The sequence below is a fragment of the Spinacia oleracea genome, chromosome 5 (assembly GCF_020520425.1).
Source record: "Spinacia oleracea cultivar Varoflay chromosome 5, BTI_SOV_V1, whole genome shotgun sequence".
NCBI classification, from domain to species: domain Eukaryota; kingdom Viridiplantae; phylum Streptophyta; class Magnoliopsida; order Caryophyllales; family Amaranthaceae; genus Spinacia; species Spinacia oleracea.
In genome coordinates this window covers 98,330,761-98,402,849 of record NC_079491.1, presented here as the reverse complement: position 1 = coordinate 98,402,849, position 72,089 = coordinate 98,330,761, and the positions used below count along the sequence as shown (strand labels likewise).

Sequence of the window (72,089 nt, the reverse complement as noted above, 5' to 3'; positions counted from 1 at the left end):
GACCTACAAACAACGGATGATGACCATTCCAGTCCCCAAGCACATGAGAGAAGCCAGCCTTTGCAAAGGGTTCGGTTCGACATTGGTTGGGCCTGCCTTGAAGTGGTTGACTAGCCTGCCAAATGGATGCATTACCTCTTTTGCTCACCTCAACAACATGTTCAACCAACAGTTCGCTAGCAGCAGATGTCTAGAGAAGCAGACAAGCGACTTATGCCGAGTAATCCAACGTGCTGACGAACCCCTGATGGATTATATAGCCCGGTTCATCAGGGAGAAGGTGACTGTTCCTGAATGTGATGTCCCGACAGCCATCGAAGCGTTCAGACAGGGATTATATGGCGAAACCGACCTCTGGAGGGATTTAATCAAATGCCCCTGCAAGACGTTCGAAAATGCTCAAGCCAAAGCAATGGCCCAAGTTAGGTTGGAAGAAACTCTCCATTCTCGGAAAGGGGGCAATGACTACTCAAAGACGGAAAGACGGTTGCCCTACCCCAAGAGGAGCAACGACCGCCCTGCTCCTTATTCCTGACCTTAACATGTAGCAGTGGTGGAGGAAGACGACGACTCCGACTGGAAGAACAGCCCGGATCTGCCTCCAAAAATTAACGAATATTCTTTCTGTGTTGACACTGTAGGTCTGATGAACCACCTCACGAAGATGGGGAAAGCAGTGCAATGGCCGCCGAAGTCCAGCAAACCCGAGTCGAAGAAGGATCCCTCTAAATGGTGTGATTTCCATGCCGACATCGGTCACACAACTAACGACTGCGTCGCGTTGAGGAGAGAAGTAGCCTACCTACTGAAAAATGGTTATCTCAAGGACGTCATGTCAGATAAAGCTCGTGGCGTTGTCAACAAAGACAGCTCTAACTCTCCATCTCGACCTCCTCCACCTCCCCCTCATACTAAAACTGTGAATTTCATTGCTGGAGGTTCTAACATTTGTGGTTTAACTTATTCTGCAGCGAAGAGACACGCCCGAGAAAACGAGATAGACAGACCAGTCCGAGCTGTAGCCGCCAAATACCTAACCCCTATATCTTTTGATGAATCTGATGCAGGGGACATCTTGGACAAACATCATGACGGCTTGGTGATATCTATTCCTGTTGGAAACTGCATGATCAAACGAGTCCTTGTCGACAATGGCAGCTTAACTGATGTGATGATGCTCGACGCCCTCAAGGAGATGGGGCTCAACCCAGACACAGACGTCGTCAAAAAATCCACCGTGCTAATAGGGTTCAGCGGCGAAGCAAAAACCACCTTCGGAGAAGTTACCCTACCCGTTTACGCAGAAGGGATCAACCAACAGGTAAAGTTCCGCGTTATTGATTGCCCTTCATCATACAACATTATTTTGGGCAGGCCCTGGATCTACGACATGAAGGCCATCCCTTCGACATATCAGCAAACCATCAAGTTCCCGACTCGATGGGGGGTTCAAGAAATCAAAGGAGACCAACAAGAATCCAAAGAATGCTATAAGGCGGCCCTAAAGCCACCGGCCACAAATAAATCCTCATTATAGCAATTACAGTCCAATTCCGAACCAGCAAGCTACGAAGAACCCAAATCTGAACAACTCGACGAGATCATCTTGGATCCTGCGAAACCAGAACAGGTCGTCTTTATTGGATGCGATGTACCCGACGACATCAGGTCGGAGCTCGTTACATTTCTCAAAGCCAACGCGGATTGCTTCGCATGGTCACATGAAGATATGCCAGGCATCAGCCCAGACGTCATCACTCACAAACTCAGTGTCGACCCCGACATAAGCCCGTCAAACAAAAGCGGTGGAAGTTCGCTCCAGACCGCAACCAAATTATCAACGATGAAGTTCAGCAACTACTAGATACAGGAAAGACCAGGGAGGTGAAATATCCAGACTGGTTGGCCAATGTCGTCGTAGTCAGGAAGAAGAATGGGAAATGGCGAGTGTGCATAGATTTCACCGACATCAACAAAGCATGCCCTAAAGATTCTTTTCCCTTACCCCACATCGACGCCATGGTTGATGCTACTGCGGGACACGAGATGCTCACATTCATGGACGCGTTCAGTGGCTACAACCAGATTTTGATGCACCCAGAAGATCAAGAGAAAACCGCCTTCATCACGGAGCGGGGAACTTATTGTTACAAGGTCATGCCGTTCGGATTAAGGAACGCAGGCGCCACCTATCAGCGCCTAGTCAACAAAATGTTCAGAAAACAGCTGGGCGACACAATGGAAGTCTACATCGACGACATGCTTGTGAAATCCAAGAAAGCCTCGGATCACATCACGCCAAGCCTTCGACGTGTTGCGAGAGTACAGCATGAAACTCAACCCCACCAAATGTTCGTTCGGAGTCTCTTCTGGAAAAATTACTAGGTTACATGGTTACTCAAAGAGGCATCGAAGCTAGTCCTTATCAGATCCGCGCAATCATCAACTTACAATCACCTCGAAACCAGAAAGACGTACAAAAATTAGCAGGCAGAGGGGCTGCCCTCAACCGCTTCATCTCCAGGTCGTCCGACAAGTGCAAATTGTTCTACGACATCCTCAGGAAGAATGAGAAGTTCAGCTGGACTGACCGACACGAAGCCGCATTACATCAACTCAAGCAATACCTGTCAAACCCCCCCCCCCCCCCCCCCCCCCGTTACTGTCCAAACCAAAAAACAATGAAGTGCTACAAGTATACCTCGCAGTTACAGAGTCGACCATCAGTGCAGTGTTAGTACGGGAAGAAGACGGAAAGCAACTACCTGTTTATTACGTCAGTAAGTCTTTACATAGCGCCGAAACAAGGTACTCTCATCTCGAAAAACTTGTCCTTGCTTTAGTCGTTGCTTCAGTTAAATTGCGTCCTTATTTCGAATGTCATCCTATCACTGTTAGAACTAACTATCCTATGAAGTCAATCATGAGGAAACCCGAGTTGTCTGGCAGGATGTCCAAATGGGCTATACAATTAGGTTGTTACGACATCCGGTACGAACCTCGCACAGCCATCAAGTCGCAAGCCCTGGCTGATTTTGTGGCTGACTTCAGCCCGAGCCTCCAACACAAAGTCGATCACGAAGTCAACACACTGACCAACAATGGATCCTCGTCAACATGGACCCTACATACTGAAGGCTCCTCCAACATACGGGGGACAGGCCTCGGCATCGTGCTAAAGTCGCCACAAGGGGACACCATAGTACAATCCGTTTGTTGCGAGTTCAAAGCTACCAACAACGAAGCAGAGTACGAAGCTTTGATCTTGGGGTTGTCATTAGCACTCGACATGAATATCCGTCGACTTGAGGCACGTTGCGATTCTTTATTAATTATCAGCCAGATTAACGGTTCGTATGCAGCGAAGGACTCAAAGATGCAGGCCTACTTGGAAATAGCAAAAAGGCTTGTGAACAAGTTCGACTCATGCACCTTACATCAAATACCAAGAGACCAAAACACCCAGGCTGATGCCTTAGCGAATCTTGGCTCAAACATCAAACCTAAACTCACCTCCATCCCCGTAGTCCACTTAATGTATCCAGCCATCACCAAAGATAACCTACCCATCACCGAACAGTCTCAACCTACTCAAATGCCCTCATGGCGCGACCCTTACATACACTGGCTTAAACACAACACTACCCCACCTGGAGTCACCCATGAAAAAGCCTTCCACATGAAAGCCTCCAGATTTATCCTAATCCATGGAGTATTGTTCAGAAAGTCGGTTGCAGGACCGTACCTGAGATGCCTTGATCACGACGAGATTGAGTCGACATTGCGCAACATAAATGATGGAGAATGTGGAAACCACGCCGGAGGAAGAAGCTTAGCTTACAAAACCCTTACTATGGGATATTTCTGGCCCACCATGAACAAAGACGCAATCACCTTTGCTAAGAAGTGCGACTCCTGCCAGCGGTTCGCGTCCATCTCTCATCAACCTTGTGAAGTACTCCATCCTATCTTGTCCCCTTGGCCCTTTACGAAATGGGGGATGGACATAGTAGGTCCCTTACCACAAGCGTCAGGACAACGCGTCTTCATGTTGGCAATGACTGATTACTTCTCTAAATGGATCGAAGCAGAAGCTTTCAAGCGAGTTCGAGATACTGAAGTCATCTCGTTCATCAAACGAAATATCCTTAGTCGGTTCGGTATCCCTTCCGAGATCGTCTGCGACAATGATTCTCAGTTCATCAGCAACAAAACCAAAGAATTCTGCAATAGGTATAACATCACCTTGCACACCTCAACACCAAGATATCCTCAAGCAAATGGCCAAGCCGAGTCAAGTAACAAAATCATCATAAATAACCTCAAGAAGCACCTCGATGATGCCAAAGGAAGATGGGCAGACGAGTTACCTAATGATCCTTTGGGCCGACAGGACGACGCCAAAGACGACGAACAACCACAGTCCTTTCTCCTTGGTCTTCGGTTGCGAGGCAGTCATCCCTCCCGAAGTCGAACTCCCCACAGCAAGAAGAAGTTTCATGGCACCAGGAATGAACGACTCAGTCTTGGCTTACGACATCGATACTGTTGACGAACTTAGGAAAGCAGCACTGGTCAGGATGGCCTCCTACCAACAAGCCGTCGCGAACAGCTACAACAAGAATGTGAGGGTCCGGATATTTCAGCAGGGAGATTGGGTTCTGCGCAAGGTCTTCCCGAACAAAAAGGATCCTCGACACGGCAAATTGGCCCCGACATGGGAAGGTCCCTACCAGATCGTGAGACGAACAGGACATGGCGCATACGAGTTGGTCGACAAAGACGACACACCCATCCCAAGAAGTTGGAATGCGACACACCTAAAACTGTACCATTTCTGAACACTCGAATAATTTTTGCTTTCTAGTTTTTCTAACACAACAGGTACTCTAGCATTCATCATCATTATGTCGATACCCCCGAGACAGAGTGGGCATGACGTATTACGAAGTCGAGAACATCTCGAACTATATACACTTATAAGTAACAAGAAGTTAAGTTCCTCTCCTCTATCTTTTTTCCTTTCCTCCTTGTATGTTATCACCATTACTGACTTAGGCATCGGAAGGCCGTTGGCTCCACCAACGACCAACCCTCACGCCATCGTCTTGTTTTGCAGACAACACCGTGGCGACATCGTAAGTATACACTTAGGAGGAATAACGAACATAAAGACTCGACTCGACTTCGTCCCGTATTTCTCCTTGAACTCTTTCTTTCTTTTTTCTCCTTGTCGTAATTTCCTCTCATTTTTATGTTGCTCCATACTGACTTAAGCATCGGAGGGCCGTTGGCTCCACCAACGGCCAATCCTCACGCTCTGCTGTGTTGACAGTATGGTGCCTACATGGTGACGGATTCGACAAGGAGAAAACAGATGAAGCAAAGTGTACAACACAGCATACAGGAAAACAAAAGTCGAAATTGTGCACGCATGTTTAGAAAAACGAAGTGAAAGGAAAACAATGTTCTTTTATTCAAAAATGCTTGTATACATTGCATATTACAAATCTTACAAACTACAAAACACAATTTAGGCCATTACAAAAATGCCTGGTACACTACAATGTACACTACATACATAATGGAATACAGATCTACATTTTTCTACAGCATTAATTTCTTGCAGGTTCCCCTTTGACAGGCTGGAGGCGTCACCAAAGTCGAACTCGAGGTATGTGCCCAACCTGCAAAACAAAACACCAAACCAAACACACTTTTCCAAAAACAAAGCAAGCAACACAGAATTCGCAAACCACAAATATTTACATGACTTGCCCCCTTGGACAAGCCCAAAAACATTCAAAAGACTGCCGCCTTCAAGGCGAAACACAGCCACAAATATCTTTTCGACCATCCCAAAGGCCGAACACACAAAACATTGTTTAAAAAAGCCATTGTTTAACAAACACAACATTTAAATTTTAAATTTTTTAAGGAGGGGGGACAGAACTACTCCTGATGGTCTGTTGGGCCTGCATTCTCCCCTTGTTCGCCATCGCCTGGTGCCGCCATCGTCTCGACATCGGGGCTGGTTGCAGTTGCAACCTCCTCGATGTCTTCTTCATCGCTAACGGCACCAGGGGGGATATAGTCCTCGGGGAATGCAGTGTTGAACTGAGCAATGTCTTCGTCAGGAGTCCAGTTCACATGTTTGCCCGCCTTGAACTCCTCCATCATCTCGGCCTTCATTTTCCAACTCGTAAATCCTCGCCTTGACTTTGGAGAGAGACGTCTTCAGCTCGTCGACCTCAGCAACCAGCGTCTCCTTCTCAGCGTTCAACTGTGCGACCTCAGCAGCCCCCTTCTCTTGACTCACCTGCAGCGCCTCAGCCCTTGCTGTCACCTCCTTGGCCACACCGCCAAGATGCCCAGCCTCCTGCTTTGCCTTCTTCATGTCATTTTTCAGTTTTACTATTTGATCTTCTAACATGATGACATGATGACGTGTGGCTAGAGCAGATTGCAGGGCCTGTGCGAAAGCAAATCATTTAAAAGTTTTTAAGAGTGACGAGATGAGGATGGAAGAGGCGAAGAAAATAAAAAAAGAGCAGACACATACCCTCCTTGCATCCGAGACGCTCTCGACAGTTGCAGCTACTGGGGACAAGGATTCCTGGCGCTCCCGGGTTGACGACATCCAGAGGCGGTCGACTTCAGGCCAAAGCTGAACCCGTGGCGCATCTGCCGACCCGTAGTCGTCAGGGAACTCCACTACAAGCTTCCTCTTCCGAGATGGAGGCGGCAGCTTTTTCTCAGCAGGCAGAAGCGAGCCGGTTTCCCCCATCACCGTGGTGTCAGTTGAAGCCTTTGGCGGCCTCGGTGGTGACAACACAGTGATGGGTTTGGCTCGAGACACACTTCCTAGTGACTTCAGCCTCTTCCTCAGCAATGCATCCGCAGATGGGGCCTTGCCAGAGCGTGTCGACGGGCCAATACCTGTTGATAGCATTTATTTGACGACTCAGTCTCGTCATAACAGTTGTAAATTGTATTTCGTATTGAAAAGGGAGACGAACCCAAACAAAATGTAAACTAACCCTAATCCATGTTTACCTGTTGATGTCGACATGTTCGCAGGTTTAGAAACTTCTTCTTCTTGAGAAGGCTCTTCGCGTTCGAACTTGAGGCCGATGAAATCTCTGTCCTTTAGAGGGACCCCCAACAGCACAGCAGTCTTTTCTATGGCTTCGGCACCGACACCAACCGTGTCGAAAGATGCACCTACAAAAACAAAAAAGTGAGACAAAGTTAAATCAACAAGCCCAAAAAACACCAAAAACAAACAAAATACCTCTAGCCATCCACTCCCCCGTCAAGAAGTCGGAGTCGGGCCCTAAACTAGCCAACTCCACAAAAAAGAACCGACCCATCCACCCGCGGTCGTTCGACTTGTCCGCACCAAGAAGAGCCTCCCTGTCGTCCTTGACGTGCAGCAAGTACCTACCAGCCCAATAATTTTTGACCTTGTAGGTATACACGAGGTCCTCAACCCGGAACTCCATGTCCAGTTTGCCGGCCAGATGGTCGACGAAGTGCATCACCCTCCAGACCTGCGGCATCAGTTGCGCCGGCGGCACAGCCAGTGCCCTTAGAACTCCTCACACCAGTGGCGAGAAGGGATAAGTATACCCAATTCTGAAGGGATACTCATAGAAGCACACCCAGCCATCCGATACTCAATCGGCCCGTTTGTCGGGCTGCGGCAAACGAATTACCGCCAACGGAGGAAAACCACACTCCTCCCTGAGCGCCTCCACATCCTGCTTCCCCCAAGTGGCCGGCCGAGCATTCTTCCTGTCCAGAATGTGGGTAGGGCTTAAAATCGGCCCCTCAACCAGATCGCACTCCACCACCACTCTCTTGTTCTTCGCACGGGTGGATTTCGTCCCCATTCGTTGCAACATAGAAGGAATCGAAGAAAGAAAGAAGAAGAGAAGAAGATGGAAGTTGAGCAGTTACCTGAAAAAAGGGGAGAGAAAGAGCGCCGATTGTTTTTTCTGGCACTAGTGGAAAAACAATCATTTGCATCACCACATTTGCCTCGCACATTTAAACATGTGACGCAATTGACAGTTCTAAGCTTTAAAATTAGTCATTTGCGTCGCAGAATTATTAATCTGCGACGCAAATGACTCTAAAATGTTCTCAGAGTCATTTGCGTCGCAGATTAGTAATAATGCGACGCAAAATATTACCTCCTTTGCGTCGCAGAATTACTAATCTGCGACGCAAATGACTCTTTAAGTCACCTGCGTCGCAGATTAGTAATTCTGCGACGCAGAGGAGGTAAAAAAAATTCGGAAGTTTTTATATTCCTCACCCACGCGTACTGCACCCTAATTTGTAGAAGAACAAAACAAACAGGCGCAGCTACCTTCACGACTTCACCCTCATCCTCCATCGATCTTCGATCTTCTTCACCCTCATCCTCCATCGATCTTCTTCACCCTACACCAGGCGCAGCTACATTTAGAGAGAGTTTCGCTGGAACCGTAGGCCACAGCCGCCGCCGCCGCCGCCGCCTCCATTGGAGAATGCCCACTGAATAGGAATCGATCCCTGTCTCCATCAGGTACACTTACTTACCCTCAATTTCCATCTTCTTCACCCTAATTCTTCAATTGATTCCCTTATTTACTCAATCAGGTACACTTTCATTGAATTTTGTGGTTACTTTTTTGTTTAATTTGAAAGATTTAGGGTTTCTTTTTTTGGGTTTGGGATTTGGTGAGAAATTACGTGAATTAGGTCACTAATTTCCAATAATTTAGAACAATGAGGGGGTGAGTGTGCGTAATATTTTGCTAGGGATTATGAATTTGTTTTTGTTAATTTTGCGCAGATTTTTTTTGTTCTGACATTGTGTTCATTTGAATGTTCTGTTGCAGTGGTTTGGCTAAATTGAGTCTCGTTTGGGAGTAAGAAGATTTACTCCGATGGTAAGTTTCATTCTCATGTTTCCAAAATGTATGAGACTATAGTAAGACTTTGAATTATTGTTGTTTGTTCTTGATTAAGCTATACATTTTGGCTTGCAAATGTTAATCAGCTTGAAGTTCTATGAATTCAGATAGAAGTTTGTATCTTTCTTCTTTACTTACTGACTTTGAATAACTCTCTTTGTTTCCTTTTTTTCTTCTTCTTAATTTTAGTTTTCATCCGAAATTTGCATTGTTTGTTTTAGAATGATTGATGGTTGTGATATATTGTGATTTCTTTGCTAGATTTTTTTACTCTTTCCCCCCTTAATTTCCTGGTATATTTCTTGTTGATTTCATAGATGTTTTTATTGATTTGGATTGGTTAGTTAGTGTTATAGTTGAGAATAATGGTTGGTTATTGATCTGGTTAGCGCTTTTAGAGTTTTGTTGGAAAGTTGAGAATTTTTGGTTTAATTTCTGAAGTAGACTAGAAATGTGTCATGAGGAAGGGGAATAAGGTGCAGTGATATACAATGTCCTCTTAATAGTATCAGTTAATGGCGACCAATTTGACCATAGACTGGTCGTTCCAGACTCCAGAACGAACTTGCTTAAAGTTATAGTAAAAAGCCTAGAACATCAGTTAGGACAGATTTGTGGCTTAGTGTCGCACGAACGCTGTAAATTCATAATTTAGTGTGCTTCAATTTTAATTTCTCGGCTTTTTTTTTCTCGGTTCAAATTTTTATTTTTATTTCATATTGTAATTTGTTTGATTTTGGTCTGACAATGGAGTTTTTTTATGTAACAGGCGAATATGCCGGAGAAATTGAACCAGTGTAAGCTTGATGCTCGCCGTGAACAATGCCTTTCGCAAGGTCCTGCATTCATTTTCTTTTCTTTTTTTGATTTTTACAGTTCTGTATTTTTCTTGCATAAATTAAATTGGAATCTTGCATCCACTAATTATCTAGAGCTTGCTCTCTTTTTTTCATTCACAATGAATTTCCTGGGCCCTTTGATTGTATTGGCATATCTTTCCTTTTATATATTGTGACTGTCAGGAAGACGTAGGATAACCTTGGTTATTATGGGTGCTTCATATGTAACCATATCTAACTTGGATGTTGGATAACCTTTATTTTTGGTTGTTTCTGGTTGGTAGTCTTTGTGATGATCAGTTGGGAAGTGTATATATGCCTGCTTGCTATGGTTGTTTTATTATTAATGAAACTTCCAAGTGTCCTGAGGTTTGTGATGATCAGTTGGGAAGTTGTTTATTCTAATGAAACAGAGAGCAGGTTGCGTAGGTTGTACTATGGCTATCATGAAGAATGTTTTAAGGTGTCTTTCGGTGAGTTCTATTGCTTCAACTGTTGTAGGAGCTTACAACTCCAATGTAATACGGGCGAAGTTTATTAAAAGTTTGTAAACTAGAATTATGAGTTTGTACAGCAGATAAGTATTGTGGTTTGCGTGGGTTTATTTTCTTCAGTTTTTCCATCGCCTTGATGAATTTTGCAGGCACAAACAATTTTTTGAGCTTGCTGAAACTCTTGGACATTTGTTTTCATGAACTCTTATGTTCATCTGGTTCTTTTTGTAGGATCTTTTACCTGTTTGCTGTTGCTTTTCTGCTGATCTACCAGTCACTTTTCCATCTATTTCACCACCTTAGCTGCAATTTTCTTCGATGGAGGTTGTAGGAGTTGAAATTCTCTCTCTGACAGAACTATTAGCCATTTCTTGGACTGGATTTGGCTGTTGATGAAATGACTCTGCATCATATTGTAGGATTGCATTAAGTGCTTCTTGTACTAACTTTATGGCTGCAGTCTGTTGCAGTCCAAGTTTCTCTGTCTTTGCAACTTGGTCATCAACTTCCTAGAGATTGTTGTTGTTTTTACTCAGCTCCATATTCAAGTTACTCATCTCATGGCTATTGTTTCCATCTCCACTTTCTTTTTCATCTGCTTGAATGATATCTTGGGCCTCATTCGTTTATGGTTCACTTAAACTTTTATGTTAAAAGTGTAGTTAGGTTATCAACATGTTGGGTGATCTATGGTGATTTTGCCTTTTATTGGGTTGTAACTAAAATATTAAAAAACGAATTTTTTTTTTTTTTCGCCTAAAAGTCATTTGCGTCGCACATTTAGCTAATGTGCGTTGCAAATGACTTTTCAGGCATGGTGCTGAAAAGTCATTTGCGTCGCACATTTAGCTAATGTGCGTTGCAAATGACTTTTCAGGCATGGTGCTGAAAAGTCATTTGCAACGCACATTTGCTAAATGTGCGACGCAAATAAGGTTCATTTGCGTCGCACAAATGTGCGACGCAAATGACTTTTAGTCATTTGCGTCGAGAGCTTTTGCCACGCACGATGTGCGACGCAAATGTGCTTAAAAGTGCGATGCAAATGACCCTTTTTCCACTAGTGTGGGAAAGAGAAGAGAGAGATTGCAGAAGTGATTGCGGATGGTTGGAAGCGCAGTCCTATTTATTGGCGCAGATGGACGGTTGGCGTCTCCAAGGCAAAAGTCATCATGATCCTAACGCCGTCAGTGTTGGGGAGGTTAAGAGGCGGTTTTCGTTTTTTTTTCCCTCCGTGAAGCCCATTTCTCCTTTTTTGAACTTCCCGGAATAAATTCAAAATGGGTTTCGGGACAATTATTAGGGGGAAAAATACCCTCTTAGTGACATGGGCATACGTGGCAAGCATTGCTTACGTGGCTGCCAACAAGGCGCAAGGTGGCATTATTCGAACGGTATTCCCAACTGCTGGGATCAAAACAGACGTTACAAACCCTTGATGAAGCCGGCCTTCATTACGTAATTATTATTTAGTTATGGGCAATTATTCCATAAACGTTACATTCTTGTTGTAAATGCCTATAAAAAGGCTTCGTCTTGTCTATTTTACATACATGATTTCCAAGCAATAAACCTACGATTATCTTATGCTATTACAACTTGCTCTCACCATTTTCAATTATCTAGCTCGATCGATTGTTAGCACCTTCATCAAGGCAAGTTCGTCTCTAAGTCGAATTTGCCCAAAACAGTACCTATCGCCTCGCAAATCTCCTCGGATAGAGCTTAGGCCAGCGCCTCGCGCCACTCGAAGAGCGCCTCGCGCGCCTCACCACCGCTCCTAGACCTCTCTCTCCAACCCATGGAGGGACACAACATGCAAATCAAAACCGCAAATAAATTAGTTGACAAATAACTAAGACAACGAAATAAAACCCCACCAAGAATTTTCACAAAAACACAAACTACATCAACAAGAAGCCGCACCATGTTCACAAAATCCCAATCTTATTAAGTCTCAACAAAATTGATTAATTAAACAGGAAAAAATTTCAAATTCACAAGTCAAAAACATGAAGAATAATTCAACTGGGATAAAATTCAACTATACATCATATACAAATTACACAAAACAAATCAAGGTCCAGAAAATCAAACAAATCTACAACAAATTAGATCAAAATTTTAAAATTATAGTAAACCGACACATGCATTTTTTCAGACCAATACAGCCTCACACCTTCTAAGAAAGTACCTGAACTTACTCACATCCTCGCCTCGCCAAGCGCCTCGCCCGCCTCGCCATCCGCCTTTGCTTCTTCCTCTCCAATCCGTATAATTTCAGGACATGCAAACCAAAAATTTCAAAAATAATTAGATCTTAAACACAAACAACAGAAATACGATAAATCAATATCAAAACAACAAGATCTGGAAATTTAGAAGGAAATAAAGCAAAAAAAATCATTAGAATTCACAAGAAATAAAAAGACGAAGAGATATATCTATGCACTCACCATTTGTTGAACATATCTGAAATATGCATGAGTGTTATCGCCATTTTTGCTCAGATCTTCTTCAAAGTAGTTGGAAATGAGGTTAGTTAGATAAGAGGTGAGACAAAGGAGGGATCATCTCCATTTTTGAGATGGAAAGTGCGGCGAAACGAGAGGGGAGATGGAGAGTTTCGCCATAGTTTGAGAGAAAAGAAGGAGATCACCAAAATGAGGGGAGAGAAAGGAGAAAGAAACAAAAGGAAATAGGGTTAGATGCCACAACGGCGGTATGAGGAGAGAGAAATAAGATATAGGAAGATTATGAATAAAAGGAAATAGGCCCTTCAAGCCTTATGAATTAAACGGAAAGTAAGAAACTGGGCTCAGTCAATAAAATGGGCCCACTTTCTAAACTTGCTTAAAACGAAAATTATAATCTCTATTGTACTTAAAAGCTGAAATTAACAATTAAATGAAATATAATTTTTACTGCATAATAACCATAGAAGGCATCAAAGGTCCAAATATATAATCTATTTTAAATTAAAATTTTTTTTTAGAGGAAAGATAAACAAAAAGCATCAAAATTAAATATTTGATCTATTTTAAATTAAAACTTTCATTTAGCGTAAAAGAGAACCAAAAAACATCAAAAGTCCAAATATTTAAATCTATTTTAAGTTAAAGCTTTCGTTTTGGCATCAAAATAAAATATTTACTTTATTTTATATTTTAAATTAAAATTTTCCTTTTAGCGGAAAAGAAAAAATCGACTTTAATCTAAATAAAACCTTAAAATAATCTTTTTTTTTAAAAAAAAAAATAGTGACTAAGTGTTGTGAGGGGGTCGAAAAAGCACGAGGCTAATGCGTGACCTCGTCCCTCGTGGGCGTGACGTTGTCAGATCAAGTGTAATTGGATTTCCTGTGAGTTTACACCCAATCGACTAGTAATATAGGAGTCGCCATTCAGTTTTTAACGACAATGAGAAAAACTGACAAAACCCGCTTATCGTGACATAAAGGGAGTGCCATTAGGTTCGACCACGACGGCCATAGGTTCCCTTGTGATCCCTGGTGTGGGGATCGCTCAACGTACACCCGCAGGGCAGAGATTGAAAGTTCGGGGGTCTCTAACTACCGAGAGGAATGCTCATCGATAATACTCCAGAGGCAGGTTATCATTACTAGCTCAGCATAAATAATTGAAGGGACATGCGTTAAACTATTAAACTATTCTGAATTGATTTTAGCAATATGCAACACATAATACTAAATCGATCGTGATTATCTTATTTAGATTGATTTAAGGTACCTAGCATGATAATTCAATTGTCCAAAGTATTATCTTATTACGCGTGATAGATCAATCAAATTAATAGTTTGACAATTTTATAAAAGGGTGATGAAAGCGATTAAATCATATGAGGGACACATTACAACGCACCTTTGAGAGGTGCGTTGTGTTTCTCAGAAAACTAACCACTTGGCTTTGCTATTTCTCCTTTTATTTAACGAATCTCGGGTTTCCAAGCAATGTTCCAGTATTTAGGCTGGATTCATCAAGCTACAAGGGGAAGGATGCGTTCTGTTCGACTTTTGGGTCGATTGCGACAGAACGCCGGATCAATTTCGCAGCGTGAGGCTTAGGCTTAAGGCTAGAGTCAATACTCAGGTTATGGAATTGTGTGTGTTATTTTCACGTCGATTTTAGGCTGTATTTATAGGAAAAGAGTGTGTGGAAAGATAGATTTTAAGATACGAATCCAAATAAAATCCGAAGATAAAACGGCCCCAGGCACTTTTAGCGCCAAGGGCTGGGCGCCGAAGATTTCGGCGCTTAGATCCAGGCGTTGAAAATGGGATCTGGGCCGAGTTCTTTGTCAGATTTGGACTCTTCGAATACGGAGCTTTTGAGATTTATCCGAGTCTTTTAGTGCGTATTAACTTATGACGGAATGCGTCTGGGCCCGTTATGAACTCTAGGTTCGTTAGAAATTTAATTAATACGTAACTGTTATTTTCGAATTATGCCAGGAATGCAAATTCTATCTCTTTTAGGACTTATATATGTTGGAGTGCAACACCTAATTCTGACAGGTTTCTATCTTTTATGATTTTGCCACTTTTAATAACTACCTTTTACGGCAGTTACTATTCTTAGCAGGTTTCTATAAATACTAGCTTTGGCTGAAAATGAAAGGGTGATTGAGATTCGTTATTTTATAGGAGATGCGTTGTCAAGTGGAGATTTATGTTCTCATCATCGAACCTTTCCTTTCGAGAATGGGGACAAAAGTAGGTGTCTACAGTTAGCCCCCACTTTGACTGAGTCTCGAGATGAAACGATGGTCAAAGTACTAGACGGAGTGCGTCCTACAAGCCATGGCGTATGTGACCTGTTTTGCGAGGGTCTCACGAGCCCCCGAGTGATAACATTTGACTTAAGGGTCATCACTTGAAGTGTTAACACATTCCTCACGCGTCATTGGAATTTGTTAACTGATAGTATAGAAACTCCCTTACTTTGTCATTGGAAGTATCTAAAGATTTTTTCGAAATCAAAGCTATAAAGTGTAACTAGGCCTGGCCAAGCCCAATCACGAGGTAAAACGTTTTTAAGATTCTCATTTTCAAGGTTAGCTAAACGAGAAAACCCCCTTGTTTTTATAGGACGTAAAACGAAGGAAAATCCAGCACATCGCTCTTTTTTGGAAAAACGGAAAACCAATCCTTTGATTTTTGGAAAAGGGAAACCACCCTTTGATTTTTGGAAAAGGGAAACCATCCTTTGATTTTTGGAAAAGGGAAACCATCCTTTGATTTTTGGAAAAGGGAAACCATCCTTTGATTTTTGGAAAAGGGAAACCAACCTTTGATTTTTGGAAAAAGATAAACCGGGAAAAGTTATCGCTGCAGCGACTAAGGACCTGCGTGGTTAGTGACGCAGACCCCGCCCGCTGAATGTGGGCGAGCCTGTCTGCTGAGGGTGGACACCCCGTCCGATAGAAGTGGACAAATCTATTTTGATGTTTTGAAAAATAAGGACCTACGCGGTTTGTGACGTAGACCCCGCCCGCTGAAGGTGGGCGAGCCTGTTTTTGTTTTTAAGATTCTATTTTCTTTTCATTTTCGAAAACTGAGGACCGGCTCGGTTAGTGACGCAGACCCCGCCCGCTGAAGGTGGGCGAGCCCTATACGCTAAGGGTGGACGCCCCGCCCGCTGGAGGTGAGCGAACCTGAATTCATCTTTTCGATTTGGGACTCGCGTGGTACGTGCCGCGATCTTGCCCGATTGAGGTGGGCAAGTCCCTATTTCATTTGTTCTTGTGATTTCTTTTGAGAATTTCTTTTTATTCATTCTTGTAAGAGCGAATTCTTTCGAGGGATGCTCGGATTTAGTTGCAACCTGAATGTGGGTTGACAACGTGCTTAGACGGACCATTGTCTCGTGGTCATCATCTTTCACGGTTTTGAGCTAGTCTTTACGACTCAATTATGCCACTACATGGGTCCTTGATTAGGGGACTATGTATAAGTATCAACGGCGACCTTTTTCTTGAGTTCGTAATCCGGTTTTATCTTTTGAGATTATCCAAACACGGGACTTCGTAAAGCGTAGTCTGGGAATATTGTTTTAACTTTGCATACTCTCTTTTGAAATATATATTCTCTTTCGAGCCCCCAAGCACTCGTGCTTGACGGTCATTTCTTGTCAAAGAGGTTCCTTGGGGATACGCATTTTGTAATGTCCTTGATCGTGTTTGGGATCGTGCTCGTAAGTGCGAGCGATCTTTGTAGTGGTGTGCTACTCTTAACAAAGCCGTGGGGTGCGACTTTCAGTAAAGAAATCGGAAATTTTGGAGTCGAATGGATACGGCAGGACCCTATAGAAGTCAGAGCTTCTTTAGGGCCTGGGCTCATTTTCGGCGCCCAGGCCTGGGCGTTAGAAATAATTCACGCGCGAGTGGGGCGTTGAAAATATTGTTTGGGCTGGTCTTTTGATGACACAGTTGGTGTAACACCCTAATAATTACTTGCTTTTATAAAACCATTTTCCAACTTAAAATAAAGGAATTACTAAAGTATTACCGCCACCGTGATAACGGTTAAGGCTAGTACCAGAATTACGCAGCGGAATTAAATGTCAACTAACTTTTAAAAACCATAATTAATGAAATATTGAGGCCTCCTACAATTTGGAACCATAATGGCCCAAAACCCAAATTATAAATAATTCAAACGTTTCAAACATAATTAAAGTAAAGTTAAATAGTTCAAAATACGAAACATGCAACTCTCTCGATCATCCCAAGCCACATGATTCCGATCTACCAACCTGCTATTTTATTCTACTCCCCATTAATGCAAGTGCAAATGATAGATCATCATAGGGTCATTAAGGAAAAGGCCATGACGAAAACACACAAAGCACGTAGTGAGCAAAAGCTGAGTACTTACAAGCATAGGATGAATGAAACTAAAACATGCATCACTCACTAAGTACTAATCAACATGCAAAAGCCATATAATAATTAACAACCAATCATGAATACAAGACTCGACGCTTGACTCGACTCTTGACTCACAATTTAATTAGAATAAGCTTCGAACGGGCCAAAGAAATATTCCATAAAGGAAAAAGGTGATGGGAGCCAACCATACACCAAATATAATAATAATAAAATCGGGCCATACCGAGTGTCGGGCCATACCGACGGAATTCCTGCGCATATTATAAATGAAACAACGTCTTGTATCATTGGTAGGAGTACGAGCTTTCCGGCAAGACTCCCCCATTGTTCATACTCAAGGTATATACGTTCCAAGAGTTTTAAAGCTTGTTCCGGTTGCACTTTACGTTTATAAATATTGTATTAAAGGCGAACTTAAGACTCGACAATGCACACACATACAATTAATAAACAACAACCAAAACAATCTTATTTTAATGCTTTAAGACTTGTGATCAACCAAGCAAGACACTTGTGATATTACTACCATGTCCCTCCTCACCAAAATGAGACTCCACATCATGCATATTAACATGAGGGTTGTGCCCTTGCACGACAAATCCTAATTCATTTCATACATAACATTCCCAACTGAACCCTACATGTGCGGTGGCTTACGTGAGCTAACCCTTCACATGTGGTAAAATAAATAGTACAACGAGGTACGAATAATTGGCTCAAAGTATGCTAGACATCCCGTACAATAGCATACAAATAAATAATCCATCCCTTGCATCTGAAATAAACCATACATGCATAAATATTGAACAACATGATTGACAATGAAATCCATACTCATAATAATTTCAACATGCTTGTTCAACAATTAATCCAATAAATCCCACATCACAAATCACATGCTCGTTCACCAAAATAAACATGATTCCACATAATGTAATTCACATCATCAACAATCATGTAATGTCATTGACAAAAAGGTGTGGTCGCCCTAGACTTGTACGTACCTTGAATACTTAAGCGTAGGGGCCACTTTGCAATAATGAGCACTCAACTAGAAATCACCTTCTATCATCAAAATAATGAAACTTAAATTATTTCCATGTTTCATTAAATTTCCAGCAACTTTATAAAATTTGTAACCTCCTTTAAACTTTAGAATTCAATCGTTTTTCAATAATAAAAACGTCTCAATTTGCAAAATCAATCCCTAGTACGAAAATATACTTTTTCCGCCTTTAAAATCAATAAAAATTGACACTTTAGACCTTTATTCAAATCTGAAAATATAATTGATTATCATAATTAAAATCATCACCTAATTATGCTAATCAATTGACTCATTAGGTCTAGTTTTAAATCCTAACTTGAAAATCCCAATAACACAAGTTTATTATCATAAAAATCAATGATTTATTCAATAAACAAATCTGAAAATTCATCCTTTAATAATTAAAACAAACCTAATGAATCACAACACGCAAATCCTCAAACCACGGTATTCATAACCGGTTCCCAGCATTTTAATTACTCAAAACAATACTAATATAATAATTTAAAATACGGAATTTAAATAGAATAGGTAAGGAAGAAGAGAATTATACCAATCCAGCCTATAGCACGGAACAACCACGAATTAATGTGATTGGGCGAAAAGAGATTGGAAAAACGAACACGAACAACACACACACACACACACACGTCCGTGTGTGTGCGCGCAGCAAGGGCGACGAGCATCGACAGGCGCGAGCGAGAGAGAGGGGGCGCGCACGCGCGCTGGGCACGAAGGAGAGAGCGAGAGGGCGAGCGAGGGTGGGGTGTGCGATGCACACGAAGCAACAACACAGCAGCACAGCACCAGCAGCTATGCGCGCTGGCTGGGCGAGCTGCGAGAGAAGAAGGGGCGAGAGTGTGTGTGGGCGATAGGCGGGCACGAGGCCGTGCGGGCGTGCGGGTGCAGCACGAGGGCACGAGCCTTGAGGGCGTGGGGGTGCTGAGCAAAGAGAGAGAGGGGAGAGATAATGGAGTGAGGGGCAAGAAAAATAAAAGAGGGTTTATGAATTTTAGGGGCTCATTTAATGATGGGGGAGTCCTATTTATAGGCTCCCTAATCCCTTGATGGGCTAGGCTTAGGATATTTGAGTTAGGCTTAGGAATTAAATGAATTGGGCTAGCTTAGGATTTAAATTAAATTCTATTGATTGGGCTCGTTTAGTAAAACGAATTGGACTTTTTATTTAAAACTGAAGCTTTAAAAATCATTTCCAACTCATTTAATTTCCCGACTCAAGAATTAAATTCGTTTCGTAATTAATTAAAATAGTAAATATTCTAATTAATTAAAATACATTACATAAAATGCATTTAAATATTATTTAAATGTTAATAAATCGTAAAATTCTTTATAAATATAATAAAATATACTTATAAATATTATAAAAATACGAGGTATTACAGTCTACTAAAAATACGAGGTATTACAGGCTCCTTAAAAGAAGTTTCGTCCCGAAACTTGGGTTCGGAAATCAAAATTCAACTAAAAACTTGAGACTTTCTGAGACTTTCAATACGTTCATTTACAAAAAATTTAAGTTGTTGTACTCTTTACATGATTAAACAGGACAATAATAAGTGCAAATTCAATAGAAAGCACTAAATTGAGCATAAAATAGGGGAAAACAAGGTACAAAGTGCGAAATTCTACCGCACTCTACCCCCCTTAAAAGACACGAGTTACGACCCTGTAACTCAACTAACCTCGGGAAAAAGCTCGGGATATTTCTTTCTCATTTCGTCCTCCGCTTTCCAAGTGGCTTCCTCAGATTCTTGATTAGACCACAACACTTTGACAATTTCCACATCTTTAGTACGCGTACTACGCACTTTTCTATCAAGGATTTTGACAGGTCTTTCCTCAAAGGTTAGACTTTGGTCTAATTCTATGGTCTCCGGTTGCAACACATGCGATTTATCCGGGATATATTTCCTTAACTGAGATATGTGGAACACATTATGCACTCTATGCAAGTCCATAGGCAAGGCTAGTCTATAGGCTACCTTTCCGATTCTTTCTAAGATCTCATATGGGCCTATGTACTTAGGGCTTAACTTCCCTTTCTTTCCAAATCTCATGACACCTTTCATTGGTGACAGTTTGAGCAACACTTTATCACCTATGTTGAACTCTTCATCCCTACGTTTCAAGTCTGCATAACTCTTTTGGCGATCCTGCGCCGCTTGAATCTTTGATTGGATGGTTCGGATTTGGTTCATGGTGTCCTGTATCATTTGAGGTCCCAACACCATGGTTTCACTAATATCGTTCCAACAAAGTGGACTTCTACATTTTCGTCCATACAAAGCCTCAAATGGTGCCATTCCAATGCTAGCATGATAGCTATTGTTATATGAAAAGTCAATCAAATCTAGGCTATCTTCCCAACTTCCTTGGAAATCAATGACGCATGCCCGAAGCATGTCTTCCAGGGTTTGGATAGTCCTTTCAGTTTGTCCATCCATGGCTGGGTGGAAGGCTGTACTCATTTTCAATGTCGTACCAAAGCTCTTCTGCACACTTTTCCAAAAATTCGAAAGAAACCTTGAATCCCTATCTGATACGATATCCTTAGGAACTCCATGTAACCTCACAACATTATTAATGTAGGCTTTAGCAAGTTGTTCCATTTTCCAGGTTTCCTTCATTGGTATAAACATTGCTGACTTAGTCAACCTATCTACCACAACCCAAATTGTATCATTTCCAGTCTTTGACTTAGGTAAACAAGTGACGAAGTCCATAGAAATACAGTCCCATTTCCATCTTGGAATCTCTAAAGGTTGGACCTTCCCTTGAGGTCTCCTGTGCTCTATTTTAACTTTCTGGCAAGTCAGAAATCTAGCCACGAATTCAGCCACTTCGTTCTTCATTCTTGGCCACCAATAGACCTTTTTCAAGTCCTTATACAACTTGTCACCCCCTGGGTGCACAGAATATGGCGTGTTATGCCCTTTTTTCATCAATTTCTCCTTCAATTCTCCACACTTTTGAGGCACGCACCACCTGCCTTTGTACCTCAAACTTCCATCATCATGGATTCGGAAATCTAACTCCTTACCTTGCGAAATCTTTTCCTTGATTCGCTCCAACTTTACATCACCTGCCTGATTCTCCTTAATCTCATCAAATATCGAAGGCTGGATGGTTAAGGCATTCATTATTCCCACAAGGCTTTCACCACTTACTATTTCAAGGTTCAAACGCTGCATGTCCTTACACAGCTCGTTAGCAACTACTAACGCATTAACACTATGAATTGATTTCCTACTCAAGGCATCTGCAACTACATTGGCTTTTCCCTCATGGTACTGGATGTCCAAATCATAGTCCTTAATTAACTCCAACCACCTTCGTTGGCGCATATTCAAATCCTTCTGTGTGAAGATGTACTTCAAACTCTTGTGGTCCGTAAATATCCTACACTTCACACCATACAGATAGTGTCTCCATATCTTTAATGCACACACTATAGCAGCCAACTCTAAATCATGGGTAGGGTAATTGGATTCATATGGCTTCAATTGCCTTGACGCATATGCAATAACCTTCCCGTTCTGCATCAATACACACCCTAAACCATTCTTAGAGGCATCACTATACACATCGTATGCACCACTCTCATCTGGTAAGGTTAATACTGGCGCGGTTGTCAATCGCGTCTTTTAGGCTTGGAATGCTTCCTCACACTGGTCACTCCATTCAAACTTAGTTTCCTTCTTCATCAAGGTAGTCATGGGCTTGGCTATCCTAGAGAAGTCTTGCACAAAGCGCCTATAGTAGCCAGCTAATCCCAGAAAACTACGAATGTCAGTCACACTCTTGGGTGTAGGCCATTCACTAACAACTTTGATCTTAGCAGGGTCAACTGCCACTCCTTCTTTTGACACAAAATGTCCCAAAAATGCAACTCTTTCCAACCAAAACTCACACTTTGAGGACTTGGCATACAACTGGTTATCTCTCAAGGTACTCAACACCGATCTCAAGTGTTCCGCGTGTTCTCATCAAATTGAAAATTTATGAAAATGTGAATAGATGTAAGAAAAAAGTGGGTGCATATAAATAATGTGCGGGTGAGAGAGGTAAGAGACCATGAAGATAAACGACGTTTAAAAAAAATGAAACACGGTAAAAATTGAGAAGAACAAAAACAAAAAAAGAAACCCCGAGATATCAAGTTAATGGTTAAAAAGAAACCTTATTTATCATCTTCGCCTTTCACGTATCTCACTAAGTTAAATTTTAATATTGTAAAAATATTTATATATATATTTTTTTTATAATCAAATTAATTCATTGAAAAAAAAACCATGTGACACATAAATATACTCCATATGTATTTATTTAAGGCATACACTTGCCTTTTCCGTCCGTATTTATTTAAGAGATACACTTGCCATTTTTAGTAACTTGTTAACCGCACCATCTAATTAAATAATATATCTACACCCCACCTCCACCCCCACTCCCTAAAATTACATGGTTCCCACTTGTTTTTCTTATTAAAATATCTACCCAACCCCACTTGTTTTATTACTTTATTTCATTCAATTCTTTTTCTTAATACCCGTGTCCGACCAAGTGTATCTCTTAAATAAATACGGAGGGAGTACTAAGACTTTTGCTTACTTTTTATATTTTGATAATAAATTTATCATAATTTTAAACTTTTTATATTTTTATAATAAATTTATCATTTTTTAAACTTTGTTTCATCCTACAGTTAAAAATATTACCATACTACAAATTAGAAGTATAATAATAAATAGTAAACAAAAATTGAATTCATACACAATAACATTCTTCTATGGGTGTACAATATATCACGAAAATACATACGTTTTAATAATTAATCCCGTAATTTAAATTACACGGAGCATTAAAATAAATTTATGATGTGAAATTTATTATTGTGACAACTGGCGAGTAGTCCAATATTAAATCGTTAAATTTGAATCATCACCTCCATTATAATTTTTTTATGATAGGTAAATTATTTAACTATGGAGGGATAAGTTAATATCACTCCTCTTGATATTTAAATTAGTTTAAGATTAATATGTGATCTTTATAAATCGTGCATCGCACGGGTATTAACTTAGTATTAATATAATGGGAAGTGGGTACCAACACATGTCAAAAAGGGAAAGTGTATCTCTTTTTAAAATACATCTGTTTAAGGAAAGTGTATCTCTTTTAAAATACAGATGGAGTAAAAGAAATAGGAATCATGTATTTAACGATACGAAGTAAAATGTACTTCCTCATGTCCCTTCATAATTGCTCCTTTTGGTGAAACTCGAAAAGTTTGACCATAAATTCGCAATGATCGGTAAAAGATTATATTCATGTGAAGTCTTGTTATAATCGGTTTAATTTAGGATGCCATTAAACAAATGGTAACTCATTATATTCATGTGATGTCTTGTTATAATCAGACTTATCAAATTAGGTTAGATCTGATTTCGTGAGAGCGGCGACTAGAGCAAATTTTTCTTAGGGTTTTTTTTTGCTTGTTAAGGGGCTCATTTTCTAGAGAGAGAAGCTAAGCAGAGCCCCTTGCTCTAGTCACACGAGGAAGTAAAAACAACATGTTGTGATGTTTTTGCAAAAACACAATAGCACCATTCCGCGGAACAATGGTATGTATTTTTAAAGAAATTTTTTTAAGGAAATGATACTCTTTTTTTAAAGAAATGATGCTTTTTAAAACGAAATGGTACTCTTGTTTTAAAGAAATGGTACTTATTTAAATGGCATGGTACTGCCGCTGCCCTGTTATGTGTGAGGAAATACCTCACAATCTGCCGCCTCGCCGAGTGTAACACCCTAATAATTTCTTGCTTTTATAAAACCATTTTCCAACTTAAAATAAAGGAATTACTAAAGTGTTACCGCCACCGTGATAACGGCTAAGGCTAGTACCAGAATTACGCATCGGAAATTAATGTCAACTAACTTTCAAACAAACATAAATAATAATTATTGAGGCCTCCTACAAGTTGGAACCATAACGGCCCAAAAACAAAGTATTAAAAATCCAACAATTCAAAACATAATTAAAGTATTAAAAATAGTTTCAAGCACAAAATAATGCAACTCTCTCAATCATCCCAAGCTACATGATTTCGATCGTACTTTGATCTACCAACCTGCTAAATTAATCTACTCCCCAACAATGCAAGTGCAAATGATGGATCATCATAGGGTCATTAAGGCGAAGGCCATCATGACCAAAAGACATAAAGCACGTAGTCAGCAAAAGCTGAGTACTTACAAGACTAGAGTGAAATAAAACTATAAACATGCATCACTCGCTTAAGTATTAATCAACATGCAAAAGCCATTTAATACTAACATCACTCGACGGAATTCCAGCGCATAAATTAAATGAAACAACGTCTTGTATCATTAGTAGGAGATTCAAGCTTTCCGGCAAGTCTCCCCCTATTGTTCATACTCAAGGTATATACGTTCCAAGAGTTTTGAAGCTTGTTCTGGTTGCACTTTACGTTTATTAATGTTTTATTAATGGTGAACTCGAGACTCGAACACACACGTACATACATACATACAATTAATAAACGACAACCAAAACAATCTCATTTTAATCCTTTAGGACTTGTGATCAATAAATCAAGACGTAGTGAAATTACTACCAAGTTCCTTCTCACAAAAGGTGAGATTACACATCATGCCTATTAACATGAGGGTTGTGCCCTTGCACGACAAATCCTAATTCATTTCATATAAAATATTCCCAACTGAACCCTACATGCGGTGGCTTACGTGAGCTAACCCTTCACATGTGGTAAAATAAATAGTACAACGAGGTACGAATAATTGGCTCAAAAGTATGCTAGACATCCCGTACAATAGCATAACAATAATAATCCATCCCTTGCATGTGAAACAAACCATACATGCATAAATATTGAACAACATGATTGGTAATGAAATCCATACTCATAATAGTCCCAACATGCTTGTTCAACCATTAAATCAACAATTCCAATATAATAATTCACATGACCGTTCACCAAAACAATTATGAATCCACCAAGTGCACATAATATACTTCACATAAAAAAACAATCATGTAATGTCCCTTGACAATTAATGTGGTCGCCCTAGACTTGTACGTACCTTGAATACCTAAGCGTAGGGGCCACTTTGCAAATACTATCACTCACTTAGAAATCACCTCCTATCATCAAAATAATGAAACCTTAATTATTTCCATGTTCATTAAATTCCCAAAAACTTTTTAAAATATAAAACCTTGTTAATAATTAGAATTCAATCGTTCTTTAATAAATTAATCATCTCAATTTGTAAAACTAATCCCTAGTATGAAAACATACTTTTTCCACCCTTAAAATCAATAAAAATTAACACTTTAAACCTTTTTATAAATCTGAAAATATAATTGATTATCATAATTAAATTAATCACCTAATTATGCTAAGCAATTGACCCATTATGTCTAGGTTAAAACCCTAACTTGAATTTCCCAATAAAACCAATTTAACATCATAAAAATCAATTCTTTATTACATAAACAAATCTGAAAATTTATGCTTTAATAATTAAAATACGCCTCATGAATTAAAATATATAAATCCTCAAAATACGGTGTTCATAACCGATTCCCAGCATTTTAATTATTCAAAACAATAATAATAATATAATTTAAAATACGGAATTCAAATAGAATAGGTAAGGAAGAAGGGAATTATACCAATCCGGCCTATAGCACGGAACAACCACGAATTAATTGTGATTGGGCGAAAGAATTGAACGATCGAGCAATAACAGACACACACACACACACACACACGCTCGTGTGTGTGCGCGCGCGGCAAGGGGGACGAGCAGGAAGCAGCGCTGCGGGACGAGGGCGAAGGCTGGATGGGCGCGCAGCAAGAGAGACGAGGGCGAGAGGGCTGGCTGGTCGCGCAAGAGAGTGAGGGGCGAGGGGCTGGCGTGCAGCAAGGCACGCAACAACAGCAATAGCAGAGCGCAGCAGCAGCGCAGGGCACTCCAGTGCACGCTGCGAGCTGCATGGGCGAGAGGGAGTGGGCGAGCAACGAGGCACAAGGCACGACAGCACGAGGGTTGTGCTGTGCGGTGCGGGTGAGGAGCTGGCACAAAGAGAGGAGAGAGAGGAAGAGTGTGGGGCAAGAAAAAGAGAGAGGCTTTAGTGAAAAACAAGGGGATAATTTAATGAGGAGAGTCCTATTTATAGGCTCTCAGATCCCTAGTGGGCTAGGCTTGGGAATTTGACATTGGGCTTAGCAATTAAATGATTGGGCTAGCCTAAAGCTTAGAATTAAATTCTTTTGATTGGGCTTGTTTAATAAAACGAGTTGGACTTTTATTTAAAAATCCAAACTTTAAAATTACTTGCGACCCATTAAATATCCCGACTCGAAAATTAAATTCGTTTCATAATTAATTAAAATAATAAATATTCTAATTAATTAAAATACATTTAAATAATATTTAAATGCGAAATAAATTCTAAAAATCATAAAATGCTTTATAAATATAATAAAATATATTTATAATTATTATAAAAATACAAGGTATTACAGTCTACCCTCCTTAAAAGATGTTTTGTCCCGAAACTTGGGTTCGGAAATCAAAATTCAAACTCAAAACTTGAGACTTTATGAGACTTTAATGCGTTCACTTGCAAAAAATTTAAGTTGTTGTACTCTTTTCATGATTAAACAAGACAGTAATGAGTGCAAATTCAATAGAAAGCACTAAATTAAGCATAAAATAGGGGAAAACAAGGTAAAAAGCGTGAAATTCTACCGCACTCTACCCCCCTTAAAAGACACGAGTTACGACCCCGTAACTCAACTAACTTCGGGAAAAAGCTCGGGATATTTCTTTCTCATTTCGTCCTCGGCTTCACAAGTTGCTTCCTCAGATTCTTGATTAGACCACAACACATTGACAATTTTCACATCCTTAGTACGTGTACTACGCACTTTACTATCCAGGATTTTGGCAGGTCTTTCCTCGAAAGTTAAACTTTGGTCTAATTCTATGGTTTCAGGTTGCAACACATGCAACTTATCCGGGACATACTTTCTCAACTGAGATATGTGAAACACATTATGCACTCTATGCAAGTCCATAGGCAAGGCTAGTCTATAGGCTACCTTTCAAATTCGTTCTAAGATTTCGTACGGGCCTATGTACTTAGGGCTTAACTTCCCTTTCTTTCCAAATCTCATAACACCTAACACTTTGAGCAACACCTTATCACCTATGTTGAACTCTTCATCCCTACGTTTCAAGTCTGCATAACTCTTTTGGCGATCTTGCGCCGATTGAATTTTCGATTGGATGGTTCGGATTTGGTTCATGGTGTCCTCTATCATTTGAGGTCCCAACACTATGGTTTCACTAATGTCATTCCAACAGAGTGGACTTCTACATTTCCGTCCATACAGAGCCTCAAATGGTGCCCTTCCTATGCTAGCATGATAGCTATTGCTGTATTAAAACTCAATCAAATATAGACTATTGTGAGGGGGTCGAAAAAGCACGAGGCTAATGCATGACCTCGTCCCTCGTGAGCGTGACATTGTCAGATCAAGTGTAATTGGATTTCCTGTGAGTTTACACCCAATCGACTAGTAATATAGGAGTCGCCATTCAGTTTTTAACGACAATGAGAAAAACTGACAAAACCCGGTTATCGTGACATAAAGGGAGTGCCATTATGTTTGACCACGACGGCCATAGGTTCCCTTGTGATCCCTGGTGTCGGGATCGCTCAACGTACACCCGCAGGGCAGAGATTGAAAGTTCGGGGGACTGTAACTACCGAGAGGAGTACTCATCGATAATACTCCAGAGGCAGGTTATCCTTACTAGCTCAACATAAATAATTGAAGGGACATGCGTTAAACTATTAAACTATTCTGAATTGATTTTAGCAATATGCAACACATAATACTAAATCGATCGTGATTATCTTATTTAGATTGATTTAAGGTACCTAACATGATAATTCAATTGTCCAAGGTATTATCTTATTAGGCGTGATAGATCAATCAAATTAATAGTTTGACAATTTTATAAAAGGGTGATGAAAGCGATAAAATCATATGAGGGACACATTACAACGCACCCTTGAGAGGTGCGTTGTGGTTCTAAGAAAACTAACCACTTGGCTTTGCTATTTCTCCTTTTATTTAACGAATCTCGGGTTTCCAAACAATGTTCCAGTATTTAGGATTAATTCATCAAGCTACAAGGGGCAGGATGCGTTCTGTTCGACTTTTGGGTCGATTGCGACAGAACGCCGGATTAATTTCGCAGCGTGAGGCTTAGGCTTAAGGCTAGAGTCAATACTCAGATTATGGAATTGTGTGTGTAGACACCTACTTTTGTCCCCATTCCCGCAAGGGAAAGGTTCGATGATGAAAACGTAAATCTCCACTTGACAACGCATCTCCTATAAAATAAACGAATCTCGATTCCCCATTTCATTTCACCCGAAACCTGCTATTTATGGAAACCTGCTAAAAATAGTAACTACCGTAAAAGGTAGCTTCTAAAAGTGGCAAATCATAAAAGATAGAAACCTGTCAGAATTAGGTGTTGCATTCCAACATAAATCCTAAATGAGATAGAAAACTGCGAGAATCCTATTCCTAATATGATTCAGAAATAAGAGTTACGTATTAATTAAAATCCTAACGAGCCTAGAGTTCGTAACGGGCCCAGACGCATTCCGTCATAAAATTGATACGCGCTAAAAGACTCGAATTAATCTCAAACTCTACGGATTTCGGGAATCCGAATCTGACTAAAGAAAACAGCCCAGACCCTATTTTCAACGCCTGGCTCTGGGCGCCGAAATCTTCGGCGCCCAGGCCTGGGCGCTGAAAATACCTGGGTACGTGTTTTTTCCTAATTCTTTGTGGATTAGAACTCTGCAATTCTACCTTTCCACGAACTCTTCCCTACAAATAGGCCCCTAAATTCGACGTGAAAGGACACAACAACACACAACTATATTCTGAGTATTGACTCCAACCCTTAGCCTAAGCCTCTCGCTGCGAAATTGTTCAGGCGTTCTGTCGCAATCGATCCATAAATCTAACAGAACGTATCCTGTCCCATAATTGAGATTCGTTAAATAAAAAGGAGAAATAGCAAAGTCAAAGTGGTTAGTTTTCTGAGAACCGTGACGCACCTCTCAAGGGTGCGTCGTGATGTGTCCCTTTTCGATGATTTAACTGCTTTCCTTGCCCTTTTTATGAACTGTTAAACTAACCTAATCTGATTGTTCTATCACGCCTAACAAATATAATATTTTTGGGAAATCGGATTATCATGCTAGGTCCCTTAATGCTATTTAAATCAGATAATCATGATCGAATTAGTATTATATGTTGCATATTGATAAAACCAACTCAGATTAGTTTAATAGTTAACGCATGTCTCTTCAATTATTTATGCTGAGCTAGTAAGGATATCCTGCCTCTGGAGTTATCGACGAGCGAAGTACTCCTCTCGGTAGTTACAGTCCCCCGAACCCTCAATCTCTACCTTGCGGGTGTATATTGAGAGATCCCTACACCAGGGATCACAAGGGAACCTACGGCCGTCGTGGTCAAACATAATTGCACTCCCTTTATGTCACGATAACCGGGTTTTGTCAGTTTTTCTCATTGTCGTTAAAAACTGAATGGCGACTCCTGTATTACTAGTCAATTGGGTGTATACTCATAGAAAATCCAATTACACTTGATTGAATAAAAAGAATCGTCACACCCACGAGGGACAAGGTCACGCATTAGCCTCGCGCTTTTTCGACCCCCTCACAGTGGCGACTCCACTGGGGATAGTGAAGGAAATACTCGTGCTTGTAGGTAATCAAAATAGCCGAAGGGTGAAAGGATCCTACCCCGCGTTTATTTCCCAATCAAGTTGGGACGACCTGAAAATCAGCATATTAATGTGAACGGGCAGAACCGCATAACGAATCTCGGCTCCCTCGGGAGTTGGGACAAAGGATACCTTTTTTCGCCAATAGGGGGGTGCATACGCCGCGCATGTTGCCCACTCGGTACTTGTGCAGGTAGTACACCTATCCCGAACCCAATCGCTCGCTCATTAGGTCCCTCTCGCCTGCATGCCCCCTTGGCTTGCACTTGCGGGTTGGCCTCTTGGGCGAAATTCGTCTGTTGAAGACACTACCTCAACCGGGGCATGTGTTGGATCTACGATAGAAGCGGTACCAAGCCAGGCGCAAATTTTCAAATCGATGTTTGTAATGTAGTTATATGTAGCGAACTATGTGACTATGTTATGATTGTGCGTACGAATAATGCTAGACAAATAATGCTAGAAAACCAACGACCTTAAAAATTGCCCAAACATTCATCAACCAATTGGCCAAAGAGTTATACCAAAATACGTGTTCCGCAAGCCCGAACGATCGCCACAAAAATAAGCGACGCTCGGGATGGCCGTAACGAATCCCACAAACGCTGCACAACGCGTAAAGGACGTTATAAGGCAAGTACGCAAAATGAAAGTCGCAAAAACAAAAGTAGACGAAAACTGAAAACGAGAACCAGCCAGAGACGCATTTTCAACGCCCCTGGCTGGGCGCTAAAATTTCTCACGCCCACTGCTGGGCGCTGAAGTTGCTGCCTGACCTTTTGGCCAGGCACAGCAGCCTCGGTGCCCGCGCATAAGAAAAACATACGTAGCAAAAAAAAAACTTTTCGAAAAAATTGCTGCGAGGGCGTATGAAAAGGCACTCGATTCTAAAAGCGACTTGTAAAAAATAAAATTACTCTTTGTGTAGTTGTTAGGCCTCCTGCGACGACAATGCTCGGCACCAAAAACCGGACATGCTAATTAAATAACCTTGAATGTCACATGGGCAAAGTATTCAAAGAATAATGTTCAAATAGAGTCTTCAAGGAAAAAATAATATTCGAATAAAAAATAAATCCGAGTCTAGACTAGGCTATGCCAAAGTACAATCCAAATCCTAAGTCTTAGTTGTCTTATCTATAGAGTCGGTCCTAATACTTGGTGTCGTTCTGCAAGCTAAAAGGTTAAACCATATTGAGTCTCCCTTCCTAACATTTAAATCAATGAGCACCCATATGTAATTGTCATCCCTTACTAAGAATCCATGGCCTCAATACTCTCTCTCACCAATAAAAAGAATATATTATAGTATTTGGAAAATGGAAACGGTCACATTCTGAAAATCATTCCCCCATAGTCGCACAACCCCCAAAGTGAACCTAAGGTATCAATACCATTGGCAAAGAAAAATTAATGGCCTCAAGGCTTATAATCACATTGGGTCACGACTATCATAGTCCTCTCGAGTCACTCGCTCCTTGAAATACTACTAAGTACGGACTAAAAGATTTTCCATGAATGCAACATGACCAACCATGAAAATACCCAAATCGGCATACCATAAGGCTACCATTGGGGTAAAGCAATACACACTAAGAGAGAAGCCGCACTAATGATTCTAGTCTTGCAAAAATAAAAATTCGATCTCCCCAATTAACTACCTTGCCAACATTAAGCAAAATGGCGCATGACAAATGAACACCCAAGGGTTAAAATCTAAAGTGTCAACCAACGAAAGTTATGGTCCAATTAGCCTAAGTCTGAGAGTTGCTTGGTCAAGTATTATAGGCTTACGCCACGTCATTATTTTGAGTCTAGGCCACCTCCTTGTATTCATACACGGGTTATAATCAGAAAGATTAATGAAAGTTTGAGTCTAAATCATAACTTCCAATTAAATCCCAGAAACTGGAATCTGAAAAGAAGCAAAAAAATTATTATTTTCGATGTAATTCTTTCGTTAAATTTCAATAAGGTAAAAACAACATTTTGAATCTACGCTATTTGCACCTTTTAAGAAACGACTAAATACGCTTGCAAAGTAAGACAATTTAAAAGGTCCACCCTAGGCCCACTAAAATTAAAGGTCCACTATAGGCCTACCAAACGAGGCTCACTCAGTCTCGCCTCGTGACTCAAAGACCACAACCATCTACCTTTTAGCCCAAATAAAAAAGATATTGAAGAATTTATGTTGGGGAGGAATCCCAAGAAAAAAAAATTAATAGAAAGAGAAAAGGGAGAGCGAAAAGAGCAAGCCAGGGAATACTTATCCCGTAGTGCAACATTTACCTAAGTAAACGAAGGAAAAGAATTGAGTCAACCAATCCAAATCATAAAATTCTACGATGTCTACCATTTCCAATCCTTATGCTCTTAGACGCCTTCGCTCTGGGGTCCCTGTTCAGCTCATTTTAACCTTTCCATGTTCTCATTGCCATGACCCAAGAAACCATTACCTCGACTCTTGTTCTTGAACTCGTTGTCTAACCGCAAACCACGCACGGCCATTGACACGTGCGTCATACCCCTTATTTCCAAAACCTGCTCTTATACCACCATTAGCATAATGACCATATAACTTGTGTGGATACATCCTGTTGATATACCCTTGAGCCGTCCCCATGCTGCTCATTGGCCTTGGTTGATGTAAACTCGTGACACTAGCACGAAGCTGCAAATTGTGAGCCCTAGCAGATATAATCTTCATGCTTGACCAACACCTATACAAATTCTCCTATCTCATTCAACCCATCTTTCAAGCCGTCTTGAGTCACAAACAAAAAAAAGGAAACAAATGAAAAGCGCAAAAAAAAATTAATAAAATGTGAATAATAAAAATGAAACTTTGCAAAAGCGCCTCTAAAGTTAGTCTAAAAAGAAAAATAAAGAAGCATTTAGCGCACCAAAAAATATCCGCCCAGAAACCATTTTCAGCGCCCAGAGCTGGGCGCCGAAATCTTTAGCGCCCAAGCCTGGGCGCCGAATCTCTCTGCTTGCTGAAAATTTGTCCAGAAGTGCTCGTCATTTTATCCGCACATGCACGGAAAAATAACGAACACTTGGAGGGGTACAACACGTATTCAAGTATACATACCAAAAAAAAAAACACATGAAAAGAAAATACATGTACTCAAAAATATAAAACAAATTTTTTGGCTTACGGCAAGGCAGCAGATTTAAATAATAATAAACTTCACTTATTCTACCGTTTCAAAAATATGTTTCCACCTCAGAACGTACTTGTTTAAAATCGGCATTCTAAGAAACCATTTTCTAGGCTAAGAACTACGCAAGACCTAATTCCAAATTAAATCTGTTTAAGGCGGATACGTAGGCAATCCATGATTCGGTCCAACCAATTTGCAAAAATATTAAAGCCTATAGAATAACAAGAATAAAAATGGAAATCCCTTATTGAAATTTAATTACTTGCAACCCAAGTCGAAAGAAAAATTTAAGTCAAAGGAAGAATCCAAGTCACCAAGATGCCAAATTAATGAGCACACATCGAAAAATAATAAGGGCACGTACCCTTGCCAGAAGGAGCACTCACACTCCTAGGCACTTAGCCAAGACTCAAAAGATCACTCTGCCTCAATTGAATGGGGGCTAACGCAAGCGTCCATGACCTCTAAAATACTCGACTTGACCCTCCCTAAAGCGAACTAACTCACTTAAAGACTTTCTTTCACCACTAGACATAGTCGTTCGCTTAAAGACCTTCTTTCACCACTAGACACAGTCATGATCGCCAACAAGTAGTAAGGGCAGTAAGCTTGCAATAAAGAGGATTGTTCTACGGCATCGCCCCATCGTTCCTTCGAACTCAGGGCACCCGTTCATGGTAATTCAAATGCTTGCTAATCCCCTTTAAAAAAAATAAAAAAAAGGGTACATTGTCAATAGGACTTGGCACTTAACCAAGGCTCACCCTACTCAGGAATATGACACGGGCATCTAAAATCGAAATCTAAAAGCATCCTTAATGGGAAGACATAATAGCAATTGGGGGCTAAAAATTGAAATGAAAGAGCTAGGGAAAGAACTAAGTATACCTTGACCTTTTGCACAGACATACACCATAAAAATCTAAGTCAATTTGAAAATGGCTTATATTCCCGCAATTCTGGAAAAGATGGCCCTAAAAGCTTAAAAGCATATGCCAAACGGGCACAAGTAATGTCTTGACGCCTGCACCTTGGCTTCCAGCAAATCCTTAGACAGCATTCCAAAAATCATAACAGTATTTTGATTCACTCATGTAATCCTGTACGAACCCTTCTATGAGTCAACTTACTTAGGATACCTCGGATTGTACACAGTAGGATTAGGATTTTAAAATAATTTTCAAAGAATTTTTCGAACATAATAAAGTGTCGTTACTTTAAGCTAAGTATGTGTTTATCTCAATCTTGCAAGTGAGTCAAAAGATTCCCAAATATGATTATGGGTAAAGAAAGGCACCTAGCGTTTGGACAAGGCACACTTCAACATGTGACTACCTTGACCATGGCAATGTCGCACAATACGACATTTACAAGAGAAGCAGCAAAATCACTACTCGAACGTACCTCGCACTAAACGAGTCTGGTTCAAACTATTCATGATCCATGTCACCATGAATGCATAAAAATGTATGCAAAGCATTATAGAACCAAGCCAATCCCGTAGCTACAATTGGGGGCTTGAGAAAAACACTCTAAAAATGCTCGAAATGACGATTTTATCGAACATTCTCGACGCTAATGCTATACATACATCATAGGGGCACGATCCTAAGGTCTAATCATGTAAAACGAACCTTAGAATGGCTACAACCCCTCCCAAATTCTAAGCACTACTTAGAATATATAAAGTCACCCCACTAACAAGGGTAACTGAAAATCGCGAGTCACCAAAACTCCGATCAAACTACTGCACGTAACGCTCGCCCTACAAGCGCCCCCATTACACAGTCTACCTCGTTCCAAAGCAAAAGCGAAAGAAAAAAATCAAGGATAAGAACTGTCAAAATATACCCAGAGATAATTTTCAACGCCCAGAGCTGGGCGCCTATCACTACAAGAAATTGATTAATTACCAACCGCTAAAATTGGTTGGTAAAACGCGAAAAACGGTTGGTAAAAGATTTTGCGACCGGCAACGGTCGCAAAAAAGCGGTCAGTTTTCACCTGGACGGTAATTTAGGAAACTCCAACTGGAAGGCGGTCGCTAAAATTTACCGACAGGATTAGCGACCGCAATAAACAGTCACTAAATTAGTGACCGCCAAGCAGTCGCTAAGTTAGTGACCGCTAAGGCAGTCGCTAATTTAGCGACCGCCTAGACGGTCACTAAATTAGCGACTGCTTTGGCGGTAACTTAGTGACTGCCTAGGCGGTCACTAAATTAGTGACTGCCTTGGTGGCGGTCACTAAATTAGTGACTGCCTTGGTGGCGGTGGGTAAATTAGTGACTGCCCTAGCGGTCACTAAATTAGTGACTGCTTTGGTGGCGGTCACTAATTTAGTGACTGCCTAGGCGGACACTAAATTAGTGACTGCCTTGGTAGCGGTCACTAAATTAGTGACTGCTTTAGTGGCGGTCACTAAATTTGTGACTGCCTTTGCGGTCGGTAATTATGCAAATATCATTTGCAGCCAATTTTGTAAAATCGCATATATACCTGTATTATATGCCTGTATAAATATTATATATGTACCTGTAAATATTATATATGCCTGTATATATACGAATTTATATAAATTCTGTAAAATCGTATGAAACCTGATCGATGTTATAATATTAAACCTGTTCAAAGTCATACAACAAAGATTCATAATACACATAATGTTGTTCAAACATGTTAATACGAAAAGTTATAACTAGTTCAAACTAATACAAGAATACTAACTACCTAACATAAAGGTGTCCCGCCGCCGGTTGGATCTCAAGGGTCCTGCGACTGCGAGAAAGGAAAACCAGTACATTGACTGAACATCCGCTCGTAAGACTCCATTGCCTTTTTCATCTGGGCGGCATGTTCTTCTCTTTCTTGTCTCTCCCTTTCTCTCTCTTGTCTCTCCCTTTCCATCTCCCTTTGGTGCTCTAGTCGCTCTGCTTCTCTTTCTTCTCTCTCCCTTTGCCTCAAAAGTAGATCGTCCTCCATAGCCTTTAACATCTGATTTTTTGTTGTTTCAAGCTCAATGGATTTTTGGGTCAACTGTTGTTGAGTCTCTTCCAATCGAGATGACATTTGAGAATAAATAGATGGGGTGTATGAGCTAGAAGAACTACCACCCCTTCTAGATGGTGCAAAGTATAGAGAGTCTCCACTCCCCAGCCCGGGGACCTTTCCCTTCTTTCTCCCACCTACTGTCTCAAAGTAGATTTGGTTGGGATCTTTAGCAATGCCTTTTTCAACACATTCAGCTACATTTTTTTCATAGTTTTCCTACAAGAATTAAAATGATTATCACCCATGCATAACAAATATATTAAATAAGGCATTTTCGCTCCCATTTTTCAACTAAAAGAACTAAGGGCTAATTTTAAACTTAAAACATGTTTCATCAGCTTTGTTTTCACTTGCTAAGTCACATTCAAACGTAGTTACTCACATCTAAGGCCTATTTGGTCGTTATAGGTCATATATTGCCTAAAATGTCATTTTCTCGCCCAACTTTGAGCTAAAGAACCAAACTTGTCATTTTAAACCATTTACATGTTTTATGTGGCATATTCAAGGTTTCTAAAACCGATTCTAAGCAATTTAAGCACATTTAAGTCATATTTGGTCGATATACGTCATATATAGGCAAAATAAGGCGTTTTCGGTCCCATTTTTCAACTAAATAGTCTAGGGTCTGATTTTAAACTTAAAACATGTTTCATAAGCTTTGTTTGAACTTTCTAAGTCACATTCAAAGGTATTTACTCACATCTAAGGCCTATTTGGTCGTTATAGGTCATATATTGCCTAAAATGTCATTTTCTCGCCCATCTTTGAGCTAAGGAACCAAACTTGTCATTTCAAATCATTTACATGTTTTATGTGGCATATTAAAGGTTTCTAAAACTGATTCTAAGCAATTTAAGCACATTTAAGTCATATTTGGTCGATATACGTCATATATAGGCTAAATAAGGCGTTTTCGGTCCCATTTTTCAACTAAATCACCTAGGGTCTGATTTTAAACTTAAAACATGTTTCATAAGTTTAGTTTGAACTTGCTAAGTCCCATTCAAAGGTATTTACTCACATCTAAGGCCTATTTGGTCGTTATAGGTCATATATTGCCTAAAATGTCATTTTCTCGCCCATCTTTGAACTAAGGAACCAAACTTGTCATTTCAAACCATTTACATGTTTTATGTGGCATATTAAAGGTTTCTAAAACTGATTCTAAGCAATTTAAGCACAGTTAGGACATATTTGGTCGATATAGGTCATATATAGGCTAAATAAGGCTTTTACGGTCCCATTTTTCAACTAAATAGTCTAGGGTCTGATTTTAAATTTAAAACATGTTTCATAAGCTTTGTTTGAACTTGCTAAGTCACATTCAAAGGTTATTTACTCACATCTAAGGCTTATTTGGTCGTTATAGGTCATATTTTGCCTAAAATGTCATTTTCTCGCCCAACTTTGAACTAAGGAACCAAACTTGTCATTTCAAACCATTTACATGTTTTATGTGGCATATTAAAGGTTTCTAAAACTGATTCTAAGCAATTTAAGCACATTTAAGTCATATTTGGTCGATATACGTCATATATAGGCTCAATAAGGCGTTTTCGGTCCCATTTTTCAAATAAATCACCTAGGGTCTGATTTTAAACTTAAAACATGTTTCATAAGTTTATTTTGAACTTGCTAAGTCCCATTCAAAGGTATTTACTCACATCTAAAGCCTATTTGGTCGTTATAGGTCATATATTGCCTAAAATGTCATTTTCTCGCCCATCTTTGAGCTAAGGAACCAAACTTGTCATTTCAAACCATTTACATGTTTTATGTGGCATATTAAAGGTTTCTAAAACTGATTCTAAGCAATTTAAGCACATTTAAGTCATATTTGGTCGATATACGTCATATATGGGCTAAATAAGGCGTTTTCGGTCCCATTTTTCAACTAAATCACCTAGGGTCTGATTTTAAACTTTAAACATGCTTCATAAGTTTAGTTTGAACTTGCTAAGTCCCATTCAAAGGTATTTACTCACATCTAAGGCCTATTTGGTCGTTATAGGTCATATATTGCCTAAAATGTCATTTTCTCGCCCATCTTTGAGCTAAGGAACCAAACTTGTCATTTCAAACCATTTACATGTTTTATGTGGCATATTAAAGGTTTCTAAAACTGATTCTAAGCAATTTAAGCACATTTAAGTCATATTTGGTCGATATACGTCATATATAGGCTAAATAAGGCGTTTTCGGTCCCATTTTTCAACTAAATCACCTAGGGTCTGATTTTAAACTTAAAACATGTTTCATAAGTTTAGTTTGAACTTGCTAAGTCCCATTCAAAGGTATTTACTCACATCTAAGGCCTATTTGGTCGTTATAGGTCATATATTGCCTAAAATGTCATTTTCTCGCCCATCTTTGAGCTAAGGAACCAAACTTGTCATTTCAAACCATTTACATGTTTTATGTGGCATATTAAAGGTTTCTAAAACTGATTCTAAGCAATTTAAGCACATTTAAGTCATATTTGGTCGATATACGTCATATATAGGCTCAATAAGGCGTTTTCGGTCCCATTTTTCACCTAAATCACCTAGGGTCTGATTTCAAACTTAAAACATGTTTCATAAGTTTATTTTGAACTTGCTAAGTCCCATTCAAAGGTATTTACTCACATCTAAAGCCTATTTGGTCGTTATAGGTCATATATTGCCTAAAATGTCATTTTCTCGCCCATCTTTGAGGTAAGGAACCAAACTTGTCATTTCAAACCATTTACATGTTTTATGTGGCATATTAAAGGTTTCTAAAACTGATTCTAAACAATGTAAGCACATTTAAGTCATATTTGGTCGATATACGTCATATATAGGCTAAATAAGGCGTTTTCGGTCCCATTTTTCAACTAAATCACCTAGGGTCTGATTTTAAACTTAAAACGTGTTTCATAAGTTTAGTTTGAACTTGTTAAGTCACATTCAAAGGTATTTACTCATATCTAAGGCCTATTTGGTCGTTATAGGTCATATTTTGCCTAAAATGTCATTTTCTCGCCCAACTTTGAACTAAGGAACCAAACTTGTCATTTCAAACCATTTACATGTTTTATGTGGCATATTAAAGGTTTCTAAAACTGATTCTAAGCAATTTAAGCACAGTTAGGACATATTTGGTCGATATAGGTCATATATAGGCTAAATAAGGCGTTTTCGGTCCCATTTTTCAACTACATCACCTAGGGGCAGATTTTAAACTTAAAACATGTTTCATAAGCTTTGTTACCTTGATTTGCTTTGCTTTGCTACTACAAGGGACTTTCCCTTTACCCGGTACTTCCTTGGTGTGTGTCCTCAAATATAAGTCACCGGCTGTAGGCATCACACCTCCACTTTCCTTTGCCTAATCATACAAGTCATTTGTGTAAATAATCAAATTACTAACAACGTTAAATGAAATTAAGTCACATTATTAAACTTACCATTTTCTTTGCAGCCTCAGTTGTGGAAATGGAACCTTGGAAATGTGATGGTTCAACTTTGTTGGTTAATGAACCCCCTCTTCTATTTTTCTTAGCCTGCTCAGATCTTTTCTTGAATTCATCATCATCCACGTGCTTCATCATTTCTGCATGCACTTCCTCAGGCATCCAATCTGGCTTCTTTCCATCGCTCTTTCTTGTTATTTGGTAGTGGATTTACTTAACTCGTTTATATGCATTTGCATGGTAATCATGCACAGCAAGGTGGTCAAACTCAGGCAACCATTTATAGGTCCTCTACACAAAAGAAAAGAAAAGAAGGGATATTTTGTTATGTTACATTTATAGCAAGTTGATGAATAAAAAGTGATACATTACATGATATAAAATCGAATATACCTTGAACAGAGTGAACCAATGCTCTTTTGTATCCTTGTCAACTTTGGTATAACACGTCCAAGGACTCTTGAAATATTTCTGGATGACGTTAGTAATATCCCGCGAAATGGAACTGTGATCAAACCTTACATAGTGGAATAGGAAAAAACACAAGTAACGTTAGTTTACAAAATTCATACATGAGATAAAATAATTAAAATGTAACTCTAAGTCTTACCAAAGTTCACCCGGTGCCATCCAAATCACTCCAGAATCCTCAGCTTCTTCATTTGCTTGTGAATCAGGTACCACCTCTTCAGAGTATTGACCTTGAGTTTCGTCATCATCAAAGTAGGTATCAAGTGAGGGTTGGGTCACCCGTGTAGTACCTCCATGGCCAGCTCCATGGCCACCTCCATGGCCACCTCCACGACCACCTTCACGACCACCTCCACGTGCACCTAAACGACTACGGATGGCTGAATTTTCTCCTCGATTGGACATCTGTTTATTTAGTAGGACACAAACCAAGTTTAAATAATTCAAATTTCAATCATAAGTTTACCAAACGACTACATAATTCCTCGATTGGACATCTGTTTATTTAGTAGAACACAAACCAAGCATTAACATTAATAAACTAACGCTACATATTTAGTTACCTAATAACAAGTAACAAACAACTACATAATTCAAAGTTCAATGATAAGTTCAATAAACAACTACATAATTCAAAGTTCAATCATAAAAGACAACACACATAATATTTCTTGAACCTAAAATTAAACAACCAAATAGAATCAAAATCAGCACGATCAAGTTAATCTTCGTATCCACCATCATCATCATCGTCATCAACGTCATCATCTTCATCCTCATCTTCATCACCAACGTCATCATCTTCATCCTCATCATCATCATCCTCATCCTCATCCTCATCCTCATCCTCATCCTCATCACTCATACTATGAACATCACCATCATTAATATCGTCATTATCATCATCATTTTCTTGATCTTCATAATCTGGGATCTCATCTGGAGCACAAAGAGCTGAAGAAACCTCATTTGCATCTTCTTGCAGAAAGTCTAAGTCAACCGGAGCATCAATCACAGACCTTGCCTTAGTTTTAAACACAGCCCACCATTGGGCTTTATCCTTCTTCAAACTGGGGTAATGTGCAAAGTATACTTGACTAACTTGGTAAGACAATACAAACGGGTCATACTTTGGGTATCTCTTAGAATGATTGATCTCAACAAGTTTGTATTGTTCATGAATGTTCATACCCTTCACGGAATCCATCCAGCTGCACTTAAACAAGATTGTCTTGTACTCTTGAAGCTTACCACAATAAGAAACTTCAATCACCTCCTCCAAAATGCCAAAGTAGTCAACTTCATCAGGACTTTGTACACACACTCCATAATTCATAGTTGACTTGTGTTTGCCGTAGTCATGAGTTTGAAAATTATATCCATTCACATAGAACCGACTCCATGTCCTTACTTGTCTAAAGGGGCCCATCGCAAGCGCCTGTGTCACATCATTAGGACTCAAAGACCGGAGAACCTAATTCGTAGAATTAGTTAGTAATTTTTTTTTTCTTTCAATGACTAGTGTAAGTAATTAATATTGTATATGAATAAAAGCAAAATACAATTAATCTCACATGTGACTTAAACCATCCAGGGAACTGGGCTTCGCATTTACTCCAAATATCCTCCATTACAATGTGAGGTTGAGTTTGGAGAATGTGCTCCTCAAATTTCCTATGGTAATTAAGGAAATCAAGGTTAAATACGTCGTTAGAAGAGTTTACAATAATTAAATTATAGTTTATTACCTTTCATATTCACCTAAGATACCACTGTTTGCAAGCACATAAAGATGTGCTCGATCATACTCCATGTCTTGCAAGAAGCGCAAACGGCCCTTAGTAGGTGCATGACCACAATCAACCCTGAACATCTCGGGGATATTAACGTCATGTTGGTTCAGCACAACCGAATGGACGTTTCTTCCTAGATCCCTTGCTTTGGTGTCAACCTCAGGTTGAAAATAGTGGGAACAAAAGTTCGAAATCTCCTCCATTAGGTAAGCATTGCATATGGAGCCTTCTACACGTGCCTTATTTCCAACCTTACGCTTCAAATGGTTAAGAAACCTATAAATTATGTAAGTGTGATTAATCGTTACTAGTATACATATAAGATATTTAAAGTAATAATTTATTTACGCTTATTTGTTTTACTTTCATTACCTTTCAAATGGGTACATCCACCTGTACTGGACGGGACCACCAACCTTTGCCTCATGTGGAAGATGAACTGGCAAGTGTTCCATTGAGTTGAAAAATGCAGATGGAAAAATCTTCTCTAGCTTGCACAAGATCTCAGCTATATTCTTATCCAAGCGATCTATGTCACTCGCTTTGATAGTGGGGGCGCATAAGTCTCGGAAGAATTGACTAATCTCTGTAATTGCCTTCCAAACATGCAAGGGAAGCAACTCCTTCAAAGCAACCTGAAGTAACCTCTCCATGAAGACATGACAATCGTGGCTCTTCATTCCATACAGCTTGCATGATTGAAGATTAACACACCTGCTCAAGTTTGAAGCATAAGCATCCGGGAATTTCAAGTCTCGAACCCATTCACATAACACCTTCTTTTGAGCCTTGTCAAGTGCAAAGGGTGCTTTGGGCATGGTTTGATTTCCATTTCCAAGCTCTAACTGCCGACGTTTACAATACTTAGCCATATCTTTCCTTGCACTAGTGGTGTCCGAGGTGCTGCCTTTCACATCCATCACAGTGTTTATGAGTTGGTCAAAAAAGTTCTTTTCAATGTGCATGACATCCAAGTTGTGACGAAGAAGCAAATCCTTCCAATATGGGAGTTCCCATAGAATACTTTGTTTGAACCAACCCTTTTTGGCACTCTTCAACTTCTTAAGAGCTTCAGGACCATCAGTTGCTTTAGGCAAGTCCTTCACACATTGCCACAATTCTTCTCCACACATTATATGCGGACCCATGCCATTTTCAACTTTGTTTTTGCAGAAAGCTGTTTTATTCTTTCGAAAAGGGTGATCATGTGGAAGGAATTGTCGATGGCAATCAAACCATGAAACTTTACCTCCATGTTCAAGCCAAAATGCCTTGCTTTTATCCATACAATAAGGGCAAGCCTTCTTTCCGGCAGTGGACCATCCAGATAGCATGCCATATGCAGGAAAATCACTAATAGTCCACAAAAGAGCTGCACGGAGGTTGAAATTTTGCTTGCTCGAGATGTCATAAGTCATAGCCCCAACCTCCCATAACTGTTTCAACTCTTCAATGAGTGGTTGCATGTACACATCCAAGTTTCCTTTAGGATTTTTAGGACCGGGAACGAGCAAAGAAAGGAACATGAATGGTCTTTTTATACACATCGATGGAGGCAAGTTGTATGGTGTAAGAATAAATTGCCAACATGAATATTGGGATCCAAATTTACCATGGGGGGAAAATCCATCCGTGCACAAACCAAGCCTGACATTTCGTGGCTCTGATGCGAAATTAGGAAAGGTTGTATCCAAGTGCTTCCACGCTTGACTATCACTAGGATGTGCGAAGGTGTTTTGAACTCGGGGATTCTTGGCATGCCAAGTCATATCCTCCGAAATATTCTTGGTAGAATACAACCTTTGCAACCTCGGTGTGATTGGAAAATAGATTAGAAATTTTGCTGGAATAAGCTTACCCTTTGCAGTCTTCTTATACCGATCACTTCCGCATACTCTACATTTATCTAACTGTGCATCGCCTTTCCAGAAGAGCAAACAACCTTTAGGGCATGTGTGGATCCTCTCATGAGGAAGTTCCAAGCCCTCAAGAACCTTCTTTGTGCTATTGAAAGTTTTACCCATTTGGTTGTTATTTGGAATCGCATCATTCATCAAAGATTCAAACCCATCTACACACCTGTGTTGTAAGTTGAATTCACATTTCAAACTTGCAATTCTTGATGCCATCTCCAACACAGAGAGTTTTCTCCCTTCATATAATGGATCTCCAGCCGCCTTTAGAAGGTCTATAAACTTCTTAGCTTCATCATTTGGTTCTTCTTCAACTGAATTACCCTCTTCATTCAACAAATGCTCTTGATTATTTCCAAGAGCATCAATAACCATATCCCGATATTGATTTGGCTGAACACGAGAGGACTCTACTAAGCTTTCCCCTTGACATATCCATTGATAGTAATTACGAACAAACCCCTTCTTGTACAAATGTACTCTAACTGTTTCAGTATCATGAAAACGTCTGTTATCACACAAGGGGCATGGGCATCTTATTTTGTCACCATCATTGCATGTTGGATGCTCTTTGCAAAACTCAATGAACTCTCCAACCCCCTTGAGAAAGTCGGGCATAAGATTGCGCCCGTCGAGTCTATCATACATCCAACTACGCTCTCTTCTTTTCATGATACCAAATTCTACACATCTCACAAAAAACATGTTACTAACCAATCTCTACACATCTCACACTAATCATGTTACTAAACCTACTATATAGTCTAACTACCGCTCGAAGTTTTCTAAATAAACAATCAAATAATTGATTTTATTAATTATATAAAAATCAATACTTATTAATGATATAAAGTTAAATAATTTATTAATGATATAAAGATCAATAATTTATTCAAACGCACTTATAAATTATATAAAGTTCAATAATTTACTTATAATTTATATAAAGATCAATAATTACTTAAACACAAGCCAATAAGGATAAAAATCAAATATAAATAATAAAATGCATTTACAATAAACTTACTTACTACTCAAATTCATTCTCTAAATTATTCGTTGTTTCTCATATGACATTCCTTGAAACTTTCTTCAAAATTTCATTACATTAACATACATCAAATTAAATATGGCATTCCTTGAAATTTTGGTATAAATTTAAATTTCATAAAATCTTACACATACTAATAGATTATACATAATTAGAATATATACCAAATCTATGCTATATCAATAGAGAATATGCGCATATCAATAGAGAATAATCAATATGCGCATATCAATATCAATAGATTATGCTATATCAATATCAATAGATTATGCTATATCAATATGCGCATATCAATAGAGAATAATTAGAGAATAATTAAATATGTCATTCCTTGAAAATTTCATAAAATTTCCATAATTTCCATACATCTCCATAATTTTCCAACAACTCATTCCATAAATTCATTGAAAAAAAATATATTGATTATCTAACAAGTCATTCCATAATTATGGGTCACTAAATTGGAAGAGAAAAAAAAGTTACCTTCAAAGATCGAAGAGTTCACATAGTTCACATAGAAAATCTATATTTGATACAAACAACAAAGTTAGGGTTTGATAAATTGAAGCATTTGAGTAATATTATGAAAAATTAAGAAACTAAAAAAGCTAATACCGTGCGCCGCCGGGTGGAGTTGTGCGCCTGTGGGTGGGCCGGTGGAGTTGTGCGCAGCTGGCTTGGTGGGTGGCGAGTCGGTGGGGAGGGTGGATTGTGCGCGGTGGGGGGCCGGTGGGTGGCGGCGAGAGTTCAGGTGGCGGTGGGTGGGGGGCGCCTTGCGTCGGAGATTTGGTTGAGTTGTGCGCGGTGGGTGGCGGCCAGATCTCAGGTGGTTGAGTTGTGCGCGGTCGTGGCTGCGACGTGAGGTTGAGACCTCTCAGGTGGTTGAGTTGTGCGCGTTTTTAATTTTTTTTGAATGGTCGAATATCTTGAAGGAGGAAAGAGTGGTCAGTAATTGTGTTCAGTAGTTACTTTTTAAATTTTTTTTATTTTATTTTAGCGACCGCTTATTGGTCGGAGATATTAAATAAACGGTTATTAAAATTTAAAATTTATTTTGATAATAGTCGGGTATTTACCGACTGCTAATTAGTCATAATGGAGCTAGAGCGGTCGCTAAATTTATGACCGTTTTAAAGACGGTTGGTAAATTTTAAATTTACCAACCGCTCTTTATTCGGTCGGTAAATTTAGCGACTGCGTAATTTGCGGTCGATAAATTTTTTTTTACTGACTGTTTTTTTGGCGGTCGGTAAAAACGGTTGGTAATAACGCGCTTTCTTGTAGTGTATATCTTTAACGCCCCAGCCTGGGCGCTGAATATTCACTACTAGAATTTGCAGTTTTAACGACAAACTATTAACGACGAAATGAAAATTTTGTCGTTAATAGTCTATTTTCACTACATTATTACGACAAGCCCAATTGTTGGTAGTAATTGATTAAAACTAAGGATACTTGATCTAGTAAAACCGTCGTTACTGTGAACAAGTAAATAATTAATAAGGAAAAAAAAACAAAGTCGTCGTTAATTGCATTTAGTCACAGCGCAACAGCGGGATTATTTTTGTAAAGCCCGGACAAATTAAGTTTTCACAACTTTCTCAGAACCAATATCGTGATTCATCCTCTTAAACCCTAGATATTCTTCCTCAATTTCTTTAATATTCCATCTCCTTCCTAAACTCTAATCGATCACAAATCTCACGATTCACACAAGAACAAAAGGCGAGACAGAAGAGGAACGAAATCAGAGGATTGAAGCTTCTATTGTTGGAGTTTGCTACGAAATCTACGACATTGAAGGTTTAATCATCCGAACTGGTATGTTTTTTACATTAGTTTTGGGCGTTTTTTATGGCTTGTTGATGTTTCGAACTGGTATGCTCCGAATTCGTATGTTCCTATGTTGATTGATTTTTGTATAATTTTGTGTTTATTAATACCAAAATAATCAGATATTGGGTATAGTTTATGGTTTTGTTTGGATTATTTAATTTTAATTAATTTATTTTGTTCTCATAATCTTGTTTGCGGGAGAAATTTGGGTTTCTTGCGGCAGAATTAAGTATGGGTTTTGTTATTATTGGTTCTGAAAGTTTGGTTTGTGTATTTGATTTGTGGGTTTCGGAGCATAAACAAGCAGTAACTTTGAGTCTACATATTTTTTTCTTAGATAGAAAACATGAATACTGAGTGTTGCTGTTCTTTGTGGTTTTTTGTTTTTGTTTCAGCTATCTAATTGAGCTATTGGCAAAGGAAGGATATCTTGTTGTGTTGGTTCCTTATAATGTGACATTCAATCATGAAGATGCAGCTAGGCAGGTTTATGAGAGATTTAATGCCTGCTTGGATATCCTTCTCACCTGTGGACTTTCTGATGCAAAAATGTATTGTATTCCTATTTGGCAATAATCTCAATATCTTATGTCATTTGTTCAATAAGGTATTAAGGTTTCTAAAATTTACTAGATATCAGCTGCCTTTGACTAAAGTTTTCCTATACAAACTACTGATTGTATCAACTAGTAAAATCAACAATTAATGATAAACTAAGCCTAGGAATACAATACATTTTTTAGTGTTGTCAATACATTTTTTGCTGATTTTCTTTTCTCTGCTAGTAGCAACAGACAGTTCTGTTCTGATGATGTTCTGTTGTTCAGATGTTGTTCTGTTCTGTTGCACTGGCCGGAGTGTTGTTCTACTACTAAAAATGGGCCTTTTAACGACCATAGTATAACGACGAAGCGCAAGTAATTGTCGTAAAATTGGAAAATGAAACCCAAATCGCCGCGCGTCTTTCTAATTAATTTTAAAGACAAAAGTAGAGCGGCTATTCCCATATCATGCTCGTCGTTAATGCTCAAATGAAGAAAACGATTTTATAAATTTAACCCTATACTCCTGTATTATATATTTATAAGGCGGATTGAACCTCTTCCGTTGGTGTCTTTAACCTCTCGAATTTGAGTTTGGATGAAGGTTTACAAAAGAAATACAAACATCACAAGGTGAAAAAAATAATCTGAATAAGGTAATTTTTTTCTCTATTTTTTTTAAAAAAAAAAAAAATTTAGGGAGAGATTTGCAATTTCTAGGGTTCTAATTGATAATTTTAATTAATTACGAAAAGCGATTTTGGTTTTCTTTAATTTAGTTCTACATCAACAGGGTTTTCCTTGATCGGTTTTTAATGAAGTTGGAGTAATTGCAATCGAAACCCTTAGAATTGGCTGATTTTGGCGACTTCTTCCTGCTTCTGAAATTTATCTTTCTCTTGTATTATTCAAGCTTCCCAAAGCTTCCCAAAATTTATCTTTATCTTTCTCTTTCTCTTGGCAAACGTTTCCTGCCTTTTCTGTCCTATTATTCTTCTGCTTTGATTTATCTGTTTGCATAACTCAAGTTTCTGTATGATTGAATGCTTTTGTTTCCCTTTTTCGTATACTTTTTCACAAAAGGTTGTTGGTGAGATCAGAAGAGGTGTTTTTGAAGAAACTGGTTTGACATGTAGTGCTGGTGTGGCTCCTAATCGATTACTGGCTAAGGTGCTTAAATATTTTCATTTACTTCTTATTGCATTTAAATCTGGTGAATATAAGGTCCATGTTAGGATATATGTGTAATATCTTTTCTATAATATACGTCATAATTTCAAGAATCTGACGACATCTTTATGTTTTTTTCCCATCATTTGACCTGGCTATCCATTGATGGTGTCTTAGCTGCAAGATTATCCCATATTCCCATGAGAGTGAGACTGAATAACTGATAAAATCTCATCGATGATAACTCTTGGCATACATATGAAATTAATTCAACTTTGGCGTGATAAGCATTTCTTCAAGGCCATAGTATTAGGCAATTGATAGTGTAATAGATTTTTCAGAAGATTAGAAGCAGAGAAGGGCTTTGAAATAGAAAACAACTTTATCAAATCGTGGACAGACAATAAAACTTTTATGGGTAGGGTTTGCAGTAGGATAAATCCTTGTTTGGGACTAGGATAAATCTCTTGTCTGATAAAAATGCAACTAATGCAATGCTCTAGTGGGGCATAGGTCTATGAGAGAAATCAAATTTGTCATTGTGTGAACAATGCTTATTTTTCCTATTGACATTCTTATCCATGATACTCCTTCCATCCTTATTTGATAGCCATTGATGTGTTTAAAGATACAGGAATTTATTGCCCATCAGGAAATAACCTGATTCTAGTAGATAGCACACTTACAAACTTTAAATTCTTGGTATTATATTGATTGTATGAATTAGGTTTGGTCAGATATAAACAAGCCAAATGGACAATTTATTTTGCCAAATGATCGATTGGCTGTGATGACATTCATATCCTCCCTCCCGATAAGAAAGGTACCTCTGTTATGAGTCTTGTCTTTGTTCTTTGCTTTTGTATAGAAGGCTAAGAAGGGGTTCCTCAAGTTTGGTAGTAATTGAGAAATGTAAAACCAATTAAATAGTCTGGTGTATGCTAACTTGTGTTCATCAATTCATTTCTTTATGCTTTATGAACAGATTGGAGGCATTGGCAAGGTTACCGAGCATATCCTAAGGAATACTTTTGAAATAAATACATGCAAGGATTTGCTTGAGAAAGGCAGTTTTCTCTGTGCCTTGTTTTCTCCTTCATCTGCAGGTCACTGATTACCTTGTGGTTTTTCTTATCTTTGAATCTGCTAGCCAAGTTTGCCCAGATATGAAAATAAGGAAGAAACACCTATGAATCCTCGCAGCGAACGAAGTAATAAGCCGTGCAAACCCACGCAGAAGGTGCTACACTTGTTCGAACACCTGAACGAGGCGTAATGAAGTACTCCAATGCAAAAAATAATAATGATATCCCAACACCTGGAGGAATGTTCTAAGACACGCTGTTAGGCCACACAAGCCTACGTCGCGCCATAAGTTCAACCATCCCACGGTACAAGTCTAAAAAAGAGAGTAAGGCATATTGCACTAATGTAGGCACAACCAAGAGCACGTGTAAAAGAGGCAAAGACTACTTATCGCCCAAATTCAAAATGCAAGCCACACGACTTCTACATTAAAGATTAAAATGTAGCCAAATATTACTTACCACAGAAGGGATAGCTCGCACCTACACGAGCGGAATCCCAAGGCATCTTTCTCAAAAGAACCTACAAAATCGTACGCCAAGAGGAAGCATCCCAACATGCATACTTGGGGGCTCCAAGCTACGAAACAACTATAGCAAAAAAAAAAAAAATATCTCGAAGCAAATGTTTGAACTATCGAAAGGGCACGATGTTTGAGCCCACCTCGTGAATAGGCCTGAACCCTACTAAGCTTCTAAGCAAACTATTCGAAATCAGTCATTGCTAAAAAAAAAATGATTCAAGCAAACTGATTAATGGAACCGCACACAACGGCCATTCTATGAACGCTCGTTCGCACGTACATATAATCATTCTAAGTATCGAACATTCACGAACGCGTTTAAAAGGAAAAATATACAACAACAAGAGCGGTCAAAGTCTTACGCATCAAGGTATGCTCCTCGGGCCATATAGACTCGCCCAACTATCGCAATAACTGTACGCCTTAAGAGCAACAGTTCCTTAAAATAATCGCCCCAAAGCAACAAGCACCGTAGTCTACCAATCGGCTACGGCTTCTCAAGAAAATCATCACGTTCTTAAAACAAAGAAAAAAAAACAAAAGAAAAGAGAATACATAGAACTTCCAAGTGAAATAAACGAATGAACAAGAGGCCAACTGTGTCATCAAAAGACCAGCCCAAACAACACTTTCAACGCCCCACCTGGGCGTAATTTATTTCAACGCCCAGGCCTGGGCGCCGAAAATGTACCCAGGCTCAAAAAAGGCCCTAACTTCTAGTGGGCCCTGCCATACTCATTCGACGTGAAAATTACCGAAAGTCGAACCTCACGACTTTGTCAAGGTAGCACACCACTACAAAGATCGCTCGCACTTACGAGCACGATCCCAAACACGATCAAAGATATTACGAAATGCGTAGGAACCTCTTTGACAAAAAATGACCGTCAAGCACGAGTGCTTGGGGGCTCGAAAGAAAATATAAATTTCAAACGAAAGTGTGCAAAGTTAAAACGGTATTCCCAGACTACACTGTACGAAGTCCCGTGTTTGGATAACCTCAAAAAATAAAACCGGATTACGACCTCAAAGACAAAGGTCTCCGTTGATACTTACACATAGTCCCCTAATCAAGGACCCTGGTAGTGGCAAAATTGAGCCATAAAGACTAGCTCAAAACCGTGAAAGATGATGACCACAAGACAATGGTCCGTCTAAACACGTTGTCAACCCACGTTCAGGTTACAACTAAATTCAAGCATCCCTCGAAAGAATTCGCTCTTGCAAGAATGAATAAAAAGAAATTCTCAAAAGAAATCACAATGAACAAAAAAAATAGGAACTTGCCCATCTTCATTGGGCAAGATCGCGTCACAAACCGCGCGAGTTCCCCAATCGAAAAGAAAACGAATTCAGGGACGTCCACCCTCAACGGACAGGGCTCGCCCACCCTCAGCGGGCGGGGTCTGCGTCACTAGCCGCGCAGGTCCTTAGTTTTCGAAAGAAATAAAATCTTCAAATTTAAAATAGGCTCGCCATCTTCAGCCGGCGGGGTCTACGGCGGAAACCACATAGGTCCTTATTTTCAAAAAAGCAAAATAAATTTCAGAATAGATTCGTCCACTTGTATCGGACGAGGTGTCCACCCTTAGCGGACAGATTCGCCATCTTCAGCCGGCGGGGTCTACGTCACAAACCGCGTAGGTCCTTATTTTCAAAACATCAAAACAGATTCGTCCACTTCTATCGGACGGGGCGTCTACCCTCAGCGGACAGGCTCGCCATCTTCAGCTGGCGGGGTCTGCGTCACTAACCGCGCAGGTCCTTAGTCGCTGCAGCGATAACTTTTGCCGGATTTTCCTTCGTTTTACGTCCTATAAAAACAAGGGTGCTGGATTTTCCTTCGTTTTACGTCCTATAAAAACAAGGGGGTTTTCTCGTTTAGCTAGTCTTGAAAATGAGAATCTTTAAATACGTTTTACCTCGTGATTGGGCTTGGCCAGGCCCAATTACACTTTATAGCTTTGATTTCGAAAATATCTGTAGCTACTCCCAATGACAAAGTGAGGGAGTTTCTACGCACCTTTAGATTCTTCCAATGACAAAGTGAGGAAGTTTCTATACTATCAGTTGACAAATCCCAATGACACGTGAGGGATATGTCGACACTTCAAGTGATGACCCTTAAGTCAAATGTTATCACTCGGGGGCTCGTGAGACCCTCGCACAACAGGTCACAATATACCGTGGCATGTGTGACGCACTCCGTCTAATACTTTGACCATCGTCTTACTCCAAGACTCAGGCAAAGTGGGGGCTAACTGTAGACACCTACTTTTGTCCCCATTCCCGCAAGGGAAAGGTTCGATGATGAAAACGTAAATCTCCACTTGACAACGCATCTCCTATAAAATAAATGAATCTCGATTCCCCATTTCATTTTACTCGAAACCTGCTATTTATGGAAACCTGCTAAAAATAGTAACTGCCGTAAAAGGTAGCTTCTAAAAGTGGCAAATCATAAAAGATAGAAACCTGTCAGAATTAGGTGTTGTATTCCAACATAAATCCTAAATGAGATAGAAAACTACGAGAATCCTATTCCTAATATGATTCAGAAATATGAGTTACGTATTAATTAAAATCTTAACGAGCCTAGAGTTCGTAATGGGCCCAGACGCATTCCGTCATAAAATTGATACGCGTTAAAAGACTCGAATTAATCTCAAACTCTACGGATTTCAGGAATCCGAATCTGACTAAAGAAAACAGCCCAGACCCTATTTTCAACGCCTGGCTCTGGGCGCCGAAATCTTCGGCGCCCAGGCCTGGGCGCTGAAAATACCTGGGTACATGTTTTTTCCTAATTCTTTATGGATTAGAACTCTGCAATTCTATCTTTCCACCAACTCTTCCCTATAAATAGGCCCCTAAATTCGACGTGAAAGGACACAACAACACACAACTATATTCTGAGTATTGACTCCAACCCTTAGCCTAAGCCTCTCGCTGCGAAATTGTTCACGCGTTCTGTCACAATCGATCAATAAATCGAACAGAACGTATCCTGTCCCATAATTGAGATTCGTTAAATAAAAAGGACAAATAGCAAAGTCAAAGTGGTTAGTTTTCTTAGAACCGTGACGCACCTCTCAAGGGTGCGTCGTGATGTGTCCCTTTTCGATGATTTAACTGCTTTCCTCGCCCTTTTTATGAACTGTTAAACTAACCTAATCTGATTTTTCTATCACGCCTAACAAATATAATATTTTTGGGAAATGGGATTATCATGCTAGGTCCCTTAATGCTATTTAAATCAGATAATCATGATCGAATTAGTATTATATGTTGCATATTGCTAAAACAACCTCAGATTAGTTTAATAGTTAACGCATGTCCTTTTAATTATTTATGCTGAGCTAGTAAGGATATCTTGCCTCTTGAGTTATCGACGAGCGAAGTACTCCTCTCGGTAGTTACAGTCCCCCGAACCCTCAATCTCTACCTTGCGGGTGTATATTGAGAGATCCCCACACCAGGGATCACAAGGGAACCTACAGCCGTCGTGGTCAAACATAATTGCACTCCCTTTATGTCACGATAACCGGGTTTTGTCAGTTTTTCTCATTGTCGTTAAAAACTGAATGGCGACTCCTATATTACTAGTCAATTGGGTGTATACTCACAGGAAATCCAATTAAACTTGATTGAACAAAAAGAATCGTCACACCCACGAGGGACAAGGTCACGCATTAGCCTCGCGCTTTTTCGACCCCTCACAGTGTGTTTTTTCACGTCGGTTTTAGGCTGTATTTATAGGAAAAGGGTGTGTGGAAAGATAGATTTTAAGATACGAATCCAAAAAGAATCCGGAGATAAAACGGCCTCAGGCACTTTCAGCGCCCGGGGCTGGGCGCCGAAGATTTCGGCGCCCAAATCCAGGCGTTGAAAATGGGATCTGGGCCGAGTTCTTTGTCAAATTTGGACTCTTAGAACACGAAGCTTTTGAGATTTATCCGAGTCTTTTAGTGCGTATTAACTTATGACGGAATGCGTCTGGGCCCATTACGAACTCTAGGTTCGTTAGGAATTTAATTAATACGTAACTCTTATTTTCGAATTATACCAGGAACGCAAATTATATCTCTTTTAGGATTTATGTTGGAGTGCAACACCTAATTCTGATAGGTTTCTATCTTTTATGACTTTGCCACTTTTAACAACTACCTTTTATGGCAGTTACTATTCTTAGCAGGTTTCTATAAATAGCAGCTTTGGCTGAAATGAAAGGGTGATTGAGATCCGTTATTTTATAGAAGATGCGTTGTCAAGTGGAGATTTATGTTCTCATCATCGAACCTTCCCTTTCGGGAATGGGGACAAAAGTAGGTGTCTACAGTTAGCCCCCACTTTGACTGAGTCTCGAGATGAGACGATGGTCAAAGTACTAGACGGAGTGCGTCATACAAGCCATGGCGTATGTGACCTGTTTTGTGAGGGTCTCACGAGCCGCCGAGTGATAACATTTGACTTAAGGGTCGTCACTTAAAGTGTTAACACATTCCTCACGCGTCATTGGAATTTGTTAACTAATAGTATAGAAACTCCCTCACTTTGTCATTGGAAGTGTCTAAAGATGTTTTCGAAATCAAAGCTATAAAGTGTAACTAGGCCTGGCCAAGCCCAATCACGAGGTAAAATGTTTTAAAGATTCTCATATTCGGGTTAGCTAAAGGAGAAAACCCCCTTGTTTTTATAGGACGTAAAACGAAGGAAAATCCAGCACATCGCTCTTTTTTGGAAAAACGGAAAACCAATCCTTTGATTTTTGGAAAAGGGAAACCATCCTTTCATTTTTGGAAAAGGGAAACCATCCTTTGATTTTTGGAAAAGGGAAACCATCCTTTCATTTTTGGAAAAGGGTAAACCGGGAAAATTTATTGCTGCAGCGACTAAGGACCTGCATGGTTAGTGATGCAGACCCCGCCCGCTGAAGGTGGGCGAGCCTGTCTGCTGAGGGTGGACACCCCGTCCGATAGAAGTGGACGAATCTGTTTTGATGTTTTGAAAATAAGGACCTACGCGGTTTGTGACGTAGACCCCGCCCGCTGAAGGTGGGCGAGCCTGTTTTTGTTTTGAAGATTTTATTTTCTTTTCATTTTCGAAAACTGAGGACCTGCGCGATTAGTGACGCAGACCCCGCCCGCTGTAGGTGGGCGAGCCCTGTCCGCTAAGGGTGGACGCCCCGCCCGCTGGAGGTGAGCCAACCTGGATTCGTCTTTTCGATTTGGGACTCGCGTGGTACGTGCCGCGATCTTGCCCGCTTGAGGTGGGCAAGTCCCTTTTTCATTTGTTCTTGTGATTTCTTTTGAGAATTTCTTTTTATTCATTCTTGTAAGAGCGAATTCTTTCGAGGGATGCTCGGATTTAGTTGCAACCTGAATGTGGGTTGACAACGTTCTTAGACGGACCATTGTCTCGTGGTCATCATCTTTCATGGTTTTGAGCTAGTCTTTACGGCTCAATTTTGCAACTACCTGGGTCCTTGATTCGGGGACTATGTATAAGTATCAACAGCGACCTTTGTCTTGAGGTCGTAATCCGGTTTTATCTTTTGAGATTATCCAAACATGGGACTTCGTACAGCGTAGTCTGGGAATATTGTTTTAACTTTGCATACCCTCTTTTGAAATATATATTTTCTTTCGAGCCCCCAAGCACTCGTGCTTGACGGTCATTTCTTGTCAAAGAGGTTCCTTGGGGATACGCATTTTGTAATGTCCTTGATCGTGTTTGGGATCGTGCTCGTAAGTGCGAGCGATTTTTATAGTGGTGTGCTACTCTTAACAAAGCCGTGAGGTGCGACTTTCAGTAAAGAAATAGGAAATTTTCGAGTCGAATGGATACGGCAGGACCCTATAGAAGTCAGGGCTTCTTTTGGGCCTGGGCTCATTTTCGGCGCTCAGGCCTGGGCGTTAGAAATAATTCACGCCCAAGTGGGGCGTTGAAAATATTGTTTGGGCTGGTCTTTTGATGACATAGTTGGCCTCTTGTTCGTTCGTTTATTTCACTTGGAAATTCTACATATTCTCTTCTCTTTCGTTTTTCTTTATTTTTTGGAATGTAGAATTTTATTAGAAATCACAATGAGTTGAGTGATCGTGATGATTTCTCGAGAAGCCGTAGCCGATTGGTGGACTACGGTGTTTGTCACTTTGGGGCGATTATTTAAAGGAACTGTCGCTCTTAAGGCGTAAAGTTATTGCAATAGTTGGGCGAGTCTATATGGCCCGAGGAACATACCTTGAGGCGTAAGACTTTGATCGGGTATATATTTTTTATTTTGCTACGGTCGTTTCGTAGCTTGGAGCCCCCAAGTATGCATGTTGGGATGCTTCCTTTTGGCATACTCTTTTTGTAGGTTCTTTCTAGAAAGATGCCTTGGGGTCCCGCTCGTGTAGGTGCGAGCTATCCCTTCCGTGGTAGGTAATATTTTGCTACCTTTAATCCTTAACGTAGAAGTCGTGTGGCTTGCGTTTTGAATTTGGCCGATAAGTAGTCTTTGCCTCATCTTCTTGGTCGTGCCCGCATTAGCGCAATATGCCTTACTCTTTTTTTTTTAGACTTGTACCGTGGAATGGTTGAACTTATGGTGCGACGTAGGCTTGTGTGTCCTAACAGCGTGTCTTAGAACATTCCTCCAGGTGTTGGGATATCACGCCTCGTTCAGGTGCTCGAACAAGTGTAGCACCTTCTGCGTGGGTGTGCACGACTTATTACTTCATTCGATGCGAGGATTCATAGATGTTTCTTTCTCTCTTTTTTAATCCTTGATTTTTCTTTCGCGTAGACTATGTAACGGGCGCTTGTAGGGCGAGCGTTATGTGCAGTAGTTTGATCGGAGTTTTGGTGACTCGCAATTTTCAGTTACCCTTGTTAGTGGGGTGACTTTATATATTCTGAGTAGCGCTTAGAATTTGGGAGGGGTTGTAGCAATTCTAAGGTTCGTTTTACACGATCAAACCTTAGGATTGTGCCCCTATGACGTGTGTATAGCATTAGCGTCGAAAATTCGCGATAAAATCGTCATTTCGAGCATTTTTAGAGTGTTTTTCTCAAGCCCCCAATTGTAGCTACGGGATTGGCTTGGTGCTATAATGCTTGGCATACGTTTTTATGCATTCATGGTGACATGGATCATGAATAGTTTGAACCAGACTCGTTTAGTGCGAGGTACGTTCGAGTAGTAATTTTCTACTTCTCTTGTAAATGTCGTATTGTGCGACATTGCCATGGTCAAGGTAGTCACATGTTGAAGTGTGCCTTGACCAAAAGCTAGTGCCTTTCTTTACCCATAATCATATTTAGAAATTTTTTGACTCACTTGCAACATCGAGATAAACGCATACTTAGCTTAAACCAACGACACTTTATTATGTTCGAAGAAGTCTTTGAAAATTATTTGAAATCTGAGTCCTACTGTGCACAATCCGAGGTGTCCTAAGTAAGTTCACTTATAGAAGGGTTCGTACAGGATTACATGAGTGAATCAAAATACTATTACGATTTTCGGAATGCTGTCTAAGGATTTGCTGGAAGCCAGGGTGCAGGCGTCAAGATATTACTTGTGCCCGTGTGGCACATGCTTTAGGCTTTTAGGGCCATCATTTCCAGAATTGCGGGAATATAAACCGCTTTCAAATTGACATAGATTTACTTGGTGTATGTCTGCACAAAAGGTCAAGGTATACTTAGTTCTTTCCCTAGTTCTTTCATTTCAATTTTTAGCCCCCAGTTGCTATTATGTCTTCTCATTAATGATGCTTTCAGATTTAGATTTTAGATGCCCGTGTCATATGTCTGAGTAGGGTGAGCCTTGGTTAAGTGCCAAGTCCTATTGACAATGTTTGATTTTTTTCAAAGGGGATTCGCAAGCATTTGAATTACCATGAACGTGTGCCCTGAGTTCGAAGGAACGATGGGGCGATGCCGTAGAACAATCCTCTTTATTGCAAGCTTACTGCCTTTACTACTTGTTGGCGATTATCACTGTGTCTAGTGGTGAAAGAAGGTCTTTAAGTGAGTTTCTTTGCTTTAGGGAGGGTCAAGTCGAGTACTTTAGAGGTCATGGACGCTCGCGCTAGCCCCCATTCAATTGAGGCAAAGCGATCTTTTGAGTGTTGGCTAAGTGCCTAGGAGTGTGAGTGCTCTTTCTGGCAGGTACGTGCCCTTATTATTTTTCGATGTATGCTCATTTTGGCATCTTGATGACTCGGATTCTTCCTTTGACTTAAATTTTTCTTTCGACTTGGATTTCAATAAGGGACTCCCTTGTTATTCTATAGACTTTAACATTTTTGCAAATTGGTTGGACCGAATCATGGATTGCCTACGTATCCGCCTTAAATAGATTTAATTTGGAATCAGGTCTTGCGTAGTTCTTAGCCAGAAAATGGTTTCTTAGAATGCCGATTTTAAACAAGTACGTTCGAGTGGAATCGTAATGTTTGAAATAGGGTGAAATAAGTGTACGAAAATTTTGGAGCGTGCGTATTTTGCGTATTTTATATGATCTTCTACCCCCCAAGTGTTCGTTATTCTTCCGCCTGTATATAGGAAAATATACGAACACTTTTAGGAATTGGGAGTTGAAAAGTGATAAGCAAGAACGGCGCCCAGGGCTGGGCGTTATTATTTTGGCGCATAGGTCTGGTCGTTGAAAACGTGTTCAAGGCTGCCTTTTTGTGCTGCTCCTTTTCGTTTTGTGCCAAATATTTGCGAATCTTTTTTGTGCGCTAAATACTTTTTTTTTTTAGACGAACTTTAAAGGCGCTTTGCAAAGTTTCTTTATTATTATTATTATTATTATTATTATTATTATTATTATTATTATTATTATTATTATTATTATTATTATTATTATTATTATTATTATTATTATTATTATTATTATTATTATTATTATTATTATTATTATTATTATTATTATTATATATATATATATTTTTTTTGTAACGTTAAGCGTAGAATGTACTTTTCATTTGTCTTTTTTTTATTCGTGACTCAAGACGGCTTGAAAGATGGGTTGAATGAGATAGGATAATTTGTATAGGTATTAGTCAAGCATGAGGATTGGAAAGGGTAGAAGATCGTAGAACTTTATGTAGTTTTTGTGGTATGATTTGGATTGATTGACTCAATTCTTTTCCTTCAGTTACTTGGGTAAATTTCGCACTTTGGGAGGTACGGGCTAAGTATTTCATGGCTCGCTCTTTTCGCTCTCCCTTTTCTCTTTCTCTTTTTTCTTTTTTGCTTGTGATTTCTCCCCCTTTTTATTTGGGCTAAAAGGTAGATGATTGTGGTCTTTGAGTCACGAGGCGAGACTGAGTGAGCCTCGTTTGGTAGACCTATAGTGGACCTTTAATTTTAGTAGGTCAAGGGTGGACCTTTTGAATTGTCTTACTTTGCAAGCGTATTTAGTCGTTTCTTAAAATGTGCAAATAGCGTAGATTCAAAATGTTGTTTTTACTTTATTGAAATTTAACGAAAGAATTACATCGAAAATAATTTTTTTGCTTCTTTTCAAATTCCAGTTTCCGGGATTTAATTGGAACTTGTTATTTAGACTCGAACTTTCATTAATTTTACTGATTATAACCCGTGTATGAATACAAGGAGGTGGCCTAGACTCAAAATAATGACGTGGCGTAAGCCTATAATACTTGACCAAGCGACTTTCAGACTTAGGCTAATTGGACCATAACTTTCGTTTGGTTGACACTTTAGATTTTAGCCCTTGGGTGTTCATTTGTCATGCGCCATTTTGCTTAATGTTGGCAAGGTAGTTAGTTGGGGAGATCGAATTTTCATTTTTGCAAGACTAGAATCATTGGTGCGGCTTCCCTCTTAGTGTGTATTGCTTTACCCCAATGGTAGCCTTATGGCATGCCGACTTGTGTATTTTCATGGTTTTTTTTGCTAAGCAAGAGAGAATATATTAATTGAGCAAAACATTACAACTTAGGCTAAACCAAGTGATACAAACCAACTAGGTTGGACTCTATCAACAAGGACTTAGCAACTCACAGCTATACAAGGCACACAAACAAAACGAACAAGACACAAAGCCTATTACAAGGTTATAAACCAATCATAATCTCTCTTGCTCACAGCTTTTGGCAAAACTATTTGAATTCTGCCCTTAACCAACTGCTTCAAGCTACCCACAGTGTGACTAACAGTGGGGATGTTATTATCCCAAAAGCTTGCATTCCTGCTCTTCCAAATCAGGTACACAGCAGTACCAATAGCAGCAAAAATAACTTGTTTTCTGAACTTAGTAACTCTGCTATGACCAATCTTCCTTACCAACTGATGCAAGGTACCAGCCATAGGAACACCCAACCACTGCTGCATTGCCTGCATAATCTGATAGCTGAACTGACACTGAAAGAAAAGATGGTTGTGATCTTCATCCTGCAACCCACAAATCAAGCATAGAGCAGATTGACTAATCCCAATTCTAGCTAATTTAGCTGTAGTCTGTAGCCTACATTGAGCAGCTAACCAACAGATGAATCTGTGCTTAGGGGTGAGCAATCTATTCCAAGCTAATCTATCCCAATGCACCCTAGGTTTCAAATCCAACATTTTCTCATAAACTTGCTTTACTGAATAATGAGCCATGCCCTCCAGGTCAGACAGAGTAAAAAATTGCTTAAGCTTCTCCTTAGTAACACAAATTTGTCTCCAATACCAACTAGCAGAAGAGCTAGGTTGGTAATCCCACCATTCCCCATCTTTGAGGTAAACTGAAGTAATCCACTTGATCCAGATATTATCCTGCTTCTTGACAAGAGCCCAAACATATTTACCCATGAAAGCCAGATTCCACAGAACAACATCCCTAAAACCCAAACCACCATGCTGCTTGTCACAACAAACCTTATCCCAAGCTATATTACTTGGTTTCTGGCTGGAAGCTTGTCCACTCCACAGGAAGGCTCTACATATCCTCACAATGTCCTGCAGCACAGATTTGGGAAGAACATAAATCTGAGCCCAATACATATGCAGACTAAGCAAAACAGAATTGATTAGTTGCATTCTGGCAGTGTAAGATAAGTTCCTTGAGCTCCAGATCTTAATCCTAGTTATCATTTTATCTACTAGATGTCCACATTGAGCTACAGTAATCTTTTTAGAACAAATGGGAACACCCAGATACTTGAAAGGCAAAGAACTTCTGGAGAAACCAGAAACATCAACTATTCTTTGAACTTCAATCTCTGGCATGCCATGACAGTACACAGAAGACTTCTGCTGATTAGCCTTTAAACCAGCTGAATTTGAAAAAAGTTTGAAAGCTTGTAACAAGAGGAGAATAGATTGATATTCACCCTTACTGCACAGGATCAAGTCATCAGCAAAACAAAGGTGAGTGAGCTTGATATCTTTACATCTTGGATGAAACTGGAAATGAGAAGATTCACACATTCTGCTCAATATCCTAGACAGATATTCCATACATATGACAAACAACAATGGAGATATGGGATCCCCCTGCCTCAACCCTCTTTTGGATTTAAAAAATCCATGCATACTTCCATTCAACATCAAAGAGAACATGGGAGTAGTAACACACTGCATTACCATTTTCACAAAAGAGCATGGAAACTCCAGATAAGTGAGCATTTCATACAAGAACTGCCAATCAACTGTGTCATAAGCCTTCTGAAGATCAATCTTCATGAGACAGCTAGGTTTGACTGCCTTCCTGCCATAATGCTTGACTAAGTCTTGAACAACCATAATGTTGTGGACAATAAACCTACCATGAACAAAACCACCTTGGTTTTCTAAGATCAGATCAGGTAATACTTGTCTTAATCTCCCACAAAGGACCTTTGTTATGCACTTAAAAATGGTGTTACAACATGAAATTGGTCTGAATTCACTCACATCTTTTGGACATTTAGTCTTGGGGATGAGAGTGATGACAGTATGATTCACCTCCTTCAAGAGCTTCCCATTCTGTAACATATCCAGAATAGCTGCTATAACCTCATCTCCAACAATATGCCAAGCATCTTTGTAGAAATAAGACCCAAAACCATCTGGACCTGGAGCTTTGACTCCTGGAATAGAGAATAAAGCAGATTTAACCTCATCAGCAGTGTAAGGGGCATTGAGAATACTTTTGTGATGATCCTGACACACAGGACCCTGCTGAACTATTTGTTTAATAACAGGAGTTCTGTGGTCATGAGTGGTGCCTAATAACATTCTGTAATAAGCTAAGAAGGCTTCAGAAACCTCATCAGCTGTGTCTTTCCAATGTCCAGTCATATCACAGATACTGTAAACTTGATTTTGAACTCTTCTAGCTTTGATGCTTTGATGAAATAGAGCAGTATTTTCATCTCCATCTTTAAGCCAATTAACTTTAGCTTTTTGACTTAAGAATGCCAAGTATGCCTTATGTTTTTCTTTATAATCTTGTATAGCTTTCAGCTCAGCATCAGCTACACTTGCATCAGTAGGATTGATATGTAATGAATTTTGAGCATTCACCATTTCCTGATAGGCCTTTATATCTGCAGCTTGAACATCAGTAAAGCCAACTTTGTTCAATTCTCTCAAGGCTTGCTTAACTTTCTTAAGTTTGCAAACCAATCTGAACATTTTACTTCCATCTATGTGACTACTCCAATCCTTCTTGACAGTTTCAGAAAACACAGGAGAACTCTTCCACATTGTAAAGTACTTGAATGGCTTCCTTCCTCCATCACTCCTAGGGTACACTGTCAAAAGACCAGGTGAGTGATCAAAATGACCTTCTGGCATGAAGCAAACTTCAGCAGCTGGAAAGATTCCTTGCCATGCTTGATTGGCCATGAATCTGTCTATTTTTGAGAAAACCCTATTAGTGCCTTGCTGCTTGTTATTCCATGTGAAGAAATTCCCCACACTTTTGATATCCTCCATTCCACAGTTGTGAAAGCAATTACTTATATCAACAATATCACTCTGTCTGACAGGGGCCCCAATTCTTTCATCAACTGCCATCACACTATTAAAATCACCACACAGAATCCATGGATCCTGAGTGTTAAGGAATCCTAAATCCCTCCACAACTCCTGTCTCAAATTAGGATTATTAAAAGCATAAACAAAAGTGCAATAAAAGCTATGCATGCCACTGACTGGAGTAACATGGCAATGCACAAATTGACTAGAAGCAGCCACTATATTCACATTAAAACATCCAGGCTTCCATGCAATCACAATTCTTCCTCCATCATGAAAGCTAGAGTTGCTAGAAAAACACCAATTTGCAAAAACTCTTTGATAAAGCCTCCCAAGATTAGAGAGCTTTACCTTATGTTCTAGGAGCCCAACTAAACCCACAGCATACTTCTGAATGAAATGCTTGACCTCATCCTGTTTCTGTGTGGAGTTCAGACCCCTAACATTCCAAGCTAACACTCTATCCATAAGATTCAGAAGAGTCCCCTCTTCCAGTTGGATCACCCCCTTGTACAACCCCTTGCACTTGCTCTCCCATCAGGATATCATTCTCAATCACATCCAATACTTGAAAAGCATTAGAAGTTCTAACTGGTTGTTCTGACTCAACTCTCACCCTTATGGGCCTTAATGATCTTTGGAAACCTTCCTGATCCACAATAGGACTAGTCACTTGAGCTGTTTGAGTAGGAATTGTAGGTTGCTTCCTAACCCAAACTCTTTTCCTACCTTGCCTACAATCACCTTGCAAATGCCCCATCATCTTGCACTTAGTACATTGTGTTGGCTTCCATTCATAGAAAACAGGAGCTCTTACCATTATTCCATTCTCATCTCTAAATGAAACATGTTCAGGCAACTCTTGAGTCAGTGGAACATCAATCATTACCCTAGCAAACTGCAGCTTATCTCTACATGTTGTAGCTTGATCTCTTTTGATTGGCTTCCCTATTTGTGCTACAATCTTAAACAGAGCCCTCTCCCCCCAATATTTAAAGTGTAGCTTCAATTGTACCCATATTGGGACAGACTGAAGTTCTGGCTTGTCCATGTCCATATCAGGGTTCCAGGGTTTCAGAATCAAGGGCTTGTTATCAAAGAAGTAATGACCTGTCAACACCTTATCCCTTGAATCCATAGTAAGGAATCTCACTAGAAACACCCCTTTTCTCACCATCACTACCTTATCAACATTCAACTGTTTCCAGATTCTCCTAATGAAACCCTCCATAACATTGATAGGAGGATTAGCTCCCACAATGTAACAAACTACTGCTGAATTCCAGAAATCGATCTCCTCTTGAATGTCATCAACCTCAATTTCAATAGGATGATTATCATGAACATCATTTCCAGCAGCATTATCAAAATCAATATATTCAATATTCATATTATCATTCACAGTATTCGAATCAACATTATGATTATTCGCAACCTCATCAAATTGTTGTAGAATAGGGATTGAAATCGCACCAACCTCCATATTCGATCGAGTATTACCTCGCTTCAACTGGTTTGCTGAGCCATGAATCACTTCCAAGAACTCATTGAATGAGTGACGCAATTCTGAACGAGCTTGAAGATGCTTCAACCCAGATTTTGGCGTAAAAATTTCATTTTCAACTCCAAAATCAAGAGCTTCAACCCCCAATACCTCCTCAATACTGCGCGTTTTCAATGCCTGGAAATCCGATGATGGACCTCGAGGTTTTCCTTTGCCATTTCCATGCTTGTTGCTGTGAGATTTCGAGCCAGATTTTCCTGCCATGGCTGCGGTGCACGTTAGGCTAACATGCACCGAGAGAAAACGTGGGGAGAAAGTCTCTCAGTTCGTATTTTCATGGTTCGTCATGTTGCATTCATGGAAAATCTTTTAGTCTGTACTTAGGAGTACTTCAAGGAGCGAGTGGCTCGAGAGGACTATGATAGTCGTGACCCAATGTGATCATAAGCCTTGAGGCCATTAATTTTTTTTTTGCCAATGGTGTTGACACCTTAGGCTCACTTTGGGGGTTGTGCGACTATGGAGGAATGATTTTCAGAATGTGACTGTTTCCATTTTGCAAATACTTGAATTACATAATATATTCTCTTTATTGGTGAGAGAGAGTATTGAGGCCGTAGATTCTTAGCAAGGAATGACAATTACATATGGGTGCTTATTGATTTCTTTTAAATGTTAGGAAGGGAGACTCAATATGGTTTAACCTTTTAACTTGCAGAACGACACCAAGCATTAGGACCGATTCTATGTATAAGACAACTAAGACTTAGGATTTAGATTGTACTTTGGCATAGCCTAGTCTAGACTCGGATTTATTTATTTTTTATTCGAACATTATTTTTTGAACACTTTGCCCATGTGACATTCAAGGTCATTTAATCAGCGTGCTCGGTTTAGTGCCGAACATAGTCGTCATAGGAGGCCTAGTGACGACACAATGAGTTGTTTAGTTTATAAGTCGTGTTTCAAAGTCGAGTGCCTTTTTTCCAATACGTCCTTGCAACAGATTTATCGCAAATTATTCATTTTTTTTTATGCGCGGGCACCAAAGCTGCTTGGCTTGACCAGTAGGCCAGGCAGCAACTTCGGCGCCCAGGCTGGGGGTGGAAAATGATTGGCGCCCAGCCAGGGGCGCTGAAAATGCGTCCCTGACTGGTACTCGTATTCTGTTCGCGTATCCTTTTTTCGTATATACGACTTGATTTTACGTGTTTGCCTAATAACGTACTTTACGCGTTGTGCGGCGTTGTGGGATCCGTTACAGGCTGTCCTGGGCGTCGCTTATTTTTGTGGCGATCGCCCGGGGCTGCGGAACACGTATTTTGGTACAACTCTTTGGCCAATTGGTGTTTATGAATGTTTTGGCAATTTTTAGGGTCGTTGGTTTTCTATTATTATTTGTCACACACAATCACATAATTCGCTACACATAACTAACATTACAACATGAAGCAAAATAATATGTCACGTAGTTTATGATAGGCTCCTATGGGTAATATTTGTGCCGGCTTGATACCTCCTCTATCGTTGATCCAACACATGCCCCGGTCGGGGAAGTGCATTCACGAGCGAATTTCGTCCCAAGAGGCCAATCGCGATGTAAGCCAAGGGGGCATGCACCAATGAGAGGGACCTAGTGGGAGAGAGATTTGGTTTGGGATAGGTGTACTACTAGCGAAAGTGCCGAGTGGACAACATTCAAAGCGTATGCACCCCCCGGGTGGCGATGGGTATTTTTATTCCCAACTCCCGAGATGAAACATGCCAAGGGAGCCAAGATTCGTTATGCGGTTCTGTCCGTTCACATTAATATGCTGATTTTCAGGTCGTCCCAACTTGATAGGGTAGGATCGTTTCACCCTTCGGCTATTTTGATTACCTACGAGCACGAGTATTTCATTAACATCCCCAGCGGAGTCGCTACTGTGAGGGGGTCGAAAAAGCACGAGGATAATGCGCGACCTCGTCCCTCGTGGGCGTGACGTTGTCAGATCAAGTGTAATTGGATTTTCTGTGAGTTTACACCCAATCGACTAGTAACATAGGAGTCGCCATTCAGTTTTTAACGACAATGAGAACAACTGACAAAACCCGGTTATCGTGACATAAAGGGAGTGCCATTATGTTTGACCACGACGGCCATAGGTTCCCTTGTGATCCCTGGTGTGGGGATCGCTCAACGTACACCCGCAGGGCAGAGATTGAGAGTTCGGGGGACTATAACTACCGAGAGGAGTGCTCATCGATAATACTCCAGAGGCAGGTTATCCTTACTAACTCAACATAAATAATTGAAGGGACATGCGTTAAACTATTACACTATTCTGAATTGATTTTAGCAATATGCAACACATAATACTAAATCGATCGTGATTATCTTATTTAGATTGATTTAAGGTACCTAACATGATAATTCAATTGTCCAAGGTATTATCTTATTAGGCGTGATAGATCAATGAAATTAATAGTTTGACAATTTTATAAAAGGGTGATTAAAGAGATTAAATCATAAGAGGGACACATTACAACGCACCCTTGAGAGGTGCGTTGTGGTTCTCAGAAAACTAACCACTTGGCTTTGCTATTTCTCCTTTTATTTAACGAATCTCGGGTTTCCAAGCAATGTTCCAGTATTTAGGCTTAATTCATCAAGCTACAAGGGGCAGGATGCGTTCTGTTCGACTTCTGGGTCGATTGCGACAGAACGCCGGATCAATTTCGCAGCGTGAGGCTTAGGCTTAAGGCTAGAGTCAATACTCAGATTATGGAATTGTGTGTGTTTTTTCACGTCGGTTTTAGGCTGTATTTATAGGAAAAGGGTGTGTGGAAAGATAGAATTTAAGATACGAATCCAAAAAGAATTCGGAGATAAAACGGCCCCAGGCACTTTCAGCGCCCAGGGCTGGGCGCCAAAGATTTCGGCGCCCAGATCCAGGCGTTGAAAATGGGATCTAGGCCAAGTTCTTTGTCAGATTTGGACTCTTAGAACACGGAGCTTTTGATATTTACCCGAGTCTTTTGGTGCGTATTAACTTATGACGGATTGCGTTTGGGCCCATTACGAACTCTAGGTTCGTTAAGAATTTAATTAATACGTAACTCTTACTTTCGAATTATACCAGGAATGAAAATTCTATCTCTTTTAGGATTTATGTTGGAGTGCAACACCTAATTCTGACAGGTTTCTATCTTTTATGACTTTGCCACTTTTAACAACTACCTTTTACGGCAGTTACTATTCTTAGCAGGTTTCTATAAATAGCAGATTTGGCTGAAATGAAAGGGTGATTGAGATCCGTTATTTTATAGGAGATGCGTTTCCAAGTGGAGATTTATGTTCTCATCATCGAACCTTCCCTTTCGGGAATGGGGACAAAAGTAGGTGTCTACAACTATCTTCCCAACCTCCTTGGAAATCAATGACGCATGCTCGAAGCATGTCCTCGAGGGTTTGGATGGTTCCCTCAGTTTGTCCATCTGTGGCTGGGTGGAAGGCTTTACTCATTTTCAATGTCGTACCAAAGCTCTTCTGCACACTTTTCCAGAAGTTTGAAAGAAACCTTGAATCCTCATCTGATACGATATCCTTAGGAACTCCATGTAATCTCACAACATTCTTAATGTAAGCTTTAGCAAGTTCTTCCATTTTCCAGGTTTCCTTCATTGATACTGCCGACTTGGTCAACCTATCTACCACGACCCAAATTGTATCATTTCCGATTTTCGACTTGGGTAAACAAGTGACAAAGTCCATTGAAATACAGTCCCATTTCCAGCTCGGAATCTCTAAAGGTTAGACCTTTCCTTTAGGTCTCATATGTTCTATCTTAACTTTCTGACAAGTCAGGCATGTAGCCACAAATTCAGCCACTTCATTCTTCATTCTTGGCCACCAATAGATCTTTTTCAAATCCTTATACACCTTGTCACCATCTAGGTGCACAGAATATGGCGTATTGTGCCCTTCTCTCATCAATTTCTCCTTCAACTCACCACACTTTTGAGGCACGCACCACATGCCTTTGTACCTCAAACTTCCATCATCATGGATTTTGAAATCTAATTCCTTTCCTTGCGAAATCTTTTCCTTGATTCGGCCCAACTTTATATCACCAGCCTGATTCTCCTTAATCTCATCAAATAGCGACGGCTGGATGTTTAAGGCATTAATCATTCCCTCAAGACATTCACCACTCACTATTTCAAGGTTCAAACGCTGCATGTCCTTACACAACTCATTAGCAACTACTAACGCATTAACACTATGACTTGATTTCCTACTCAAGGCATCCGCAACTACATTGGCTTTTCCTTCATGGTACTGAATGTCCAGATCATAATCCTTGATTAACTCCAACCACCTTCGTTGGCGCATATTCAAATCCTTCTGTGTGAAAATGTACTTCAAACTCTTATGATCCGTGAATATCCTACATTTCACACCGTACAGATAGTTGTAGACACCTACTTTTGTCCCCATTCCCGAAAGGGAAAGGTTCGATGATGAAAGCATAAATCTCCACTTGACAACGCATCTCCTATAAAATAAACGAATCTCAATTCCCCTTTTCATTTCACCCGAAAACTGCTATTTATGGAAACATGCTAAAAATAGTAACTGCCGTAAAAGGTAGCTTCTAAAAGTGGCAAATCATAAAAGATAGAAACCTATCAGAATTAGGTGTTGCATTCCAACATAAATCCTAAATGAGATAGAAAACTGCAAGAATCCTAGTCTTAATATGATTCGGAAATAAGAGTTACGTATTAATTAAAATCCTAACGAGCCTAGATTTCGTAACGGGCCCAGACGCATTCCGTCATGAAATTGATACGCACAAAAAGACTCGATTAAGTCTCAAACACTACGGATTTCAGGAATCCGAATCTGACTAAGAAAACGGCCCAAACAGCAATTTCAACGTCCAGCCCTGGGCGCTGAAATTGCCTGGATCATATTTTCAACGCCCAGAGCTGGGCGCCGAAATCTTTGACGCCCAGCCCTAGGCGCTGAAAATACCTGGGTACGTTTTTTTCCTAATTCTTTGTGGATTAGAACTCTGCAATTCTATCTTTCCACGAACTCTTCCCTATAAATAGACCCCTAAATTCGACGTGAAAAGAACACAACAACACACAATTATATTCTGAGTATTGACTCCAACCCTTAGCCTAAGCCTCTCGCTGCGAAACTGTTCACGCGTTCTGTCGCAATCGATCCATAAATCGAACAGAACGTATCCTGTCCCATAATTGAGATTCGTTAAATAAAAAGGAGAAATAGCAAAGTCAAAGTGGTTAGTTTTCTGAGAACCGTGACGCACCTCTCAAGGGTGCGTCGTAATGTGTCCCTTTTCGATGATTTAACTGCTTTCCTCGCCCTTTTTATGAACTGTTAAACTAACCTAATCTGATTGTTCTATCACGCCTAACAAGTATGATATTTTTGGGAAATTGGATTATCATGCTAGGTCCCTTAATGCTATTTAAATCAGATAATCACGATCGAATTAAAATTATATGTTGCATATTGCTAAAATCAACTCAGATTAGTTTAATAGTTAACACATGTCCCTTCAATTATTTATGCTGAGCTAGTAAGGATATCCTGCCTCTAGAGTTATCGACGAGCGAAGTACTCCTCTCGGTAGTTACAGCCCCCCGAACCCTCAATCTCTACCTTGCGGGTGTGTGTTGAGAGATCCCCACACCAGGGATCACACGGGAACCTACGGCCGTCGTGGTCAAACATAATTGCACTCCCTTTATGTCACGATAACCGGGTTTTATCAGTTTTTCTCATTGTCGTTAAAAACTGAATGGCGACTCCTATATTACTAGTCAATTGGGTGTAAACTCACAGGAAATCCAATTACACTTGATTGAATAAAAAGAATCGTCACACCCACGAGGGATGAGGTCACGCATTAGCCTCGTGCTTTTTCGAGCCCACAACTGGGCGCCGAAATCTTTAGCGCCCCTGCCTGGGCGCCGAATCTCTCTTCTTGCTAAAATTTGTCCAGAAGTGTTCGTCATTTTATCCGCACATACACGGAACAATATCGAACACTTGGGGGGTACAACACGTATTCCGATATACGTACCACCAAAGAAATACATGTATTCAGATATACGTACCACCAAAGAAATACATGTACTCAATCAAAAAAAATATATAAAACAAACAAATTTTTGGCTTACGGCAAGGCAGCAGATTAAAATAATAATAAACTTCACTTATTCTACCGTTTCAAATAATATGTTTCCACCTCAGAATATACTTATCGAATTCGGCATTCTAAGAAACCATTTTCTAGGCTAAGAACTACGCAAGACCTGATTCCAAATTAAATCTATTTAAGGCGGATACGTAGGCAATCCATGATTCGGTCCAACCAATTTGCAAAAATGTTAGAGCCTATAGAATAACAAGAATAAGAAATAGAGTCCCTTTTTGAAATTTAATAACTTGCAACCCAAGTCGAAAGAAAAATTTAAGTCAAAGGAAGAATCCAACTCATCAAGATGCCAAAATTAATGAGCACACATTGAAAAATAATAAGGGCACGTACCCTTGCCAAAAGGAGCACTCACACTCCTAGGCACTTAGCCAAGACTCAAAAGATCGCTTTGCCTCAATTGAATGGGGGCTGGCGCAAGCGTCCATGACCTCTAAAGTACTCGACTTGACCCTCCCTAAAGCGAACTAACTCGCTTAAAGACCTTCTTTTACCACTAGACACAGTCATAATGGCCAACAAATAGTAAAGGCAGTAAGCTTGCAATAAAGAGGATTGTTCTACGGCGTCGCCCCATCGTTCCTTCGAACTCAGGGCACCCGTTCATAGTAATTCAAATGCTTGCGAATCCCCTTTGAAAAAAATCAGACATCGTCAATAGGACATGGCACTTAACCAAGGCTCACCCTACTCAGACATATGACACGGGCATCTAAAAATCGAAATCTGAAAGCATCATTAATGGGAAGACATAACGGCAACTGGGGGCTAAAAATTGAAATGAAAGAGCTAGGGAAAGAACTAAATATACCTTGACCTTTTGTACGGACATACACCAAGTAAATCTAAGTCAATTTGAAAACGGTTTATATTCCCGCAATTCTGGAAAAGATGGCCCTAAAAGCCTAAAGCATATGCCAAACGGGCACAAGTAATACCTTGACGCCTGCACCCTGGCTTCCAGCAAATCCTTAGATAGCATTCCAATAATCGTAACAGTATTTTGATTCACTCATGTAATCCTGTACAAACCCTTCTATAAGTCAATTTACTTAGGACACTTCGGATTGTACACAGTAGAACTCGGATTTTAAATAATTTTCAAATAATTTTCAAAGACTTCTTCGAACATAATAAAGTGTCGTTGGTTTA

At 39.9% G+C, this 72,089-nt stretch overlaps 3 protein-coding genes and 1 long non-coding RNA gene across 6 annotated transcripts; 2 read left to right on the top strand and 2 right to left on the bottom strand.

Annotated features, from left to right (window-relative positions):
• The first annotated feature begins 8,321 nt into the window (after positions 1–8,321).
• LOC130460881 (uncharacterized) lies at positions 8,322–11,029 on the top strand. 2 transcript variants are annotated; one of them, XR_008921074.1, is made up of 4 exons: positions 8,322–8,942; positions 9,736–9,802; positions 10,219–10,278; positions 10,531–11,029. It is a non-coding gene; the product is annotated as an uncharacterized lncRNA (long non-coding RNA). The 2 variants fall into 2 exon arrangements; XR_008921073.1 differs by lacking the exon at positions 10,219–10,278 and having other exon boundaries at positions 8,332–8,942; positions 10,531–11,014.
• A 29,021-nt stretch (positions 11,030–40,050) lies between these two features.
• Positions 40,051–46,349, bottom strand: LOC130461727 (uncharacterized). Its single transcript, XM_056829909.1, has 5 exons — positions 45,684–46,349; positions 45,552–45,591; positions 40,451–40,716; positions 40,234–40,357; positions 40,051–40,131 (listed from the first exon to the last, which is right to left on the bottom strand). The coding sequence occupies exons 3-5, from the start codon at positions 40,714–40,716 to the stop codon at positions 40,051–40,053; spliced, it is 471 nt and encodes a 156-aa protein (XP_056685887.1). The 5' UTR covers positions 45,552–45,591; positions 45,684–46,349.
• On the bottom strand, positions 40,774–44,635 carry LOC130461726 (uncharacterized). Its single transcript, XM_056829908.1, has 5 exons — positions 42,477–44,635; positions 42,060–42,380; positions 41,886–41,985; positions 41,179–41,749; positions 40,774–40,808 (listed from the first exon to the last, which is right to left on the bottom strand). Exons 1-5 carry the CDS (start codon positions 44,633–44,635, stop codon positions 40,774–40,776), a joined length of 3,186 nt encoding a protein of 1,061 aa, XP_056685886.1.
• Positions 46,350–46,655: 306 nt separating the features above from the next.
• LOC130460978 (DNA polymerase kappa-like) lies at positions 46,656–49,742 on the top strand. 2 transcript variants are annotated; one of them, XR_008921242.1, is made up of 5 exons: positions 46,656–46,889; positions 47,300–47,455; positions 48,530–48,616; positions 49,344–49,439; positions 49,602–49,742. XR_008921242.1 is itself a non-coding variant. In XM_056828824.1 (5 exons), exons 2-5 carry the CDS (start codon positions 47,371–47,373, stop codon positions 49,728–49,730), a joined length of 453 nt encoding a protein of 150 aa, XP_056684802.1. In that variant the 5' UTR covers positions 46,656–46,889; positions 47,300–47,370; the 3' UTR covers positions 49,731–49,742. The 2 variants fall into 2 exon arrangements, 1 of the variants encoding a protein (XP_056684802.1); XM_056828824.1 differs by having other exon boundaries at positions 47,300–47,511.
• Positions 49,743–72,089: the final 22,347 nt, after the last annotated feature.

What these genes read in the sequence shown, in the direction of transcription:
- LOC130461727 (XM_056829909.1), bottom strand. Translation starts at nt 40,716, where the DNA reads ATGTCCAATCGAGGAGAAAATTCAGCCATCCGTAGTCGTTTAGGTGCA. An exon ending in ATGGCACCGGGTGAACTTTG is followed by an intron (nt 40,358 to 40,450) that starts GTAAGACTTAGA and finishes CCACTATGTAAG; the next exon opens with GTTTGATCACAGTTCCATTT. An exon ending in ATTGGTTCACTCTGTTCAAG is followed by an intron (nt 40,132 to 40,233) that starts GTATATTCGATT and finishes TCTTTTGTGTAG; the next exon opens with AGGACCTATAAATGGTTGCC.
- LOC130461726 (XM_056829908.1), bottom strand. Translation starts at nt 44,635, where the DNA reads ATGCCCGACTTTCTCAAGGGGGTTGGAGAGTTCATTGAGTTTTGCAAA. An exon ending in CTGGATGGTTTAAGTCACAT is followed by an intron (nt 41,750 to 41,885) that starts GTGAGATTAATT and finishes GATGTGACACAG; the next exon opens with GCGCTTGCGATGGGCCCCTT. An exon ending in TAATGATGGTGATGTTCATA is followed by an intron (nt 40,809 to 41,178) that starts GTATGAGTGATG and finishes CTAAATAAACAG; the next exon opens with ATGTCCAATCGAGGAATTAT.
- LOC130460978 (XM_056828824.1), top strand. Translation starts at nt 47,371, where the DNA reads ATGAAGATGCAGCTAGGCAGGTTTATGAGAGATTTAATGCCTGCTTGG. An exon ending in CTAATCGATTACTGGCTAAG is followed by an intron (nt 48,617 to 49,343) that starts GTGCTTAAATAT and finishes TGTATGAATTAG; the next exon opens with GTTTGGTCAGATATAAACAA. An exon ending in CCTCCCTCCCGATAAGAAAG is followed by an intron (nt 49,440 to 49,601) that starts GTACCTCTGTTA and finishes CTTTATGAACAG; the next exon opens with ATTGGAGGCATTGGCAAGGT.